At 40.7% G+C, this 72,089-nt stretch overlaps 2 protein-coding genes and 3 long non-coding RNA genes across 6 annotated transcripts in view; 3 read left to right on the top strand and 2 right to left on the bottom strand.

Moving 5' to 3' along the window:
• LOC120717693 (programmed cell death 1 ligand 1-like) overlaps positions 1-5,555 on the bottom strand; it is an 8,427-nt gene extending 2,872 nt beyond the window's left edge. The window contains exons 1-2 of the mRNA XM_040005895.1: positions 5,481-5,555; positions 2,737-2,887 (exon numbers count right to left, since the gene is read on the bottom strand). The gene's annotated coding sequence lies outside the window, so the exon portion shown is untranslated. The remainder of the gene's footprint in view (positions 1-2,736; positions 2,888-5,480) is intronic.
• A 14,662-nt stretch (positions 5,556-20,217) lies between these two features.
• LOC120717692 (low affinity immunoglobulin gamma Fc region receptor II-like) lies at positions 20,218-25,958 on the top strand. Its single transcript, XM_040005894.1, has 4 exons — positions 20,218-20,413; positions 20,493-20,738; positions 20,824-20,991; positions 24,350-25,958. The coding sequence occupies exons 1-4, from the start codon at positions 20,329-20,331 to the stop codon at positions 24,511-24,513; spliced, it is 663 nt and encodes a 220-aa protein (XP_039861828.1). The 5' UTR covers positions 20,218-20,328; the 3' UTR covers positions 24,514-25,958.
• Positions 25,959-31,156: 5,198 nt separating this feature from the next.
• On the top strand, positions 31,157-33,412 carry LOC120717698. The gene is made up of 3 exons (XR_005692261.1): positions 31,157-32,408; positions 32,974-33,036; positions 33,206-33,412. It is a non-coding gene; the product is annotated as an uncharacterized LOC120717698 (long non-coding RNA).
• Positions 33,413-55,738: 22,326 nt separating this feature from the next.
• On the top strand, positions 55,739-61,570 carry LOC120717699. Its single transcript, XR_005692262.1, has 3 exons — positions 55,739-55,945; positions 57,822-57,823; positions 61,558-61,570. It is a non-coding gene; the product is annotated as an uncharacterized LOC120717699 (long non-coding RNA).
• A 2,726-nt stretch (positions 61,571-64,296) lies between these two features.
• Positions 64,297-67,475, bottom strand: LOC120717679. Of its 2 annotated transcripts, XR_005692254.1 has the most exons (4): positions 67,293-67,475; positions 67,123-67,191; positions 65,726-65,815; positions 64,297-65,247 (listed from the first exon to the last, which is right to left on the bottom strand). It is a non-coding gene; the product is annotated as an uncharacterized LOC120717679 (long non-coding RNA). The 2 variants fall into 2 exon arrangements; XR_005692253.1 differs by having other exon boundaries at positions 67,123-67,475.
• Positions 67,476-72,089: the final 4,614 nt, after the last annotated feature.

Here is a 72,089-nt window from a genome sequence, read left to right as displayed (position 1 = left end):
TATTAAAATCTATTTAAAGTACCTCAAGTTGTACTACTGGCTCAACATACCCAGAATAGCTGTGTGATGTCTGGATTCACGTCACTAAGTTAACTCCAGGTTTTCCAGTTTAAGTATGGATGGGTTTCCATTGGCAACAACCATTCACAAACATGGATAAGTATACTGACACCTGCCTGGAGGAAGCTTATGCTATATATTATAGTATTTTATTTTATAAGATTATAAAAACAGGAATAGGTTAAACACATAATACAGATGTAGTGGACTGTGCAGGGAAGGCGGAGACTCCTGCACGGCATTCGCAATCATGCCCCGCTAACTTAATATGGCACTGGGTCCTTCATTGTGATTGTTGTTGGTTATGTTGAGCCGGCAGCGGGAGAGCTGCAGCTCTGTGTGTGTATGCACAGCAACCCTGAGTGTTAATAAAGAATCCTGCAAAGCATAAATGTGTCACCAGGTCTGTCATGGTCATTCACAACAGAATTAACCTCCTAAGACCCGAACTCTTCCACGGCATGCATTTTTAATTTCTCTTTGATATTTGAGCATATTGGGGCCCGATGAATGTAAAAACAAAGGATTACCAGATTTTCTTTACCTTATTTTTGTTTTTATGAAAAATCAGAGCCACGAGGATATTAGTTTAAAATTTTGATAGAACAGTAGCAGTATAATGTCCTCGTAAGTGGATATCAGGCCCTTGTAGAGCAGAGTTGAGTATTTTGGTCTAAATAACCCAAAATGTGATGTCCACATATGTGGACGCAGGGTCCCAGGAGGTTAAAGCAGGAAAAGCTACACTGCAGTATTTCAGTGCTAAAAGTGCTGCATGAACGTATGTAGACTTGCCTCTAAATGCACGCAGACATTATTCACTAATGAAATATTTAAGGCAGGGGTGGGCAACTCCAGGCCTCGAGGGCCGGTGTCCCTGCAGGTTTTAGATGTGTCCTTGAACCAACACAGCTGATTTAAATGGCTAAATTAGCTCCTCAAAGGGTCCTGAAGTTCTCCAGAGGCCTGGTAACAAACTAAATCATGTGATTCAGGTGTGTTGACCCAAGGTGAGATCTAAAACCTGAAGGACACCGGCCCTCGGGGCCTGGAATTGCCCACCCCTGATTTAAGGCAATGCTACTATCCACACACAACTGAGGGATCTTCCAGGAATGGATACGTCATTTTCCATAAAATTGATCGGTTAGTTAGTTTGTACCTGTTGATCTCTCATCTGGATAAGTAACCATGGGATATTTACCCCGATAGTACAAAAATCCCAGAGTATCCCATTTTATATGTGCATCTTATTAAGCCGTCGTTACTGAAACCTCTGACTGTGCTGTGACGAGAATATCAGTGCATTCATTTGGTTTTTCCACTGATAGTTTGTATTATCTCTTATGATTTTCTGTAACTTTTTTCTTGCTTTATATCTATTTCATATATATTTCTTGTTTCTGCACAAACAAACCAGCAGACAGAGCATACTCAGTGATGAAATCATTACTGGAATTCAAAGGATTGTTTTCTTTTGTGTGCTAAATCAGCAGATCAGTAGTTTCCTGCAGCAAACATCTCTGGAGTGGCTGTTACTAATGGCAAAGGATGTTTGTTAATCCGTGAAACGCCCCTTTCAGATTAGTTATTTGCTACTTACAATTAGATTCTACTAGACAATACTTGAAATGTGCACTTCCTTTGTATTCTTATTCCAATTTATTCTATTTATCCCTTTTGTATACTCTGTATTTATATATGTGTATATATGGTATATTTCTGCTCACATTCTGTAACTGCTATTGGAAACCGAATTTCCCGGAGGAACCCACCCGAGAGATTAACCCTCCTGGGACCATTTTTGTACACTAGGGCCTTAAAAGGATGCATTTTTAAGGGCCAGCGAAGGGTTAATAAAGTTTCATCTAATCTAATCTACACCGCTCATTTTAAGTGAGCAGACAGAAGAAACGAGGATTAGCTTGAGTTCATGGCCGTGGGAAGTAAAGAGGAGCTGCAGCATGAAAGCATCACAGCATCGCTACCAAATACAAAAATAGATAAACAGATAAAAGTGTCTGAACGCTTTAACACGATCCATGAAGAATTTTTTTATTTTATTTTATTTATTTTTACCAAAAATGTGTGAATCAGGTCAGTGAAGTCACATCTGCAGTATCATAACCTGCATCCAGCTGATGGAGACGCTTTGGCTTATTATCAGCTACACATTTAAAGTAATTTCACAGCCCTGCCTTTGTTGCACAAACCTCTTTAACTACCTTGCATGCTGTTTACTGTTGGCTTTTAAAATGTTATCCATGTTTGGATCTGTTCCGGTTAACTGTGCGCTAACAGGCCACATCATCACTGCTGTGGAGCCTGGCAAACTTTTAATGGATTCGTACTGAGTTTGCTCACCTGAGCTTGTGGCTGACGTGTGCGCCCTGCGAGCTTTACTTCTTATATTAATTACATAAAATTACACAGGCATGTAAAAAGTAAAATTACACACGTACTTTACATTCAGAATGAGTGTGTGCACTCATGTAATGAGAGCAGAAGAATTACAATCATTCATGCTATCTCCAGTCTCGATTGATGACAGTTGGTCGTTGTTCGAACGCTGTATAAACAGATCAGGGCTCCGTGCTGCTGCTAACAGCCTGAGCTGCTTCTTTCACATTAGCTCTAAAGTGCAGTGATGATAGCATTAATAGTGTTAGTGGTTACCTTCAACAGATTATCCACAGCTGCACGTAAGGATTAGGGAAGATCCAATGCAGTGTCGCTTCATTCTCATTCAAGTGTGAATAGCAGTCTCACAAAACCAGTCACAGAGCTCCTTATCGGAGCAGCAGAGACACAGTTTCTCTTTTTACAGCTGGAAAAAAGGACACTCCCTGTTAAATGACTCAGCAGGAATGTAAACAAGGAAGCATAAACATTAAGTAGTTTACTTATTTCTCCTTTAAATGACTTTAAGGAGATTTTGAAAACTCTGTTGTTGTTTTTTTATTCTGAATTCATGTGTGGACTTTGCAGGTAAGTAACTTCTCAGGTTTGTGAAAACTAGTGGACTTTTTCTGAGACTACAGTTGGAGAAGAGGGTGGTGATGAGACTGATGAGGTTAGCATCAGTCATTACTGCTGATGAGGTGGAAGGAAATCCAGGAGGAGGATGACTAAACAAAGGAAAGTAGGAGAGGTGAGAGTCGGGGGTCCAGTCGTCATCAGGAGACTGAGAATAGGACACGCTCTCCGACCAGGAGGCTGTTTGTTTAAATAAAGTGACGTTCTGACCTGTTGGTGCATCTGTCCTTTGCTTTTCTGTGCTCAGACAGTTTAACAAGGCAGATAAATCAGCTCCCCCAAGATTTTAGCATGTGTGCTTCACATTACTGTAACTCATCAGACATTTTAGACCAGTGAGAAAATTCAAATGGTTCCTGAAAGCTGAGAATTTTGTGATTTAATTCCAAAACGTAATAAAATAAGTTCAGACGGCCTGTTTGAATCTTGGGAGATAAAAGGTTAGATTCTCTCTTTGTGTTTCACAGCAGTAGAGAGAAGATTAACTGCTAACATGTGATCAATATTTATGAAACTATGAGTTTAAGAACTTTTAATGTAAAGAGATATCGTTCTGTTAAACTGGAGACGTTTGCAGAGAAACTGCTGCATGAGAGGAACCAGCCCGGCCTTACTGCACACCTTCATGTCAGAAACAAACTGACAGCTTGCTGACAGACAGTACTCAGGGATATAAATGTCAATACCGTCACCATGGAAACTGCACAGAAACACATTTTCAAACATGACGTCTTTGGATTCAGCCGAGGCTTCCTCCTTTCACCCCTCCAGGCAAGACAGAGAACGCCCACACAGCCTGTTCGTATTGTGTCCAAGTCCACCTTAAAAAACTCACACAAGCGTGTCTGTCTGCTTGTGTCTGTTCTGGTTTCTCTGCTGTGCTTTATTTCATGAGCTACACCTGGCTGTGGTGAGCTTGGTTATCAAAGCTCCCTCCTTTCTTTCTAGCAGTGTGTGACAATGCAGAACTGGATTATCTTCCAGTACTGAGTAAATACAGGTACCACGATATCAAGTTTTAAAGGTGGAGAGCAGTGTGCCAGGATTCATGAGATCAAACATCAGTTTGTGAACATATTTGAATGATCATTAAATCACTGTGAGATTTGTTTTTTATTAGAAATAATGGAAAAAATCACACCTTCGAGCTTTTCATGCATTTTGAAACTGTTTGTTTTTAGACACCTGGAGTGTAAATGTGCCCGTCTCTAAAGCACTTTGGGTGAGACTAGCCCTCCGTGGCATTAATGTTAGTGTTATATTACCCTACGTTCTGAGAGTTTGGGGCTCCTGGTTTATATTTGAACGAAGGACCAGAGTTTGGAACCACTGCTTTACCATTATTGTAAGAAAAGTGGCCTAACTGCACAATGTTGCTCTGAGGCAACAAACCAAAACCTGCTGTCTAAACAAATAAACCAGAATCTGTCCGTAAACAACATGTGGATGCACATATTAAGAAAACTGATTATTTTAATGTAAACATTTATAAAAATGATATCAGCCTTAGCTTAGCTGTAGCTAACACGGCCACATGCAGATCTGGCACCTGGAAGGAGTGCTCCATCCTCGGGTCAAAGGTCAAACTCTCTGCTACGCATCATTTTACTCAACACTGAGGTGTTGGTGTCACAACATAAAGAAAAAAAACTTTAAAGCACAGCATAATCACCAAACTTTTGTTGCTTGAGTGCAAAAGCGTGCTAAAGAGGGCTAGCTTGTTTTTAAACAGGCTTTTCAAATCAAACTGGAGCTTTGCTTTCAGGCTTCATGTCTGAGGTTGGTGGTTTTGCCACAGCAGAGAATCTGAAGCAAACACATCGCTGTTTGCTCTGTTTTCCACTCAGCTCCATGGTGTGGAGGTACTTCAATGCACCTCCTCGTGTTCCTCTTTCTCACTCGCCGCAGCTTAAATGTATTTTCTCAGGCCTTTTGTCACATGATCACAGGACAGGTAAAGATCAAAACAGGGAACATGTGGAGACATGTTTCCTTTAGAAACAAACTAAAGCATCAATCCCATCATGCTGATATGAATCAGATACCAACACCAGTATCACTCATGTTGTTTACGACATGTTTGTGCCTGAAATCTGAGATGAGTGAAGAAAAGGAGAAACCTAGAGAGTGAAGGTTACAGCAGGAGCTCTGCGTTTGAATGTGTAATTCAATTCTTATTATCATCATATTTATTATAAAGCACCAGTTTCGGGCCCTGCCTGACCCCAGATTTAAATCATGAAAGCAGTGCTCCACTATTCCCATCATCACATTGTACTCGCTGTGTTTTAAACTGTAGACACAGATCTGTCTGTTTAAAGGCTGAATAAGAGAACTGTGTGACAAACCTGGTTAAAGAAAGAAGTAAATGAATTTTCACTCACTCAAACAATCAGGGTGGAGTCCACAGGTGAGCTGCAGTCCTCCTTTTGACAAAATGAAACTACTGCTAGTTCCTGCTCCTCCCTCCTCCTTCCTGCTCCTCCTTCCTGCTCCTCCTTCCTGCTCCTCCTCAGCTCCTCTTCCAGACTCTTCTCACTGAATCAAACTAAGAAACTCAACAAGGACAGACTGCACTTTTTTCTTGTGTTTGCTCCAGATAGAGAAAGTCAGAAATAATATATCCATAATAATCATTGTATGGAAACATCTGTTTGGTCAAGCTGGAAACTCTCAGTGTGTTTATTTTATGCCAGCAGGACATCAGGCAGCGTCTAAAAATGCAACGAGACAACATGCCTGAAGTCTTAAAGTTCATGAACAGGAAGCTGAGCTTCCAGTTCAGCAGCTTTTTTATCATATTAAAATATTTACATGTAGTTTTCATAGAAAGCCGTCCTTCCTGTCGGCTGTGCTGGTGTGTGTTTATTTTTCTAACTCTAAGGAGGTTTGCAGAATCCAGACTGTCCTTTAAACTCTGACAACTTTGACAAATGATCACAAGTCGCTTTGCTGTTATTATGTTTTGTTGGGTGACCTTTACAGTAAATCCTGTGTTTAGTGTTTGTCCACCTGCACTTATCAGAAATGACTCTGTGATCATCCAGCTTCTGGTTTCTGATTAACTCGTGTCACTGCACAGGTTCTACTGCAGAGATAAAGAGACAATAAAAAACACTCTGAGTGGTTTATAATTTCTATACAAACAATAAAAATCAACCTGATCTATTCAGCTGTGTTGGTCTTTTGGATTTGACTTTCTTTATGTGGCTCATTTTGTAGTTTTGTAGATGTGGCCTCCTGACAGGATCGGTCAGATGGTTTTACACGTTTTTGATGATTGACGGCTTTGATGAGAAACACGTTCCTGATCTGTAATCGTGTTTCTATGAGTCAGACCTGAGTCACGAGTCATCTCACAGTTTTTGCACTGTAGAGAAAAAATGTTCAACAAACCTTTTTGTGTTATAGATACTACTGAGGTTATTTCAGTTATGAGACTGTGCTGCCTGCACTGACGTCCTCCATGTTTGTTTCAGACAGTAATGGAGCTGGAGTCTGCTCAGCAGGGAGAAGTGAACACATCAGTTATGGACGTTCATCATCAGAGAGACGAGAGCTCAGAGGTACAGCTGCTACTCTTTCTTCATCAGGGCTCAGACTGATAGCAGCAGTATTAAGGTTCTGAGCGAAGTTGCAGATGCTGTGTGATCTGATACTGTTCATATACTCGTCATATATCAGCAGAAAATGTGTCCAAAGTTCAATATGTTATATGATCCAAGTTATATTATTGTAACTGTGATGCGTTCACTGACGTGTCCTCATGCTTTGCTGTATATAAAGAGAACAGAGAGGTTCTGCTTTGTGCTTATATTCTCCTCCTGTGTGTTTGTGTGTGCAGAGTTTCTACCAGAGCCAAATGTCATCGACTCCTCACTGAAGTCGTCCACCAGTCCAACCACTGGAATCCAGCTGCTGCTCTCTAACTGGTCCACACAGCAGCTCAGACCTGACACATTCACTGTAAACACACTGGTTTATATTCTGTTTGTTCTCCTCATGAAGGAAACCTCACACAACCTCTGAGGGCAGAAAGTTCAAATGGAAAGTTATTATTATTATTTTCTTTTATAAAGAAGCTGGAAAAATTTAACTTTCTTAAACTAGTTTTTATATTTTTTTATATTAAAAAAGAATCTTTTCTTCACCAGGCCTTTCAGAATAAAAGCATGACCAAGACATCATTTTTATACATAAACAATAAGTGCTATGTAACTAAAATGTAGATGTAATCCAAGTTTCATGTCTTCAGTAACTTTGCTGTTATTTATGTTATTTCTAAGTGTGCTGTCGTCTCCACAGCAGTGATCTGGTTTCTCTGTAGGTTCAATAAACTTGGGTCTCACTTGATCTTCTCGTGTGCTTCTGTGGGTTTCACAAAGATGTCTGATGGAAAACGTTGAGTTGTTGTGGTGAACCCAAACACACTTCAGTCCTCTTCAGAGCAGATAACAAAGACAACACACAGGTTAACGTGAGCCACAAACAAAAAGCAGGAGGAACAATTTCACTTTCACAACTTTCACAACTGTCTTTATGTAAAATGTGTTGAGTTCTTCTGAGCATGCTGGTGATGTTGTCTTTAAAAAAACTGACATGTGTGTTTATGTTAAAGGAAGGTTGTGGTCATATGAATGAACTCTGGTTTTTAATGAGAAGCTGATTTAACAGACCTGGTGCAGTTTGTAGGGAAAGTCAGCAAATCTCGCACAGCTGCCCAAGAATAAACCATGGTGCGGTGCTGCCCTCTACTGACACTAAAGTGTAACAGCAGGCTCTCAAACTGAGTGCACCTCTGAAAGTTTAATGTCTACACTTTATGACCGAGTTATATATCTGAGGAAACTTCACATGAACTTCAGAAACTGTCATGAACTGAATACATTTCATAAAATGTCTTCTGTAAACACTTTTTTTAAAAATCAGGTTTGTTCACATTCTCACATCCAACTTGCTCAGTTTCTGACATCACTCAGGATCAGAAGTGCTCAGCTCTCTAAAACAGTCCCGTCCTGCAGCTGAGCCAATCCTGTGATAAGCAGCTCCTTTTTAACCAACCAGAGAAAGTGAAGTTTACCAAGGAGGACAAAGACAGAGACACACCAGGGGCTGAAGGAACAGTTGTGATGGGAGGATAAAGTCCAAAGTGGAGCCAAAATACCCAAACTGGAAGAGTGAGTCTTTCAGCTTAGACTTATAGATCTCTGTACAGAGGATCCTCCATCTATTCTTACCAGATAATTTATTTGCTCATGTATAAACAGTAAAGATCAGTAATGATCGTTACAGTAATGAAAATTAATCTGTAAATCGTGTCTCTCGTTACAGTTTCAAAGTCGAAGCGAGAGAAAGTCAGTGAGCAGGTTCATCTGCTCAACGCTGCCTCCAGCTGCTGTTCAGCTGGAGGCTGGTAGGAATCATTGTTCTGTTGTTGTTTTATATATAGATCAAAAAAACCAACAACACAAACTGACACGACAAATCCATCCTCTGTGAGCCCTCCTAAATAGGTGTGCCACTTTATTCGGCACACCTATTAAACTGCTGGTTAAATCACTGAGTAGGTGCAGAGATATCTAAACAGCCAATCACACGGCAGAACTCAACCCTTTGGCATATAGACATGATGAAGTGGATCCAGTGAAGTTCAAATTGAGAACCTTTTTATATTCCTGCCATTCTGCTCTGAAAAGGAGAAGATGACTCACATAAACCAGAATCTGCTGAAAAATGAACTTTTTAGAGATTTAAACTGAGGGTAACTGCAGAGTTACAGCACAGGTCTGATGGGTTTTGCAGAAGCATGATCCTGTTGCTTCTGCAGAAAGGAGAAGTAACAGTTCGTTGGTGGTGTATTGGTCAGGGGATATTTTAATGGCCCATTTTGGACCCCATACTGAGGACTGTTCAAAGCCCACAGCCTGCTGAAGTATTCTGACTGTGTGCATCATTTTATAACCACAGTGTTGTCTGGTGGCTGCTTCCAGCTGGATAAAGCACCATGTCAAAAAATCAAATCATCTCAAACAAATTTCTTGAACATAACAATGAGTTCACAGAAATACTCCAATGGCCTCCACAGTCAGCAGATCTCAGTCCAACAGAACATCTTAGGAGGTGGTTTTAACAGGAGATCCACATCATGGACAAATCTGCAGCAGCTGTGTGATGCAGTCATTTTAATGTGGACCAGAATCTGTGAGGAATGTTTCCAGTAGCTTGTTGAATCAGTGCCATGAAGAATTTAAATATCTCAGAACAAAAAAGGAATCCCAACATGGGACTAGCAAGGTATACCTAATAAAGTGGCCGCCGAATATATGCACTGTGTGTAAATAGATAGAGGCATCAGTCACTGCATGATAACAGCCAGCAGGTGGCAGCAGTAGAAGATCATTAGTTTTCCCAACGCGTGACAGTTTTATGTGACCTTTGACCTTGAATGTTACAGGAGAACAAACAAACTATGTTTCCTCCTGAGACCCGAGCTTTTGTTTGGGATGTATTTTTACACATCTGGATGCTGGAAACATGTCCCAGGTCCTAAAAGGCATCTGGAGGACAGCAGATGGAGGATGCAGAGGTTAAACAGCTGTGGTCACACCTGGAATATAGAAACCACAGAACGAGGACTCCTTTAACAGCTCTTCCTCTTTATTCTGATTATTTCAGTTCTTTAAGAGGATCAAACCTTCTGCCCTTCACTGTTTCTGTGTGTGATTTCTTAAAAAGATGCGATGTCTGTCACATGATCTAAATTATGAATTTAACCAAAAGCGTCTCTAAATAAAACATGTCATGAACACCTGAGATGATAAAACCCAGCTGCAGTCAGTCTTTAACAAAACTGTTCATGATGCAGTTGAGTCAAACATCATTTCACTGACATCACTTGTAAAGGAAGATTTGAAAGACGTCTCATCCCCCCCCCCCCCCCCCCCCCCTGCTCACATCTCTGCTGGTGTAGAAGCACTGAGGAAAGACAAATTACAAAATGAGCAGCGGTTACAACAACGCAATAAATACCAAAGGAAATACGACTTAATGCGAGGGTGAAATACACAAGTGTCCTCCCCCTCCTCTCTTTTTTTGTGTTCATAGGAGCAGTCTGTTTAAGTCTGACCTTTGACCTTCAAAGGTTACATTTTGTCAGATGAGGTTTAAAATGAGTGAAATCACTGAAAAATGTCGGAGCTCAGCCGTCCTCCCTCTCTAGCTGAATGTGAAACAAAAGAACTTTTTCTTTCTCATTATAAATGTTACTGTAAACATAACAAACATTTTTGGTATGAAAATAAATACAGTAAAAATGTGTTCTGAAGGAAAAACATGGCCCAGTATTAGCAATGTGTCCCTAATAAAGTGGCCAGGGAGTACATGCACTGTGGCATCAGTAACAGAATAAAACAGCCAGTAGGTGGCAGCAGAGGAGCTTCAGTTGCCTAACTGTGATGCCTTTCATCTGACCTTTGACCTTTGATGTCACAGGAAAAAAAATATAGATACAAGGTTTGGAAAACGAGCTCCATCGTCATGGCTGAGAACAGACAGAGAGTTACAGCAGCTCAGTAAATATCTTAAATAAATAATAAGAGTAAATATCTTCCCCCTGAACTCCTGCTGACTGTGTCCTACACACACACACACACGCTGCCACCATCTTTGATTTAACTAAACCGGGTCTGCAAAGCTCTGCGTACCATGAAAAGATCTTTAGACGACTTCACACTATTGCATCTCTGTAGCCTCTGAACTGTGTTAATAAATAAATAAATTAAAATCCACCAACATGGGTCCATAAAACCAACATTACTGTGGCAGCTGTTTTTGGATTTCATGCTTCATAATTAGAGCGTTGAAGGTTTGATTACTTTAGTTTGTTTGTTTTGAGGAGGTTTTAGCAAAGTAAGCCAAATTTATTAATGTTGCACTTTTCAAGACAAGCAACCAGTGACAGAGTGCTTTAGGGAGGCAGCAGTAAGGAAAAAGCTTGTGCACAGTCGCGATCAACACACAAGGACCAAGTAAAGCAACTAAAACTAGGTTAAGATGTTTAATGTGTAAATTCTGGAGAAAGTGCTGCAGTTCATCAATGGCTCAAATAATTTAGAAATAAAAACCTTTCTGTAACCTTTGTGTTATTTTAACTGTGACTGGTCTGATATGTTCTGCTGCTGGGCCACGTAGGCCCTCAGACCTCAGGAACTTTATCTGTAACAATAACGTCTCTGTATTTTCTTCTCATTTCTAGTGTCTAAGTGTTTTAACTTAATATGTTTTATATTAGATAGGCTGTACAAACTCCCCATTAACTTCAGGGTCTAACATTCTGGTTTTGACATTTAAAGGTCTGCACAGACAAACAACCGCACGGACATGATCACCTGCTGCCAACACCGTCACTCACAAAGAAAATTAAATAATTTTACATTAAGCTTTTATTTATTCACTTTAATCCTTTTTTATTTGGATTCTACATAAAACCATATACAGTATGTTACAGTACAGTAAAGTCATCTACATTTTTTATAATAAATATTTTCAAACACTGGATTGTCACATGATATCACTAACAGATACTTTAGTTCTCTAATAATGCCTTTTAATTTTAAAAGCTCCATTTCTATCACGAAATGATCTGAGCACAAATAATCAACATAGTAAGCTTCGAGCATCTGCCCCGGTTTATGCAAGTATTCTGCACTCTGTGTTTGGATATTCTATCGTGCTCTTCTACTCTACTTGAGTACTCAAAGGGCTTCATACAGCGCCTTACTCACTCATATGAATGGAAGGAAGTTTTTCTAGCCTTCAAACACATTCACACTCCGACATCAGAGAACAACTTGGCGTTCACTAAGGAGCAGCAAGGGCTTAACCACCAACCTGTGTAAAGTCTTAAAGGTTTTTCCCCAACGCGTACAAATTTTGAAGTCCATCTTATTTTACACAGAACACGTTTATTCATTTAGCATGGCTATGATTACATTTTGTTGTCAAACAAACTTCTTCTCTCCTTCCCTGCTTCAGAAATGCAAAACTCTTACTATTTATGCTGCTTTTTTAAGAAAAAAAAAATCAAAATCGAAAGTCCAATCATCTTCCCAATCTTCGGATTTTAATCTTCCTCAATTTTTCACTTGTAGAGTTCAAGTTTTATTATGGAAAAGCTTTTTTCCATCTAGCAAGCATGATCCACGATCTTAGAGAAGTTGTGTAAGAGAAGTATGAAATGCAATATTGGAGAAATGTAATTTCTAGATGAATGAAAACTACATAAAAGTTAGCAGAATTAGCCTCAATATAAAGGACACATTGCAAAGAAATGATTCACCTACTAAATATTCTTCAGTGCTGGTGACATATTGCAAACACAACAATACAGTGGTGAGAGATTGAGGTTGAATTTGCAGAACTTTCTAGATGAATACCTGAATTTAGAGACAAATACTGGGGTCAGAGAGAAAGCTCAGCTAATTGTGCTCCCACATATTTATGTTGACAGAAGCATATCACCAAGAGTGAACAGTGGACTGGACTGAACTGGAGATGTGGAACATATTGTGAACTGTCACATTTCTGGGGAGCTTGAGGTGGACAGTGATGGGTTGATGAGTGACTTGATCCCAAATGGACTAATGTAATTGTGAGACGTTTTGGGGGATTTGGTCCTCAATGGGATACTTTTGGAAGTAACTTTCTGACCTGGAGTGTAGATGAGGGCCGAGATCCAATGACCGTAAGCTTGTTCTGCTCCATAGTTTTATGCAGGTCCACCTTGGTGGCAATGTCAAAGGTGATGCTGGACAGAAAGAACAGAGAACTCACTTTGTTGGCCTGGAAAAAATGATACTCCAGTAAAGCCTCAAACAGGAATAATCCAGTCGCAGAGAAGGTCATCAAATGTTGGAGGTATTTGGCACAGGCCAGGTGCAAGCCCTAAGTTGATGGGTTTGATTAGAACACACAGTGAGGGTGGACTCCAATTCCTGGTTGGTCCTCTTTGTTTGACCATTAGTCAGTCACGAGAAGTGAACTGGGGTCCTCAGTTCAAGGCAATGTCACCAGAGATTCTGTGTAACATGAAGATGTGATCTGTCAAAGCTGAGAGGTCTCTAAGGCTGAAGGAAGCTTAGGTAGAGAAACAAAATACACAGCCTTGGAAAAACAGTTTGCAATAGTTAGTATGGTGACTTTACCTGGAGGCTAGTAAGGAAATCTACCATGATGTAGGATCACAGCTGTTGGGAACAGTAAACCAGCAGGTGGTGAGCTCAATGACTTGGTCTGGGTGCAGACTGAACAGGTAGAAACATACTGATGGACTTCACAAATGAGGGATCGCCATCAAAACATCCTCTGGAGGAAGGGGCTGCTCTGATTGTAAAAATGGTAAATGGCCTGCATTTGTATAGCGCTTTTACTCAGTCCCTAAGGACCCCAAAGTGCTTTACACTACATTCAGTCATTCACCCATTCACACACTCACACAGGCAAGCTACATTGTAGCCACAGCTGCCCTGGGGCGCACTGACCTGGGTGCAGTTTGGTGTGTAAATGGACCAGTTCTTATTCTAATCTGAGTACTCAAATTTGCCTCTTTCACCCAAGAACATTTTTTCAATGCTCTTTCTATGTATGTGTTGTCTATCAAACATTCAGCATACATAGTCTTCGAACCACCAACCTTCCAATTAATAGCCGACCTGCTCTACCAACTGAGCTACATCCAGTATATCTACTCTGAGGGTATATAGTATAATATTTAGTTGACAATCCTGAAATCAAATGGCTACAAGAACATTTACTAAACAGTTTATTAACTGAAATACAAAACAGACATTAGCACTGTCTCCTATAGTGTTATTTCACAGGAGATCACAGGAGTGTGAGACTGCTGGAAAGCTGTCAGACGTGTGAGTGCTGAATCCAGAAACAATCAAATCTGCCACACGGAACAGTGTGTCGGGTCCTGGTCCTTTTCACAGTCATATTTAACAAAGAAACAACAGAAAAAGAAATGTTTAAAGACAAAATAGGAAAATATTCATTTACTTCCTGGTTTATTCAGGTTCCAGGATTTTAATCCACCTGCTGTTTGGAGCCCTTCTATGTGGAGTCTGCATGTTCTTTCCATGTTTGTAGGTGTGTTCACTGGGTAGTTTTGCAGGGTTTCCTCAAACAGTCCAAAGACATGCATGGCGTTGGATTAACTGTGATCCTAAACTGGCCCTGGAGGGTGAAGATTGTTTTTTTTTTTAAATAAAAAAAAAATACATAAACTAAAAAGCTCATATAGGGCTTTCTATGGTGGCCCCAAGAGGTCAAAAGCAATGCAAATTAAGACATAACATATCAATAACATAAAGGAACAGATGCAGTGGTGACAGAAACCAAACCATGCACAGGATTTTACAAAGACATGCTTAAAAGAAGCTTCGTGTGAGGGAGAAAAAGATCCAGGTCTTTATTTACAAGTTTGCTATTAAATTGTTTTTACTTTGAAATCCAAAATGAGACTTCCAGGATAGCAACATGGCAATGATGACTGCAGCTGTTGAGTCAAAAAAGAAAAGATTATTTTCTGACTTTACTTTTAGAACTGTCTAAAAATGACGTCTGTGACAGTCACACATCTACAGCATGTATGACTTTATAGTACAAGCAGGACGGAACAGTCGATGACTAAGGCTACGTTCACACTGCAGGTCTTAATGCTCAATTCCGATTTTTTGATCAAATCCGATCTTTTTTTGTCTGCTTGTTCAGACTACAAATAAAATGTGACAGCAAACGCGCTCCTGTGTGAACCCCTCAAAGCGGCCGCATGCGCAAAAGCAGACGCGTTGCTGTTTAGACCCAGAGCAAACAGTATTGTTTGACTGATGGCCCTTAATATAAAGACTTGTTTCAGACTTTATGTTTCCCGATTTTGCTTTAAGTTATTTTGTTATTTAAATATGGCCTAATAATGATAATAATGCAGGTGTTTCAAAATAATGTATCCAGTCAGTGGTGCAGTCCGAATGTAACAGACAAACAAAGACTTGGAATTTCCTTTCCGGCTTTTCGTGAAACTGTCTGGTATGGTGCACGGTACGGTTGCTGTAAGCGCGACTTCAAAAGTAGTGATGACACATGTTCTGGGAATCCATCCTACCTGAAAAAACATCCTCTGCGCAGACGCGGCGCATGCGCACAACACCAACGCCGAGTTGATTATGGTCAGTTTTGGTTGGGTTTGCCAGCTTTGTGTTCCTGTTGTTTGCTTCTGTTTTGTGCGTGTTTATTTATCTGAAAAGGTGAAAAACTTAGAATGTCAAAAATCTGCTTTGTATAATATAAATATTATTAAATAACTTTAGAAGTTATTCTACAAAATGTGCTGCAATTCAATTTGTTTATTCACCTGGTTCTCTACCAGTTTCCGTGCACTCCAGCCTCTTCTGGACCATGTGAGAGGATTTTTTTTAAAGCAGGAGAAAATATGTCCACGAAAAGAAACAGACTCAGCCATCGCACAGTGGGACAGATTCTCTTTTTAAATAAAAATGAAAAAGGGTTACCTATCGTGATTTTACTTTGCAAGTTCATAAGCATTTTCCCTTTCAGTTCACAATCAATTCTACCCCCAGGTCAAAAATATGCATAAGGAAAAATATAATATAATATTATTTATGAACATACCTGTCCACCTGTCCAGTGATTAAATAAATGCATAAGTACATGAAGGCAGGACCTCACAGCAGAAGCATACTCCATAATGTGTTGTATCAAGAAGTCACAAGTAAAGAAAGACCACACCATGTCGCTCGTTTAAACAAGGAACATTTATTGATCAAAATTATTTATTAAATAAATAAACAACAATTTTTTCAGACCAAAAATTACATGTTTAAAGCAACACAACGGTGGCCCAATATCAGACAGAATTCCACTCTCAATCATTATGAAGCAGTTGGTTTTATTTTGTAGATTCAAGCTGCTCTTCATATTTTTGGCCACCAGATGTCACCAGAGAGACTGTGCTGAAAAGCTTCGAGTAATGAACCGTTTTTCAATACAAGCGTCAGTGCTTCAGAAAGCTTCATTTGCCCATCACTACTCATTAGTTAAACCAGGGATTTGATCTTTTCTTCCCTGGTTCCTAGACCACAGTGTATTATCGCCATCTACTCCTCTGGAGTGGTGTTGCACGATACTATGAGGCGTTGAGTGCACAAAGTTTAACTTGTCGTGCTTTTATCTGATAAATCAAATCTTATTTATAAAGGTAACATTTTTCATTAACTGAATTCTAACACTAAAAATATTTACTCAGCTATTTTACACATCACTGATTAAAATAGATGCAATTTTATTAAATGAAGTTGTAATGGTAACAGAGTTGTATTATCATTAGTAATGGGTGTTACAGTTATGGACATCATTTGGTGGCAAAAAACACGTTTGTTTATAGTTTGCCTCTGTGCACCACCACAAAATATTTGACACTATAATCAAGATGTGGCTGATGTGCAAACTTCCAGCTGTAATTTAAGTGTGTTGCATTCAATGAATTAAGACATATTTTTATAAACAGTCCTCCATTTTCAGAGGCTCAAAGACAATTAGACAAATTAACATTGTTTTAAATATAAGCACAGGTTTTCTAAAGTCCTTTGCCTACAATGAGTACCTGAAGTCTACCACCCCTGCACATCACCAGATGCTGTTTCCATCCTTGTCCTGTTGGGGGAGTGCTGTTGGGTTTGAAATGGCATTTAGCTGATGGCACATTTCAGAGTAACATCCACATTTCACAAACATCAGTTATTTTTCCTTATAATGTTCTATATTACCCAGTGTTGGGGAGTAACGGAATACATGTACCGCCGTTACGTATTTAAAATACAAAATATGAGTAACTGTATTCCGTTACAGTTACCGTTTAAAAAGGTGGTATTCAGAATACAGTTACTTTGTTGAAATAAATGGATTACACTGCGGTACTTTCCTGTTTCATTTTGTCGCGGGTCAGGACTGTTTGGGTTTTGTTTGACAGCTACGTTCTGTTGTTCCAGGCAGCAGCGTTACGGTTGCCATGGTTACAGGGCGACGCTCTCTCTCTCTCTGCGACTGTGTGTTTCCTGGGTGAGAGAGCGCCTTTTCGTTGTTGTTGTGCTAAGCTAACAGGCAGAATGCTACAAGCATAGCTCTAAAGAATGTAGCATCATGGGCAGTGTAGTCCGTGTTGCAGGGAGAATGGACTGCCATACACGTTATGTGTCTGTGAGCGCGAGGAGGGAGAAAAAGGGGAGTGGAAAGGTACGAGTTGTCATCGAGGAAAAACGGGAGCTGGAAGCATGTAAATATAATAATAACCACTTCAGCCAAGAAGAGTACCTGACGAGCCCAGTTGTAAGTAAGCTATTAAGACTCGACTGTACACCGTGTTCGTGTTTTCCTCCGAAAACAATAAGTTCCGTTGGAGCAGCCTTTCAACGCCTCTCTCTGTCTCTCGCAAGAAAAGTTGACCCACACAACAAAGTAAAGCTATTTTTCGGCTACGAGCCGACAGGGACCCCGCCGTATTAGTCAGAGGTCCCTTTACTACAGTTCGGAGTCGCGGACCTTCAGTAATAGTAATAAATCACACAGCAATAGTACATTCACGTTGTTGTAAAAAGCATGATAATATATTAAGTAATCCAAAGTAGTCAGAATACGTTACTGTCATTGAGTAACGTAACGGAATACGATACAGAATACATTTTGGGGCATGTATTCTGTATTCTGTAATGGAATACATTTTAAAAGTAACCTTCCCAACACTGATATTACCTCACACTAAATGATATACATCTTTAACCCTTTAGTGTTAATGCAGGCCTGCAAACTGAACCTTTTGAATATACTGGTACTGTTTGTGCCCCAGTTTCACACAGATGAGCCACTCTGTGGTATCTGTTACTCTCACATTTGTACTCATATCAGTCTGAAACCACAGCCCATTGCTAATATAGCAGTGCTTTACTAGTAAAGCTTCACTGCTTTACTTGGAACTCACATCAGCTCATTTCTGTCCCCACATAAGGCCGAGAAACACACAACATGTATAAAGAAACAAACACTGAAATCAACATGCTATTAAAGAGGAACTGTTCTGATCACAGTACAAACTTACTGACCATTTTATTAGGTACAAATGTCACTGTTTTTTATGCAAATATGTAATGAGCCACTCATGGCAACAGCATTAGAGTTACAGATATTCTCATTTGATTTAGGTGATTTAAGTAAAGGGGAATGTGGCATTGTTGTTGATGCCAGATGGAAACTTCTGATTTTCTAGGATTTCCCAAAAAAACATCTGTTGATGACAGAGGTCAGAGTCCAGTCTGCTTTAAGCTGATAGTAAGGCAACACAAAACGCCACTGATTACAACCAAGGTATGCAGAAGAGCACGGTATGCACAGCACATAGAACGCAACAACAGCAAGAGTGTAGAGCTAATAACAGGAAGCTGAGGCCACAGTTCACACAGGCTCACCAACATCAGAGAACAGAAGATTGTAAAGACATAGTCTGGTCTAATGCTTCAGCATTTCGATCAGAACTGGTGTAAAACAGCATGAAAGCAGCCTGCACAAGCGATTTATGAGCCATTTGTTGGCAGAGAAAGTTTCCAGAGTGGAGGCTCAATGAGCTGCTAAAATCGTATGTCTGGGAAAAACTGTACTTTCAAAACTGCATCAGTTGGTCCTCCCCAGGTCTCAGTTCATGCGGTGCTTCAAATTCAAAAAGAGTGGATGTTTTTCAAAAAGCAACATTAGAGAGCCTGCTCTTTTACTATCTTCTGTTAAACAATATTTTTGATTTTCTGTCCTGATTTTTTTAATCTACTTTTTACAAGCATCTTACATATAGGCAAGAAAAGTATGTGGGGAAGGGGGCGGAGTTTACTGTGTCTCTATGACAAAAAGAGAAAATGAGTCACATGAGTCAAGAGGACAATGGATGACGCGTCTCTACTATTTCTGCTCTGTAAGTGAAGAATTTCTTCCTTTTAAATGTTGAACTTTTTCTGTCTGCTCTGTTAATAAACAATAATGGAGGAGAAGAAAAAAGGCTGAATGGACTGAACAGCAGGTTAAAGGGGAAATGTTACCCTGTGAACCAGTGAACTTGACAGAGGTTAGTTATTTATTATATCAGCTTAACTTTAAAGTGGACACACGACTTCATGCTTACTGTTACCGGTCATGTTTCCAAATGTTTCTTATGCATCGAGCACAGTGAGTTCGAAAACATCCAATAATCACTAAAGGAACAGCGTTACAGATTTGGTGTTAGAGATGTGGGAGCAGAAATGTGCACAGTGCTAATAAACTGATGGATTTCTGATTTCCAATATTTAGTTTTATTGAGTTCTTGTGAACTTAGCAATAACTAACACAAAGGCACAGAGACACAGTCTCTACACTGGAACCAGAGAAGAACAGACAGGAGGACACAGCGGACTAGGGAGACAGAGAGAACCCAGTCTAGACACAGGAGACGCACAAACATAAAGAAAAAGGAGACTTGAGATGAAATGAGGAACGTAACAGTAACAAACCTTAAGACTAGAACTATAAATATAAACATAGCAACAAGCTAAAAATAATAAATATGAATAGATCTTTTTCTTAAAGAGTTCAAAAACACAGTCTGTTATTCTTTTACATTTATGTATGCCTCCCACAAGGATTACTTACTCACATAATTATAAGTGGACAAGAGATCAGAGATAGACGAGATGGGACGAGCCAAATTAATTACAGTCTTTATTATTTTACATGCTAACCTAAGTTTTACTTATCTTTAGTTTTGACTTCAATGCCTTGCAGGATAACAAACCAAGGTCAGTGATTTTCTTTTAAATATGTGTTAAATTCTTCTTCTTTCATGTTTAGGGTTGGCAGCCTGAACCACATGAGAATTATTTTAATTCTAATTTAAAGAATGTTGTATCATCATTGCTTTGCACAACCATGACATTTTTATTTTTATTTTTAACCCTCACAGCTCGTCTGACTGTGAGTCCCAGCAGCTCTCAGTTCTTTGAAGGAGACTTTGTGTCTCTGAGCTGTGAGGAGGACGACAGCTCTGCTGGATGGACTCTGAGGAGAAACACAAGCAAACAACAGAGGACTCAGTGTGGAGATGAGTGGGGAAAACCAGCTGGTTCTTCCTGTAATATAAGTATGATGGTGCCTCATGACAGTGGAATATATTGGTGTGAGTTCAATCAGAGTACCATCAGTAACATGGTTAACCTGACAGTCACTGGTAAGCTGAGTGTGTGGAGTTAGTGTTGATGAAGCTGTGTGTAAATGGATGAAATGCTGTAGTTTGTCTCTGTGTTGAGGTGGATCAGTGATCCTGCAGAGTCCTGTCCTCCCTGTGATGGAGGGAGATGACGTCACTCTGCTCTGTGAAACAAAGACCACTCCCTCCAACCTCACAGCCATTTTCTTCAAAGATGGCGTCTTCATTGGAAAAGACTCTACAGGTCACATGACCATCCAGCATGTTTCCAGGTCTGATGAAGGCCTCTACAAGTGTGACATCAGCGGTCATGGAGAGTCTCCATCCAGCTGGATCACTGTCACAGGTGACACACTCACCTGTCTGTGTTTCTGCAGGTTCAACATTCACAATGTGACGACAACTTAATGACTGTGTTTGCTTCATTTTAGACAAACACACCACCACACCTCCACCTACATCCACACCTCCACCTGCCTCTTCTGCTGGTTCCTCTCCACTTGTCCCCGTGTTGCTGACAGCTGGAACAGTCTGTGTTGTGTTAGTAGTGATGTTACTGGTTGTTTTGGTGGAACGACATGTTGACAGGAAACTAAAAGGTGAGACTTACTCTCTTTTTGTTGCATGAACGTCTCACGTTAGTATGTTTTTCAATTTTAAACAATATTCAAAGGAAAGATGAAGCTTGGATAAAAGCAGCTCTGTGGGAGTTTCTCACAAACAAACCAAAGTTTCCATTTGCATCAAGTATTTCTCAAGCAGAAATTTGTCCTTTATTAATAATGTTGAACATCCTGAATGTAGTCTGTCCATCCATTCTCTTCTGCGTGTCCAATTTAAGGAAGCAGGGTGTCTGCAGGTTATCCCAGGTAGGTGGGGTACACCATGGACAGACAACCAGTCACACCTATGTGGCAAGTTAGAATAATCAGTTAACCTTATCTTATTAACTGCATGTTTTTGGAGGAGTACTCAGAGTGAATCCACACAAAAACAGAGAGAACATTCAAAAGGATTGAACTCAGGACCTTCTTGCTGTAAGACAACAGTGCTAACCACCATGGCAAGTGCTGCCCACAAAGTACTCTTTAGATTACAAAATGTCAGGTATTAAATAAATAATTAGAACAACGTTCATGGGTTTTAATGTGCCGATATCAAATGTTCTGATTGTTTTCTGGCTCAAGAGGAGGCCCAAAACAGCAATGAGACAAAATAAAGGTCTGTATGAGGAAGTAACAGACTGCAAAGCATTCTGGTTGTTCGTCTGAGCTGCAATAACCATCACAGAGCTGCTTTCATGGTGACAGACCACAAGGTTTAAAACTTTCCACTGCAAAGAAGACTATCTTTACTCTTCACCTCACACTAACGTGCAGTTTAAACAGTTCACTGTGCTGAGTGAGTTCTTCCTCCCACAGTCTAAAGACCTGATAGGTGTTAACTAATGATTTCAAATTGGATAGATTGTTAAGTTGTGTTTTTTAGTCCTGTGACAGACTGGAAACCTGTCTGGTGTGCAGCCTGCCTTTCACGCTATCCCAGAGAGGATAAGCTCCAGCCCTCCTGCTTTTTTAAACCATTTTTAAAAGCTTAGTCAAAGACCTACAGTATATATAGATCACTAAGTAGTTGTTCTGTGTTTGCAGTATCTGTTAGCGGTGAGTGCTGTTCTTTGTGCTCCAAACAGTGTATTTCACCCTGTGTATAACAAAGACTAACAGCTCTGTGGTCGTCCACTTTCCTTTTATTGATGAAAACTCGTCAGCTCCTCAGGGATGTTAATACACACACACACACACACACACACACGCACACACACACGCACACACACACGCACACACACACCCACACACACACACACACACACACACACTAAGAAACAAGCTATATCACTATCCCACACAGACCAGACATCACTCAGACAGCACATTGGCTAGACATTACACATAAACACACGCTCCACACGATGATGATGATATCACTGCGAAACACAAACTACCTCTACACACACACACACACACACACACACACACACACACACACACACACACACACACACACAGACACAGTATTAAGACTGTATTAAATTATTTAAAAGTTCTGGACAAAAACTGCATCTGCTCAATTCTTTTTATTACTCAAAAATACTTCATTACGAGTTCACTTGAGGAGATGTAATAATTTCTTGAGTTTCTGACATCCTGTTGCATTTTTCTGTGGTTACGGGGGGTTTCATGAAAGCAGGTCTGTAGTCATCAGTTCAAATACAGCCTTGTGATTCAGGTCCATCTTCATGTTTCGTAGCAGTAATCTTGTGAAAGTATATGCTCAGTATACAATCAGTCCTAAAAACTCCCTGAAAAGCCTTCAGTTAATCCAAAATGCTGCAGCAAGAGTCCTGACAGGGACTAGAAAGAGAGAGCATATTTCTCCTGTTTTCAGGCCCCTCTTCTGTGGAACCAGCTTCCAGTTTGGATTCAGGAGACAGACACTATCGCTACTTTTAATATCAGGCTTAAAACTTTCCGTTTTGCTAAAGCATATAGTTAGGCCTGGATCAGGTGACCCTAAATCCTGCCTTAGTTTTGCTGCAATAGGTGTAGGCTGCTGGGGGATTACCATGACGCAATCAGTATTACTTCTTCAGTCACCTTTCTCACTCACTATGTGTTCATACACCTCTCTGGATTTAATTATTATTAACCTCTGGCTCTATTCCATGTGTCTTTTGTCCTGTCTTCATCCACACATCCCTAACCAGTCACAGCAGATGGTTGCTCCCACCTGAGCCTGGTTCTAGCTGATTTCTTCCTGTTAAAAAGGGAGTTTTTCATTCCCACTGTTGCCTAGTGTTTGCTTGTACAGGGGTCATTTTATAGGGTTTTACAATAGAAAGAACCTTTAGGCAACAGCTGTTATGATTGATATGAAAATAAAACTAAATTATAATGACAAAAATAACCCTTCACACTCCATGCTTGAATCTAGGAAACAATGGTTTAAACGAACCCCACATGCCAGGTTTAGCTGTTTCTCTCCCTCCTATTTTTCCATGCCACTGGCTTTTTACTGCTTTTTCATTTTTCTGTCTTCTGATGTGTGGCTGTGTTTACTGTTCAAAGCCTGACCTTGTCATGGTGTGCTGTGTGGCAGGCAAATGCAGGACTCACTGAACGCAGAGGGATGAGCTGAAAGCGACAGCTTTATTGCATCATCAGAAATAACTTCACAAACAAACCAAAACCTTGAAAATGGCAAATAGAAAGTAAACTTTATAATGAAAACAAGAAACTGGGTGACATGAATGAGAGAAACTAACCAGACTTAGAGCAAAACTAACCTTCAGCAATTCAGAGGGAAAACCACTCAGTGTAATGCAGGTACGACACAACAGTGACAGAGAAACACAGGCCTTAAATACACTGAGGGATAATGAGGGAATGAGACAGGAGGAGAGCACAGATTTTGCCACATCCATGTTTTTTCACTTCCTGTTTCCTGTGTAAGCTCGTCTAATGTGTCGTTAGCCACATTATTTTCTCTCATTATCATCCTCATCAGTCTTCTGTTTCCACTCCTTCACCGTCGTGTCATTGATGTTGTCACTGTTGTCGTTTCCGCCTGTGTTCAGTTGTTCAGCTGTTCAGCCAGCCATTCAGTCTTCCAGTCAGTTAGTCAGTCCTGTCGTTCCTGCTGTTCTTTCACTCGCTCCAATAAATCCTCATCATTCTGCACCATGAGTCCTGTGTTTGGGTCATCTCTTCCTCGCCCGCACACAATAACCTAACAGCTGGACCTGATCAGTTTTCCATCATGTCCCATTTGAGTCCTGCACAAAAAGGTGGAGCATGATTAATCTGAATGATTTTTATGTCATCGTTAATGTAACAGCAGCAGTATCTGTAGGACTGTACTGCCTGCACTGATGCTGGCTTTATGTGTTTTCTTGTGCAGAGAGTGATGCAGCTGCAGTCGACTCAGCAGTGAGAACAGAAGATGTCACTCATGGAGAAATCGACATCAAAGAGAAGCAAGAAGAGGCAAAAATGTACAGCTGCTCTTCTTTGTCTCCATCATGGTTCAAGATGAATTTTTTAAAAAAAAATAAGGGTGTGTGAGCAAACTTTTATATTTTATTGAGATTTTTTATGTATACTGTCAGTGATTCCTGAGATTAGGGACAAAACAGGTTTTCATTTTCTAAAATATATTTACATATAATTGTTACACAAAGTCTCACCATGTCTTGGTACAATCTCCCAGGTGTAACAAATTTTAATAATTTATGTTTTTGCTGGAGATGTGCAAGGTTTTTGTTAACACCGTCAGACACAAAGAAATGCAAAAATATATATTTTAAATTAAGTTGTTTCAGCTATTTTGACTATCAGCAGCTTCTCTATTCTATTGTTTATGCACATATGTTTTCAAAGTAATCATACCACGTTTAAAAGTAAGATTGTTTTGGCTTTTTATTATTAGAGTTACAGTCATACATATTTTCAGAAGCTTGTATTTAATCTGTATTAGAAACGGTCATATTAAGCAGCATGCAAATTACACATTTATTGAGAAAATTACGTATTTTTATTGGAAGATCATGAGGGAGGAAACTATATGGTTCTCCAAAAGAGAAAAATAAACAAAAACTCCATATTATGGAGTTGACAAGGTGCTGACGGTGGTGACACACTAGTAGAAAACAAGATATTATTTCTTTCAAAATGACAATTAAACCTTAACCTTTGTAATATCACAAGACACATCATAACAATTCTGTTTTTGCACATGTCAAGTTCTACATCTTAACAGTTCACCAGCAAGCAGCTGCCTACTACTCCTTGATTCCTAAAGTTCTCTGTGGTTGTGTGTTTAGACCCTGCTGGACTTTCTCTCCTTTTGTCTCTGTGCTTGTTTCCAAAACCTTCTCTTCTGTCTTTTTTCTCTTCCTTTCAGATCACTGATGTTCTTTATTTTTCCCTCTTTCACTCTATTTCTCCATCTTTCCTTTATGAGAAACTCTTTCTTCAGCTCAGGCTGGCTGTTAATTTTTTCTCTTTCTTTTTTGATCATTCCTGTTCCTTCTCTTTCGTTCCTCTACTGACAGGTTTCCCTTTGCTATTCTAGCCTGAAATGTACCATTTTGTAATTACTATAACTTTTCTGAACCTTATGCTTTTTCACAGATTAAGGATGAATATTCACAACACAATTATGCAATAAGCAATAGAGATGCTATCCAGCCATTAAGTTTGATGTCATTTCCAGGTCCAAACTCCACTGCAGATCCCAAAGTCAAAGAAACTCTGCGGCATCACTGAGAGTTACAACCTGTCTAAATTCTTTCATCCTTAATAAAATGATCAGTGTGGCTCTACCAGGTGTAACATCCAGGCATCCATGAAAACAGAATATATGAAATTTAACAGAGTTAAAGTTAGATTGCTTGTTTCCACCTGAACATGATACACCAGCTCTGCTACCACTTCCAACATAAATGGAGACAGAAAACTAAACAGCAGTGACTATTGTCAGGTTACTGAAGTTGGGCTAGCTGGTATATTGTGATGTGCTACGTGATCGCTGGTGACACAGCTGTGTTAGCATAACATAAACACAGTGAAGCTGGAGGATGAATGCTAACTTTTTTCCACTTGATAAAAGTTAACGTGATGGTTCCCGATGGTTAGGCTGACAGTGATCACTGGCTGTTTTTAGGGGCTTGTTCAGATGTAATAGAACAAGATAAAAAGCATTAAAACATTTTAACAGCACAACAGGCTTAATAAACACAGGGTAGTTTGGGCCCGGAAGCAAGATTCATACATCATCACTTAAAGAACAGCTCTCGAGGCACAGCTAGCTCAGTAGATGCCACATGATCGAAAGGTTGGGCGTTCAAATCCAACGAACAGAGGCTATCCTGGGTTGGTAGCTGCCCACTGCATCACTGAGTGAATGGGTTAAATGCAGAGGACTAAGCATTTTCCTACAGGATTAATAATGTATACATAAACAATGAGATTCAAGATGAGGCACATTTGATCATATTTGACACATCTGTGAAGCAGAAATATCAGTAAAATACACAGGAAGTAATATGTCTGAAATATTAATAAAAAAATGACTTAATATAAATGGTGAATAGCACACTTTTGTGACATTTGTCAACACCATTAGAAAAAGGGTCAACACCGTCAGGCAAAAATCCTGATGGTGTGGACATCTGATGGTGTTGACAAAATACCCGACTTTCGCTCATAACACATGTTTTTCTGACAGAAGCCATCATGTTTTTCATCATCTGCTTATGGCCTCTACAGTCTACCTAAATGAGGCTGTTTTTACAAGAAAAAATAATTAAATCTTGGATTAGATCGACTTTGGTGTTGACGCACTATGGTTGTGACACAGAGTTTTATCAGAAAGGTATGCAATAAATGAAATAAAAACAAACAAATTATCACAGCAGTGACCTCATGGCATGTGTATCAAACAGGAAGTGGTAAAGGGGTCCTCAGAGTGTAAGCTGCCCACAATAATTCTTGATTTTTTTGTACTTTTGAAAAAATCTGATGGTGTTGACAAAAACTCTGGACACGATTTTAATCACTTAAAAAATATTAAAAAATAAATTTTAAATTGCATATTTTGATATTATATAAGGTATTGACTTAAATACTTAGTGACGGGAGCCATGATGTTTAATTTTACATTACTTTTAATTTTTTTTCTGTATTTTAATATTATCACACCTGCTTCTGGACAATGGATTTTTAAGGTACTGGTAATGTATTGTACCATTTAAAATAAATATATATTTATAAAAAATGCGAAATCATACTTTTGTTGTATAAACATTGCCTTGGTTTGTCTTTTAGGCAGTTGGGTTAACACTTGTATGCATATTTTTAACCACAAAATTGGGTTTTATCTGCCGGACATGTTTTGTCTCTTATCTCAAGAATCACTGCTGTGGCTAAACTGTGTTAAAAAAGAGAAAAAAGAAAAACACCTGCAGATGTTATGTGATCTGAAACTTTTTATATATTATCCATCTTACCATCCGTTTTTATTCCAGTTGTGCAATTCAGGGTTGGGGGGGGGGCAGAAGAGACAGAAAACCAGTCTCACTCACATTCACACCCTCCTTGGACTGAGGGAGGAAGCCAGAGTACCTGGAGGGAACTCAAAAATACACAAATACACAAAAACCCACCCCACCAAATAACAGTTAAACATTTATAGGAACTCATATTTCACAGCAGTTTCTCTAACTTTTAAAGGAGTCTTTTCCAGAGCCTGCCCTCCATCCTAGTCTTTAGTCTTGCACCAGGGACAAGAGAGTTTGAACTTGTCCATTTACTGGTCTGTATGCAACTGTGAGAGTTTTTAAAAGATAATTCTAAAAATCATCTGGGAAATGGAAAAAGAATAAAAATGCAATAATGTGAGTTTGCTTGCTAGAGCGTGTCAGGAGCATTTTGGATCGCTTTGGATCGAAAGAGATGATTTATTTAAGCCAGTAAACAGGAGAGTAATTTTTGCATGATGACTAATATTCATGCACAATCTTCTCTAGTTTGGATGAGGGGACCACACACACACACACACACACACACACACACACACACACACACACACACACACACACACACAGATCAGCTATGTCCCTCTGATGATCTGATGATCAAAATTAAACCGCAGCCTGGTGCTGCCATCTACTGACACTCAATGGCAACAACAAGCCCTCCAACACTAAAAGATCATCTGAGAGCATCTGGTACTTTTAGATCACATAGTTAGTACAAACTAACTTTATATATTTATTTTTAGAAATGAAATACTTATACCTCCACTTTTAAAGTGTGATTTACACAATTATTATCATTAACTTCAAATTTCATTTTCTGCATAATTTTAATTGTGATGCTTTCAGTAACAATGTAATGATGTTATGACCTCATCTGTGCCCTCCACAGAAAGCGGAGACAGTGAGATTTAAATAAATGCCCATTCATGAAGAATCAACATGCAACATGTGATAAAAGAGTAACTGTTCTAATCACAGTACAAACCTACTGGCCATTTTATTATGTACACATGTCCCACTGTTTTTAATTAATCGTTTCATCGTTCATCATTTTTTTTCCAATGTCTGGATGGAAATCTCTGTAACCTGTAAGTGAAGCCCAGTAAATTTTTAGCTTCTGTTGCCTCCCATGTCCACATCAACAGCAGCCAAAGATCTCATTATCCCACAGCAGAGACGCAGTGCCTTGGCCTGCATCCGATCCACTTTGGCTTAACTGAGAGTCTGCTGCTGACTCTGCTGCTGACACTACAGCTCCACATCTAATCTTACTAATGCTATATATACATTGTTAAAGCTGCCCTCTATCTCATTATATTTAAAATCTTATTTATATTTTTCTCAACTTTATTAATGCGCTCTAACCTTTAAATCAAAGTATATTCCCACGAATTAAATTGTTCCACCCTTTTCTTTTCTCCAGTGAAAGTAGTGTAACCCTGGTTTCTGGTTGTGGTAGCGTTCTCTGGTCCCTCTGAGCTGTGGGTGTATGGAGGGCTACGGGTTATTTTAAAATATTCTTCTATAATAAACACCAACACTGCAGGACAGTGTCCACTCAACTCTTTCCTTTTTTTGACTCCTCAGCGCACAAGGCACAGGGAATGTTACACCATAAACAGTCCCACCGTAAACACTGGGTAGGAACCAAAATTATCCCAGAAAATGCCATAATAAACAACTTCAGTGTTACACATTAAATTATAAAGTGAGGGGAGTGATAATGAATCAACTCAAACATGTCAAATTATAAAATAGCATTGCAAAACCTAGTATGCAACATAAATTCACATTGTAAATGTATATCATAATGTACTGACTAAATGGAGGAAGTCACCTGGACCAGTGACGAAATGTTTCTCCCACTGAAAACTCTACATCCAGATGACCAGAATACATTTTTTGTAATTATAATCTACAGAAATTAAACATGGCTAAAAATAAATACATGTCACAAAAATAAGGTTACAGTTGTTCCACAGTGAGAGCTGGGAAGTGGAGTCAGAGCTGAAACCTGGTTTCTTGTTTCTGGGTTTGTTCCTGACCATGTTACTGTTTCTCATCACTGATCCACAGTCTTTAAATCATGGTGTCATTCACATAAATATAAACTCTTTCAGTTTTTGGGGTGTATTTTTACAAATATAAAATCTTCATGGATTAAAATTCATACTACAGTGAAATATGAAGACTACACACTAACAGTTAAGATGAGGTACTTCTATGGGAGAGCCAACAGGCCCAACTTGCATAGCTTCTAGAATCAGACAGGATCAAGCATGCTCACAGTGTCGCAGTCTGCAAAAAGCCTACATATTTTCACAGACACCGAATGTCTGCTGCATGCAGTTATTCTTCTTTTTAGCTGGTGATTTAAATACTCAAAGACTGAGAAACAAAATGATTTCATTTGCATGCAATGTGAGGGTAAAACGATTTTCCTCTGAAGGTCACAGACTGCAGTAAACAACAGCAACAGTATCAGGAAAAAAAATACACAGAACTAAAACACAGCATGCAAACTATCTATACCAACAAAACATGCACACTCTCAGGACGCTTTTCTTTTTTTCACAGTATAGTCCTGTACACTTCACAGTGCGTGTGTGTTGTGCTGTCAGCATTCAATTGAAAACATTCAGAACTTTCAGATTGTCAAGGTTTGCCATTTGCTGCTCTGGTTGCTTTGCTCACCTTATCTGACCACAAGGGCGTCATCTGGGTATCTGTGCCATCCTGGACTCCACTCACCCGCTGCACATCTCTGCTGATTGTTTCAGGCTGGATTGTTGTACTTACTTCAAAAAGTGCAGCCCAGGCTCTTTCTGATGTATCTTTCCTGTGTTGCCTGGTTCACTTCCTAATCGTTGTTCTTCATCTACTTTGCATAGACCTTCCTGGACCTCCGCCTGTCTGCCCTGGACCTTTTCTCCAAATCCCTGGAACCCACTCGCCGCATTCACTGTATGAACATATCTCACCTGGTGCTGTAAATAAACCCTTTTCTCCTTGTACAGCTCCGAGTCCTGCATTTGAGTCCTGCCCAGCAATCCTGTGTTTGCAATCAGATCACATAGTGAAAAACAGCTTTTCATATTTAAATTTATATTACTTAATCATCTCAAACAATAAAATGTCCATCCATCCATTTTCTTCCACTTTATCCGGGGCCGGGTCGCGAGGGCAGCAGCCCAAGCAGAGAAGCCCAGACCTCCCTCTCCCCAGCCACCTCCTCCAGCTTATCTGGGGGAACACCAAGGCGTTCCCGGGCCAACCGAGAGATATAACCTCTCCAGTGTCCTGGGTCTGCCCTGGGGCCTCCTCCCGGTGGGACATGCTCGGAAAACCTTACCCAGGAAGCACCTCAACTCAACTTGCTTCTTTCGATGTGGAAGAGTGGCGGCTCTACTCTGAGCCCCCCCGAGCCACTCCTGGCTGCTGCCCGGCTCACATTGCACCCGACCCCTACGGTGCCTCCTGCGGGTGGTGGGCCTCCAGGAAGATGGGCCCATGTCCCTTTTTCGGGCTGTGCCTGACCGGGCCCCATGGACTAAGACCCGGCTCCAGGGCAGGTAACCCTATCCTGGGCAGGGTGAACTGTTCCCTCGATGGTCTTTTCATAAGGGTCTTCTGAATCGCTCTTTGTCTGGTCCCTCACCCAGGACCAATTTGCCATGGGAGACCCTACCAGGGGGCAAAGCCCCCAGAAAACACAGCCCCTGGGATCCCTGGGACACACAAACCCCTCCACCACATTAAGGTAGTGATTCGCGGAGGGGACAATAAAATGTGTTTTTCAATATAATTATCGCTAATCATTGGGTTTTTTAATGTAGTATTAGAGTATTGCAGTAATGAGGCCCCATGCATATTGGAGGGAGCCTGTGTCACGATGAGTGATGTTTTCTGGTGTAATGGGGTAAACTGTCCTGCTGGGGGAGTGCTGCTATCCGGGATGAGTATGTTGGGTCCGAAACAACATTCAGCCAGTGATACATCTCAGAGTGACGTCCACATCAATCCAACGGAATGCTGCAATGTAACAATGTACAGTTTATTTTTTATTATCATTGTTGTATACAGTTGTTACATCTATAACAAGTCATGTAATGTTGCATGTATCCACTTGTTTATTGAACAAAAATGATATTGTTGTTGATGCCAAACGGGCTGGTCTGAGTATTTCAAAAACTTCTGATTTACTGGGATTTTCCCACAAAACCATCTGTACAGTTTACAGAGAATGGTCTGAAAAGGAGAGAAAGAGCTCTCTGCCATGTTGATGTCAGAGGTCAGAGGTCAGACTGCTTTAAGTTGATAAGTTGATAGCAACACAAATAGCTACTCATTACAACTAAGGTATGCAGAAGAGCACGGTATGCACACTACACAGGACGTAATAACAGCTAAGAACAGGAAACTGAGGTCACAATTCACACAGACTCACTAACATCAGAGAGCAAAAGATTGTAAAAACATAGTCTGGTCGAATGCTTCAGCATTTAGATGGTGGGGTCAAAACTGGTGTAAAACAACATGAAAGCAGCCTGCACACATGATTATGGGCACAGACCAGTTTCTAAAAAGGAGGCTCGTATGTTTTGGGCAACTAAAGATATATATGTGGGAAAAACTGTCACTTAGTCTCCCCAGTTCTCAGTTTGTGCAGTGATTCAAATTCAAAACGAGTCGATGTTTTTCAAAGAGCAAAAATATTCTAAACATTGTTACTATTTTCTGTTAAACAACATTTTTGAATTTCTTTTTTAATCTACTTGTTACACACATCATTCATATAGGCAAAAAAAAAAACATGTGGGGGAAGGGGGCGGAGCTTACTGTGTCTCTATGACAAGAAGAGAAAACAGGTCACATCAGTCAAGAGGACAATGGATGAAGCATCTCTACCATGTCTGCTCTGTGAGTGGATAAATTCTCTCTTTTGAATGTTGAACTTTTACTCTCTGTTCTGTAGATAAACAATGATGGAGATAAAAACCTGCTGTAACCTGCTGTTAAAAACAGCAGGTTAAAGGGGACATTTTACCATTTTAACCAGTGAACTTGACAGAGTTTAGTTAGTTATTATATGAACTTACCTTTAAAGAGGACACATGACTTCATGCTCAGAGTTACAATGTTTCTGATTTCTAATTATAATCAGACTAACTATGATAAAAAATGTTTTGACTGTGGAGTATTCAGAGAGGACGTGTAAACTATGAAGACGTCTTTTTTTCTACAGCAGTTAAAACACACATTCTTTAATCCTTTTACATTTACGTGACTGCACAATAATGTGAGTGGACCACAGATCTATAAATAAAGCTGAGATAAACTTTTCCTTTCACTTTCAAAACAGAGTTATTACTATCTCTGGCTTTTTTCTAAACTTGCTGCATCCAGTTCCACCTTTTAATGATTGTTATACTTTTCGGGGGCTGAACATGAGCTGAATAAACGACAGTCCTTTATTATTTTCCAGACCAACCTAAGTGTCATTTATCTTTAGTTCTGACTTCAATGCCTTGCTGGACAACAAACCAAGGTCAGTGATTTTCTTTTAAATATTTAAAATATTTGTTTGTTGGCTTCTTATTCTGGCATGTTTAGAGTGGCAGCCCTAACCACAGAAAAAATAATAGAATTCTCATTTAAATTTTTTTGTCTAAGTACTACTTTGCAAAACAATGAAATGTTTAATTGTAACATCACAGCTCGTCTGACTGTGAGTCCCAGCAGCTCTCAGTTCTTTGAAAAAGACTTTGTGTCTCTGAGCTGTGAGGAGGACGACAGCTCTGCTGGATGGACTCTGAGGAGAAACACAAGCACAGACACCAGAGCTGAGTGTGAGGAGTGGGGAGTAGCAGATGGTTCTTCCTGTAACATCAGCTACATCTACTCATTGGAAACTGGAGTTTACTGGTGTGAGTCCAATCAGAGTACCATCAGTAACATGGTTAACCTGACAGTCACTGGTAAGCTGAGTGTGTGGAGTTAGTGTTGATGAAGCTGTGTGTAAATGGATGAAATGCTGTAGTTTGTCTCTGTGTTGAGGTGGATCAGTGATCCTGCAGAGTCCTGTCCTCCCTGTGATGGAGGGAGATGACGTCACTCTGCTCTGTAAAACAAAGACCACTCCCTCCAACATCACAGCCATTTTCTTCAAAGATGGTGTCTTCATCGGAAAAGAGCCTACAGGTCACATGACCATCCAGCATGTTTCCAGGTCTGATGAAGGCCTCTACAAGTGTAACATCAGCGGTCATGGAGAGTCTCCATCCAGCTGGATCACTGTCACAGGTGACACACTCACCTGTCTGTGTTTCTGCAGGTTCAACTTTCACAATGTGACGACAACTTAATGACTGTGTTTGCTTTATTTTAGGGGAACACACCACCACACCTCCACCTACATCCACACCTCCACCTGCCTCTTCTGCTGGTTCCTCTCCACTTGTCCCCGTGTTGCTGACAGCTGGAACAGTCTGTGTTGTGTTAGTAGTGATGTTACTGGTTGTTTTGGTGGAACGACATGTTGACAGGAAACTAAAAGGTGAGACTTCCACTCTTTTTGTTGCATGAACGTCTCACGTTAGTATGTTTTTCAATTTTAAACAATATCCAAAGGAAAGATGAAGCTTGGATAAAAGCAGCTCTGTGGAGTTTTCCTTATTGTTTAATATCCATCCATTCGCTTGTCCAGTTAGAGTAGCAGGGGGTCTGGAGAGTATAACAGGTAGGTGGGCTACACCCTGGACATCATCAGTTAACCTAACTCTATTAAGTGCATGTTTTTGGAGGAGTACTCACACAAAAACAGAGGGAACATGTAAACTCCAGACAGATAGTAGATTCAAATACAGGGTCTTCTTGCTCCAAGACAACAGTGCTAACCACCATGTCAAATGCTGCCCAAAAGGTACTTTTTATATTTAAACTAATAATAATAATAATACAAAAGTAATCTTAGCTATCAAACATATATTTTATGTCTTCTATCATATTCAATATAGGCATTCAGAAGAAATTAGAACAAAGGTCACGGGCTTGAATGTGCCAATATCAAATGTTCTGATTGTTTTCTGGCTCAAGAGGAGGCCCAAAACAGCGATGAGACAAAATAAAGGTCTGTATGAGGAAGTAACAGACTGCAAAGCATTCTGGTTGTTCGTCTGAGCTGCAATAACCATCACAGAGCTGCTTTCATGGTGACAGACCACAAGGTTTAAAACTTTCCACTGCAAAGAAGACTATATTTACTCTTCACCTCACACTAACGTGCAGTTTAAACAGTTCACTGTGCTGAGTGAGTTCTTCCTCCCACAGTCTAAAGACCTGATAGGTGTTAACTAGTGATTTCAAATTGGATAGATTGTTAAGTTGTGTTTTTTAGTCCTGTGACAGACTGGAAACCTGTCTGGTGTGCAACCTGCCTTTCACACTATCCCAGTGCAGATAAGCTCCTGTTCTCCCGCTACAGTTGTTAAGAAAATGTATGGATAATTTTAGTGATACATATTTTTAAAAGCTTATTTAAAGCCTACAATCATGCCATAGATCACGGTAGCTGTTCTGTGTTTGTAGAAGTCTGTAGCGGTGAGTCCTGTTCCTTGTGTGCAAACAGTATTTTCAGAACTAATAGCTCTGTGATCATCCAGTTTCCTGCTTCAGATGAAAACTCATAAGCTGCTCAAATTTGACTGCAGGCCACACATACACACGCAAACAATTAAGCCAAACATTAAATTATTAATCAGTTCTGCACAATTTTATTAGTCACAAATCCTTCAACTGTGGACTTCACTTGAGGAAATGTAATGATTTTTTGAGTTTCTCTGACATCCTGCCGCATTTTTCTATGGTTACGGGGGTTTCATGAAAGCAGGTCTGTGGTCAGTCAGTTCAAATATAGCCTTGTGTTTCAGCTCCATCTTCATGTTTCACAGCAGTACTCTTGTGAAAGTATATACTCAGTATACAATCTCTACTTTAGTTCTGGTATCTCTAAAATTATATCCTGTCTCAGAGTGATGCTGAAAAACTAGTTCATGCATTTATTACTTCCAGGCTGGACTACTGTAATTCATTATTATCAGGATGTTCTAAAAACTCCCTGAAAATCCTTCAGTTAATCCAAAATGCTGCAGCAAGAGTCCTGACAGGGACTAGAAAGAGAGAGCATATTTCTCCTGTTTTGGCTTCCTGTTAAATCCAGAATTGAATTCAAAATCCTGCTCCTCACATACATGGTCTTAAATAATCAGGCCCCATCTTATCTTAATGTCCTTGTAGTACCATATCACCCTATTAGAGCACTTCAGTCTCACACTGCAGTGTGCAGTAAATACTAAGTATTTACTGTTATTTAAGTCCATCCATCCATTCGCTTCCACTTCTCCTTTTCAGGGTCGCGGGGGGCGCTGGAGCCTATCCCAGCTGTCATAGGGCGAAAGGCGGGGTACACCCTGGACAGGTCGCCAGTCTGTCGCAGGGCCAACACACAGGGACAGACAACCATTCACACTCACTCCTAGTGGCAATTTGGATTAATCAATTAACCTATCCCCACAAGCTGCATGTCTTCGGATGGTGGGAGGAAGCCGGAGAACCCGGAGAGAACCCACGCAAACACGGGAGAACATGCAAACTCCACACAGAAAGACCCCGGCCTGATGGTGGAATTGAACTCAAGACCTTCTTGCTGTGCGGCAACAGTGCTAACCACCGTGCCACCGTACTGCGTTATTTAAATGTTTATTTAAAACATGAAAGAACGTGAGACTAACCTTGAATATTAACAACAGGTGAGCTGTTTAATGTGGCTGATTAAAAGGTACAAAAACAAAAAGGCACATGCACACTGGGGAGAAACTACATAGAAATAAACTGGCAAAATTGAATGCTGAACACAAAATCAAAGAACGAAACCTTGAATGTGGAAAATCCTGACAACAGGAAAACAGGAAAACATGAAAAGGAACAATGGAACAAAGGAACGACGACCTGACAAAAACTGAATGAGAAAACACAAACTAAATGCACACAGGAGGATAATGAGGGGATGGGGAATAGGTGGGAACACACCTGGGCCAAATCAGACCTAACGAAACAGGACGACACAAAACTAGACACACTGCACATAGGATAAGGACTTTCACAATAAAAGAGGGATCAGAATGGAAAGCAGACATGACAACAGGAACTGGATAACATAAGACACGCAGCCTGAAACACATAAAGGGTGAGGGAAACCTAAATACAGGGGTAGAAAACAAAAGGGGAATCTAATGAACAAATTAACTTAGCTAGCCTTAAGAACTTAAAAATAAACATCAACATCCAAATAAACTAAAACTTAAAACGCTGGGTCAACAGACCCAGTAAGTGACAATGAGAGCTCGTCGTCACAGGGGCTGTGGTGACAAGGCTAGGATCTGCCAGCAGCGGCTACGCCTGCTGTGCCAGAGCAAACCGAGCCCAGATGCCCAGGGTCTGAGGGCCCCCCACCCCCCGGAAAGGGCCCGACTGAGCCACGGGCACCAGGCCCCACCAAGCAGCCACCAGAAGTGAGGAGGTACATAAAAAGATTATACTGACTACTAAATACAATTTTCCATTAACATTTATTATTATTATTATTTGATAAAACTATATTCTGCATGAATGATACTCACTTAAACCTTTTTAATTCAAAACATCAAGCTGAACAGAATTAGCTCTCTGGGATTTCCTTACATGGACATTTTAACCCACTTTGGCACGGACTGCCTATAGCTAGTATGTGAGTTTGAGCAAACACCACATTAATGGCAGACTATAGAAACCACTCAAGATAAAGCCTCAGACAAAGTAGCATTATTCCTAAAGGTCTTTAAACCAGATCTTGTGCTAACTTTCTAAAGTCTAAAATGTTGCTGGTGTCAGATGACAGGTTTTTTTGCCATTTTTTTCAATATCTGTAACTCCCTTAACTCCTGAACCATTTGTTGAATTGAAAGAACTCCAACTGTTCCTGAATTTTTCAGTGACATTAGGGTCGTTACAGTAATCCCACACAGCAGCAGCCCAAAGAAGATGAATAATTGTTGAAAGAAAAGAGAGTGAGTGAGTGTGATGGTGCTCTACAGAAAACAGACATTTTATTGGGATTTTGGGTTCTTTTTATTGTTTTTAATCATTTTGTTTTCAGTATTTTCTGTGTTATTTGCCAAGAATTGGATGCAGTGCTCTGTTTGTAATTACCAAAATGACCCTGCTATCATTGGGGAAAAAAGCAAAGAGTTGATACTTTAAAGAACCATTGGAATTTTTCAAGTGTGACATTTTTACAAAATGTCATACTTGACATACTTGGTCCAAATGAAAAAAAAACAACAAAAAAAACCTCTCCGTGAATCGCTACCTTATTGTGGTGGAGGGGTTTGTGTGTCCCAGGGATTCCAGGGGCTTTTGCCCCTGGTAGGGTCTCCCATGGCAAATTGGTCCTGGGTGAGGGACCAGACAAAGAGCGATTCAGAAGACCCTTTTGAGTAAAACATCGAGGGAACAGTTTACCCTGCCCGGGATAGGGTTACCGGGGCCCCGCCCCGGAGCCAGGCCCGGGGAGGGTACCCAAGAGCGAGCTTCTGGTGCCGGGTGTTAGTCCATGGGGCCCAGCCGGGCACAGCTCGAAAAGGGGACATGGGCCCATCCTCCCACAAGCCCACCACCCGCAGGAGGTGCCGTAGGGGTTGGGTGCATTGTGTCCCGAGCGGTGGCCAGGAGCGAAGGCCCTGGCGGACTGATCCCTGGCTACCAAGACTGGCAATTGGGACATGGAATGTCACCTCTCTGGTGGGGAAGGAACCTGAGTTAGTGCGTGAGGTTGAGAGGTACCGGCTAGATATAGTCGGGCATACCTCTATGCAGAGATGGGCAGTAACGCGTTACTTGTAACGTGTTACTGTAATCTGATTACTTTTTTCAAGTATGAGTAAAGTAAGGGATTACTATTGCAAAAATGGTAATTAGATTACCGTTACTTTCCCGTAGGAACGCTGCGTTACTGCGTTACTAAAACCGTGATTTTTTGCGAGAATGTCTCACGACAGTGACGTAAGCGAGTGCGCCGTTCGTGACAACAGCTGTGTGCAGATCAACAATGGATCGTATATCGATTGTGGGAGAGAGTATGAGCGTGCAGCGTTTAAAGCGTGGAAGTACTGACCTTACTTTGAGTTTGATTCCATAAAAAGTGACAAAAACATTAGCGTCCATCGTGCGTGGGAAGAAAACTTATTTTTACAGCGAAAAAAACCCCTAAACTTCCAAGCAAGCACAGAGTGCGCAAAGGACGTAATGGGAAATTCACAGAGAAACTCGCGGATTCTTCAACTGACCGCGGCACACCTGCACCAGGGTAAACCTCCGCCTACCGCAGTCCTGCTTTACAGGTGAAAATAGAGCAACAGGACCACTGAGTCTTTGACTTTATTTATTTTCTGCTGTGTTTTACTTGCATCTATTTGAAAGAGTGAGTGTAAACACAAAAAATATTTTATTTTATGTGCTGGAATGTGTCGAAAATAGGTTTAAATGTTAAACTAATTTATTCAAGTCAGAGAATGTTGCATATAATTAAATTTTTGCTTGATGCATAAAGCTAAAAGATTAAAACTGATAAAACAAGTTAAAAAAAGAGACTTTTCCATTTGATTACATTTTGTATGATGGATTATGTAGAAAAAGTAGAATTGGGCTGAAAGATCTATCGCTTTATCACCTCTTCAGGTTGTAAATCGTGTTTTTAAAAAGTAACTAAGTAACTAAGTAATTAATTAATTTTGAAAATAAGTAATCAGTAAAGTAACGGGATTACTTTTTTGGGGAAGTAATCAGTAATTAGTTACTGATTACTTTTTTCAAGTAAATTGACCAACACTGCCTCTATGCATGGCTTGGGCTCTGGAACCAGTCTCCTGGAGAGGGGATGAACTCTGTCTCAGTCTGGAGTTGCCCCTGGTGAGAGGCGGCGGGCTGGGGTGGGTATCCTAATATCCCCTCGTCTTGCTGCTTGTACGTTGGGGTTCTTTCCGGTGGATGAGAGGGTGTGTTCCTTCCGCCTTCGGGTCAAGGAACGGGTCCTGACTGTCATCTGTGCTTATGCACCAAGTGGCAGTTCAGCCTTCTTAGAGTCCCTGGGTGGGGTGCTGGAAGATGCTCCACCATGAGACAGTTGTCCTATTGGGAGACTTCAATGCTCACGTGGGTAACGACATCGAGACCTGAAGGGGCGTGATTGGGAGGAACGGCCTCCTTGATCTGAACCCGAGCGGTGTTTTGTTATTGAACTTCTGTGCAAATCACAGTTTGGCGATAACAAACACCTTGTTCGAGCATAAGAGTGTCCATAAGTGCACGTGGCACCAGGACGCTCTAGGCCACAGGTCGATGATCGATTTTGTAATCTTATCACCAGACCTGCGACCATATGTTCTGGACACTCAGGTAAAGAGAGGGGCTGAGCTGTCAACTGATTACCACCTGGTGGTGAGTTGGATCAGGTGGCGGGGGAGGACACTGGACAGACCCGGTGCACCTAAACGAGTAGTGAGGGTGTGCTGGGAACGCCTAGCAGAGGCCCCAGTCTGTGAGATCTTCAACGCACACCTCCGGCAGAGCTTCAACAGCATTCTGAGGGACACTGGGGACATTGAGTCCGAATGGACCATGTTCAGCATCTCCATTGCCAAAGCTGCTGCATTGACCTGCAGCCGCAAGGTGGTTGGTGCCTGTCGTGGTGGTAACTCCCAAACCAAATGGTGGACACCAGAGGTGAAGGGAGCCACCAGGCTGAAGAAGGAGTCCTATCGGGCTTGGTTAGCCTGTGGGACTTCAGAGGCAGCTGACAGGTATGGACAGGCCAAGCGGAATGCGGCTCGGGCAGTGGCTGAAGCAAAAACTCTGGTGTGGGAGGAGTTCGGAGAGGCCATGGAAAAAGACTTTCAGACTGCCTTGAAGAGATTCTGGCAAACCGTCAGGCATCTCAGGAGGGGAAAGCAGTGCTCTACCTGCACTGTGTATAGTGCTGGCGGAGCGCTGCTGACTTTGATTGAGAAAATTGTTGGGCGGTGGAAGGAATACTTTGAAGACCTCCTTAATCCCACTGACATGTCTTCCGAGGAGGAAGCAGAGTCTGGGGATGATGGGGATGACCTGCCAATTTCCGGGGGCGAGGTCAATGAGGCAGTTAAACAACTCCTTGGTGGCAGAGCCCCTGGTGTGGATGTGGTCAAGCCCGAGTTCCTGAAGGCTCTGGGCGTTGTAGGGCTGTCCTGGCTGATACGCCTCTATAATGTTGCGTGGAGATCAGGGGCAGTACCCCTGGACTGGCAGACCGGGGTGGTGGTCTCCATCTTTAAGAAGGGGGGCCGGAGGGTGTGTTTCAACTACAGGGGGATCACACTCCTCAGCCTCCCTGAGAAAGTCTATGCCAGGGTGCTGGAAAGGAGAGTTCGTCCGCTAGTCGAACCTCGGATACAGGATGAACAATGCGGTTTTCGTCCTGGCCGCGGAACACTGGACCAGCTCTTTATCCTCTCGAGGATACTGGAGGTTGCATGTGTGGCATCTGTGGTGGCCACAGCTATCTTTTACGGTGTGGTCTGCTGAGGTGGCAACATCTCTGCCGGGGACAGGAAGAGCCTGAACAGGCTGTTCCGCAGGGCCAGCTCTATTCTAGGATGCCCTCTGGACCCAGTGGAGGTGGTGAGTGACAGGAGAATGGTGGCTAAGCTGTAATCCCTGATGAACAACATCTCCCACCCCATGCAGGAGACTCTGACAGCACTGAGCAGCTCCTTCAGTGGCAGGCTGCGGCACCCACGGTGTGGGACGGAGAGATTTCACAGGTCTTTCCTCCCCACTGCTGTCAGACTCCACAACAAAGACTCCAACTGATCAAACACACACATGTGAAATAACACTAAATGCAATACTCTTTTTCTGACAAAGTTGTATTTTTACTCAGTTGTATAAAGCATTTGTAATCTATTTTTATCCTATTGTATATTTTATTCTGTTTATTCTACTGTATCTAGTATTTTATTTTATTCTATTCGGTACAGTTGTGTACAGTATTTTATTCTTATTGTATTCTAATTTTTGCTATATAACTTTTGCACTGTCCACTTCCTGCTGTGACAAAACAAATTCCCCACGTGTGGGATTAATAAAGGTTATCTTATCTTATCTTATGGGAGTTTGCCCAACCAGTCTGCATGTGTTTTGTGGACTTGGAGAAGGCATTCGACCGTGTCCCTTGGGGTGTCCTGTGGGAGGTGCTATGGGAGTATGGGGTGTCTGGCCCATTGCTACGGGCCATTCGATCCCTATACAACCATTCCAAGAGCTTGGTTTGCATTGCCGTCAATAAGTCTGACTCGTTCTCGGTGGGTGATGGGCTCCGCCAGGGCTGCCATTTGTCACAGATTCTGTGATTTTTATGGACAGGATTTCTAGGTGCAGCCAAGTGGTGGAGGGCTTTCACTTCGGTGGCCTCAGAATCTCATCTCTTCTTTTCGCGGATGATGTGGTTTTGTTGGCTTCATCGGGTGATGGCCTCCAGCTCGCACTGGAACAGTTCACAGCCGAGTGTGAAGCAGCAGGAATGAGGATCAGCACCTCCAAATCTGAAGCCATGGTTCTCAGCCGGAAAAGGGTGGAGTGCTCACTCTGGGTCGGGGATGAGTTCTTGCCCCAAGTGGAGGAGTTAAGTATCTCGGGGTGTTGTTTGCGAGTGATGGGAGAAGGAAGCTGGAGATCAACAGACGGATTGGTGCTGGTGAAGAGAGAGCTGAGTGTAAAAGCAAAGCTCTCAATTTACCGGTCAATCTACGTCCCTACCCTCACCTGTGGCCACGAGCTGTGGGTAGTGACTGAAAGAATGAGACTGCGGATACAAGTGGCGGAAATGAGCTTCCTCTCCCTTAGAGATAGGGTGAGAAGTTCGGTCATCCAGGAGGGGCTCAGAGTAGAGCCGCTGCTCCTCCACATCGAAAGGAGCCAGCTGTGGTGGTTTGGGCATCTGACAAGGATGTCTCCTGTGCGCCTCCTGGGTGAGGTGTTCCGGGCATGTCAATTCAATTCAATTTTATTTATATAGCGCCAAATCACAACATAAGTTGCCTCAAGGCGCTTCATAGATACAGAGAAAAAAACCCAACAATCATATGACCCCCTATGAGCAAGCACTTTGGCAACAGTGGGAAGGAAAAACTCCCTTTTAACAGGAAGAAACCTCCGGCAGAACCAGGCTCAGGGAGGGGCGGCCATCTGCTGCGACCGGTTGGGGTGAGAGAAGGAAGACAGGATAAAAGACATGCTGTGGAAGAGAGACAGAGGTTAATAACAGATATGATTCAATGCAGAGAGGTCTGTTAACACATAGTGAGTGAGAAAGGTGACTGGAAAGAAAAAACTCAGTGCATCATGGGAATCCCCCGGCAGTCTATGTCTATTGCAGCATAACTAAGGGAGGATTCAGGGTCACCTGGTCCAGCCCTAACTATATGCTTTAGCAAAAAGGAAAGTTTTAAGCCTAATCTTAAAAGTAGAGATAGTGTCTGTCTCCCGAATCCAAACTGGAAGCTGGTTCCACAGAAGAGGGGCCTGAAAACTGAAGGCTCTCCCTCCCATTCTACTTTTAAATACTCTAGGAACAACATGTATGTCCCACCGGGAGGAGGCCCCGGTGCAGACCCAGGACACGCTGGAGAGATTATATCTCTCGGCTGGCCTGGGAACGCGTTGGTGTCCCCCCGGATAAGCTAGAGGAGGTGGCTGGGGAGAGGGAGGTCTGGGCTTCTCTGCTTAGGCTGCTGCCCCTGCGACCTGGCCCCAGATAAAGCGGAAGAAGATGGATGGATATGGCCTTTCTGGCCATACAAAAGTCATAGTGCCCAATTCTGATGAGAGGGGTTTGCAGCAGCACCCTGCAGATTTGAATTGATTACTTTTTTTGAGATGTAAACATTGTCCAAAAAGACCATCCCTACATAAGCCCACAGTTCCTCTGTGTCCACCCAACACTGAGTGTTTCCTATAAAGGTTTGTCATGTCCACAATTTGCTACTGGATTTCTTCCTTTAGCAGAAGTGCATAACTGGGGGCATGGTGTTTAGAATCCAAGTTCTGACTGCTGGAATGTAGCAGAGGGTTGCAGGCTTTGTGGGAGACCAACAAAGTCTGTTATTCATTATTTACTGTTATGGAATAAGTTCATAACTTAGAGTGTGGCCTTCCAACAGAAAGGCTCACCCCCTGCATGAGACTGTACGAGCACTGAGCAGCTCGTTCAGCAGTAATCTTTGACACCCACAGTGTAGGAAGGAGCGCCACCGCAGGTCATTCTTACCAGCAGTTGTCAGACTCTATAACACAGTTTACCATCTTACTCACCAGCTTGTTTTTTCGCTGTACATTTTATACATAGCCCTGCACATTTTATACATATTTCCGTACAAATTTCTGTACATTGTTACTTGTATATACAAACTTTGTGTCTTCCTTTTATATTTTATATTCCCTTTGCTATAAGAGCTGTGGAACACCACAATTTCTCATCCATGGGATAATAAAGGTTTATTCTATTCTATTCTATTTTATTCCATTCTATTGATTTTTAGTGAGAATTTTTTTGGCATTATGATAGAATAACAAGAGTTCTTAAGTAGCCTCGCCATTTGAAGCTTATTTAAGGAACTGAGACAACAATTCTGAAACAAAAATATCCTCTATAAAATATAAGCTATAATCATTCAACACAGCCAATGTAATAATAAAGCAACAAACACTGCTCTAAGGAATAATAGATAGAAAGTAGACCTCACTAAAACAGGATGCAACCATGCTTCCTGAATCCATGACTGTGGTAGTGTTACACCCCTGAAATGATGGGCCAACACATCTCCCGTGCAACATATTTATTTTTACAGAAAACTGTAAAGACAGAAAAATGTATGATTAATCAGTTCTTTCGGCGCGCGGGCCGTACGCTGCCTCTTCACCACTGACACTACTTCTTCTAGTGTTGAAAACATTACTTTTTACAAGTAACTTATACAGTTTCATATTCATATGCACCACCATAAACTGCTTAAATCACAAAAATACATTTTACTATACACATGAATAACATTGTGAACTCTGATTACAGTTTTATATTGTTTTTACTACTGTTTTAATCTATTTATGAACCTGACTTCTTAACTGTATTTATTAAACTAGATTTCTTTCAAATAAACGTTCTTCTTAACATATTTCTATAGCATTCACTCTTCATGAACTAAACATAAAGTAATTCACATTTTCTCCTATTGTGCAAAATATATATCTTGTGGCTTTAACCCAAAAATACCTGCACCGAGCTCACAGAGTTTCGGTACAGTCTAACACTTGGATCGGCACAGGCTAACAACAGGATGAACTTGGAAATTAGCTCTCTAGCTTAACATTCGCCACAAACAAGACACATTAATCGCCACTGCTGTCTGTCACTTTTATAACATCTGTTTATATTATCAACCACCTAGCTTACCTGTAAAGACATAAAAATGTCTGATTAATCAGTTCTTTCAGCACGCAGGCCGTACCCTGCCTCTCCACTAGTGATGTTCGATTCGTGAATGAATCGTTCAATACTCGAGAATCACTTTACTGACTTGTGAATCATGATTCACAAGCCCAACTGACTCACTGACTCATCCCTATTTCTGTTAGCAAACTAATTCGCTTAGTAGAAATACAGGGAGTGCAGAATTATTAGGCAAATGAGTATTTTGTCCACATCATCCTCTTCATGCATGTTGTCTTACTCCAAGCTGTATAGGCTCGAAAGCCTACTACCAATTAAGCATATTAGGTGATGTGCATCTCTGTAATGAGAAGGGGTGTGGTCTAATGACATCAACACCCTATATCAGGTGTGCATAATTATTAGGCAACGTCCTTTCCTTTGGCAAAATGGGTCAAAAGAAGGACTTGACAGGCTCAGAAAAGTCAAAAATAGTGAGATATCTTACAGAGGGATGCGGCAGTCTCAAAATTGCAAAGCTTCTGAAGCGTGATCATCAAACAATCAAGCGTTTCATTCAAAATAGTCAACAGGGTCGCAAGAAGTGTGTGGAAAAACCAAGGCGCAAAGTAACTGCCCATGAACTGAGAAAAGTCAAGCGTGCAGCTGCCAAGATGCCACTTGCCACCAGTTTGGCCATGTTTCAGAGCTGCAACATCACTGGAGTGCCCAAAAGCACAAGGTGTGCAATACTCAGAGACATGGCCAAGGTAAGAAAGGCTGAAAGACGACCACCACTGAACAAGACACACAAGCTGAAACGTCAAGACTGGGCCAAGAAATATCTCAAGACTGGTTTTTCTAAGGTTTTATGGACTGATGAAATGAGAGTGAGTCTTGATGGGCCTGATGGATGGGCCCGTGGCTGGATTGGTAAAGGGCAGAGAGCTCCAGTCCGACTCAGACGCCAGCAAGGTGGAGGTGGAGTACTGGTTTGGGCTGGTATCATCAAAGATGAGCTTGTGGGGCCTTTTTGGGTTGAGGATGGAGTCAAGCTCAACTCCCAGTCCTACTGCCAGTTTCTGGAAGACACCTTCTTCAAGCAGTGGTACAGGAAGAAGTCTGCATCCTTCAAGAAAAACATGATTTTCATGCAGGACAAGGCTCCATCACACGCGTCCAAGTACTCCACAGCGTGGCTGGCAAGAAAGGGTATAAAAGAAGAAAAACTAATGACATGGCCTCCTTGTTCACCTGATCTGAACCCCATTGAGAACCTGTGGTCCATCATCAAATGTGAGATTTACAAGGAGGGAAAACAGTACACCTCTCTGAACAGTGTCTGGGAGGCTGCGGTTGCTGCTGCACGCAATGGTGATGGTGAACAGATCAAAACACTGACAGAATCCATGGATGGCAGGCTTTTGAGTGTCCTTGCAAAGAAAGGTGGCTATATTGGTCGCTGATTTGTTTTTGTTTTGTTTTTGAATGTCAGAAATGTATATTTGTGAATGTGGAGATGTTATATTGGTTTCACTGGTAAAAATAAATAATTGAAATGGGTATATATTTGTTTTTTGTTAAGTTGCCTAATAATTATGCACAGTAATAGTCACCTGCACACACAGATATCCCCCTAAAATAGCTAAAACTAAAAACAAACTAAAAACTACTTCCACAAACATTCAGCTTTGATATTTTTTGATATTTTTTTGGGTTCTTTGAGAACATGGTTGTTGTTCAATAATAACATTATTCCTCAAAAATACAACTTGCCTAATAATTCTGCACTCCCTGTATATATATAGCTTATAATTAAAATTGTGGGGGGGGGGGGGGAAACAACAGCCAGTTTCTTAACAAAAGCATTTCTGCTCTGAACTGGAAGAAAAAACCCTGAGTAGAAGCTCACATCAAGAAAATAGCTCCTCGGTTCACAGTAGCATCGCTCTGCTAACATGCTAACAGCACATTTGAGCTACTCACCCCCTCCCTCCTGTGCTGAATCATAGAGCGAACGAATCACTCACTCACTCACTAATAGGGTTGCCAACCGTCCCTTAAAAAACAGAATCGTCCCGTATTTAGAAACAAAAGTACACGTCCCGTATTGAGCTAATAAGGGACGCACTTTGTCCCGTAATACGGTGAGAATCAAAAGTAGTCTATAAATATTAATGGAATTAACGCTTTGTTTGAAAACATAATTCCCAGCCCCTCTCCTGCTTTGTGACCAATGAGCTGACAGCACACTTATGACAATTCGAGTATGACAATTCAGATTACCGCTTGTCTCATTGGTCGAGGAAAGGTCGCTTGCGGAGAAAATACCAGAAGACAACAGATGACCACAACAAGAAGCATGGCCAACAGGGAAACAAACGCCGACACTGCGGTGCAAGTCTCGGACGTCAGTACACCTAAAGCTGGGCAAACACTGTGTGATTTTTTCAGTCACGTTATTCAACTCCTGCTCAAACTGCACGATTGACTCGCAGGGGTTAGAAGTTCGTAGGTCACGATCAGTGTTGGGAAGGTTACTTTTAAAATGTATTCCATTACAGATTACAGAATACATGCCCCAAAATGTATTCTGTAACGTATTCCGTTACGTTACTCAATGACAGTAACGTATTCTGAATACTTTGGATTACTTAATATATCATCATGCTTTTTACAACAACGTGAATGTACTATTGCTGTGTGATTTATTACTATTACTGAAGGTCCGCGACTCCGAACTGTAGTAAAGGGACCTCTGACTAATACGGCGGGGTCCCTGTCGGCTCGTAGCCGAAAAACAGCTTTACTTTGTTGTGTGGGTCAACTTTTCTTGTGAGACACAGAGAGAGGTGTTGAAAGGCTGCTCCAACGGAACTTATTGTTTTCGGAGGAAAACACGAACACGGTGTACAGTCGAGTCTTAATAGCTTACTTACAACTGGGCTCTCAGGCTCTCTTCTTGGCTGCAGTGGTTATTATTATATTTACATGCTTCCAGCTCCCGTTTTTCCTCGATGACAACTCGTACCTTTCCACTCCCCTTTTTCTCCCTCCTCGCGCTCACAGACCCATAACGTGTATGGCAGTCCATTCTCCCTGCAACACGGACTACACTGCCCATGATGCTACATTCTTTAGAGCTATGCTTGTAGCATTCTGCCTGTTAGCTTAGCACAACAACAACAACAACGAAAAGGCGCTCTCTCACCCAGGAAACACACAGTCGCAGAGAGAGAGAGAGAGCGTCGCCCTGTAACCATGGCAACCGTAATGCTGCCGCCTGGAACAACAGAACGTAGCTGTCAAACAAAACCCAAACAGTCCTGACCCGCGACAAAATGAAACAAGAAAGTACCGCAGTGTAATCCATTTATTTCAACAAAGTAACTGTATTCTGAATACCACCTTTTTAAACGGTAACTGTAACGGAATACAGTTACACATATTTTGTATTTTAAATACGTAACGGCGGTACATGTATTCCGTTACTCCCCAACACTGCTCACGATGCAGGTCTCACACTATACCGCCCGATGCTCTGATGCGACCTGAGTGCTCACACTGTGCCTCCATAAAATGAAGGTTATAACAGAAAATCTGTCGCTCTCTCTCTCTGTCTTTCACTCACACAGACACGCACACCACCATCAACTTTGCTAAATTACTAATGAAAAACATGATCAGGCAGCTGTGATTGAGCAGCAATGTAAATCCAACTATTTTCACGGTTGTTGTGGTCGTGATAATTTTGTGATGCCACATCGAAAAGGCTCGGATGAGCTTTCCAAAGTTCTACAAGTTCTGCCTCCATCGCTTGTGTCCAGATCACAGGCTGCACAGCTGTGCCGCTCCGTCTTTTTCACCGACTTTTACGTGTTTGCGCTGAGCAGTGTGAGCGGCTCACGAGCGATTGATGATCGGGAGCTGGTCGTGAGGTATTAATCGCTTCTCGTTACCCCACGTATACTAAACGATGCACGATGAAGGCCAAAATTGGGCCGATCACCAATTCGGTCGCACGACTCAAAAATCATCTCAAAATGGGCCAAAAATCGCACAGTGTAAGCCCAGCATTAGAGCAGCAATGTTTGTTCCCCTCAGAGAAAGAAAAAAAGGCTGCAAAAGTACAGGGAGGAATGGGAAAAGGAAAACACCTGGCTGGAAAAGTGCACGATAACACCTTTAAAGCGCACTGCACTGTGTGCCGGCGCACTTTTTCCATAGGCATGTTTCTAATGGTGGGCACATGAAGAACATGAGGGGCGTGAAAGCTCGGGGAACCCTTAACCAATTTTTTGTCCACCAGGCCACGGCAGAAGCAGATATGGTATGTAAACACTGGTTTGTGTTTTTAAACCCTCTGGTTAAGGTTAATATGGGCATGTGCAGTGAATATCAGCGCTATGTGGCCAGAAGTGTGATAATATAATTTATTTTGTGTAATAAACAACTGCAAGGATAGATGATTACAACAAATAGATCACTAATACATAAAAGTAATACATAGATGAATAATGATGATGAGTTATGATGCGTAATCATGGGAACAAGTGGGTTTACAAACAGGAGCAGCTGATTAGCATTAGAAAAGCTGAAATAATACCTCAACTGAAGCCAATTGTACTAAATGCACTATATGTGCACTGTTACAAGAATGTTTTTGTTCTATTGCTTTCTATTAATTTATATAATTTTAAGTTAAGCAGGACAGAGTTCTTTTAAAGAAAGATTTACTTATATTCTCAAAAGTTAAGCATGACAGGCTTCTGTTTAAGACAGAGACCTGTTTTATTGTGTTAATGTTGCCATTTTGAGCTAAAAATAAATGGCTAAATGATCATTTGTTTCCCATATGGTCATATCACAAAGAATATGCATCTGCTTAAATCAAATCCAAGTCAAATGGTTAAAAAATAATTTCACACACAAAAAAAAGAGCTACCACACTGGGAAGGGTGAAGACAACTGGGTTGCCCGGCCCTGGCCATGAGGTGTCCTTTATTTATTTTTCAGGGAGTTGGCAACCCTACTCACTAACCCCCTCCTTCCTGTGCTGAATCATAGAGCGAACGAATCACTCACTCACTCACTCACCCCCTCCCTCCTGGCTCACAGCTTCTTCTTCTTCTTGGTTGGCAACCAATGTTAAGGCGCATTACCGCCCCCTGGCTCACAGCTCAGTGGACATTTAGATGAGAAAATATATATTTAACACATTTAAGGAAAATACTAATAAAATAAAAATAAACAAAATAAATGTTTATTAAGCAATTTTGATAGGAAATTGCTTAATTTTAGAAATGTTTTTGCTCTTTTTTGCTCTATAAAATAGTTTTTTTTTTCTTTTAGAATCATTCATCGTAGCAGTAGGATTTACATGAAAAGAGAAACAAATTAATTGAGTGAAAATGTAAATTTTTTGCACTCTCTGGTCAACTGACTCAGTGAATCAAATGACTCAAAAAACCCGGATTCACTTTGGTGAGTGACTCATTAAAACTCAATTCAGTAAAAAGAATCAAATTTACCATCACTACTCTCCACCGCTGACACTACTTCTTCTAGTGTAGCGTCAGCTACCGATGCATACAGGACCGAGCGCCCTCTGCTGGCGAAACTTATACAACAGTAAAACTGACATTGCAGTGGCCATACTAAAAGAAAGTGTCTTTGAGTATAAAATAAAATGGGGGTGGGGGGTACTATTTTCACGTCTCTGTCTTTAACATAGTGCCACAGTAGGTCTGTGGTGATCAGCAGTTGTTTTACAAGCTAGTGTCTTGTCTGGCAGTTTGTGCCAGAGAAACCACTTCTGCATCAATTTTTCATTTAATAACTTTTAAGTGGGCTGAGATCAATTTCTTTGCCTTGAGAAACTCTTGGATCGCTTTTGCAGTGTGCTTTCGGTCATCATCCTTTCATACTTTGAAACTTCTGTCGTGGAAGTTTTAAAGAAACTGCAAACACCTGGTGAGTGTCGTTTTGAAGTGGGTTTAATTACATGTTGTGCCAAGATAAGGACAAGGAGTCCCACCATCTGTTTAATGTCTCACATTATAGTGTTTTAAATAAAATAAAAGCCTTTTATATAGAATTAGCAGAAATGACAATGACAAAACAGATACATTGTATTTTACTCTAAAGATTGCAAATCTTTCCACAATAAAGCTAACCTTATTTATTTATTTTTTGTCGGGTCCTGTTTGTTTGTTTGTTTTTTCAAGATTACAACTGTCAATTAATTGCAATGGATCCAACAATGCCATTGTCACTCAGGAAAACACTCCAGTGGGATCTAAGATTGTTTGTGACAGGGACAGAACTGTCATCCCTGTGACTCCAGAGCTTTTCAAGATCTTAATAAAAGTATGTTTTTCTTAAATTCTTAATTTTTTCTTCTTAATTTCAGGTCTTCGTTATTCATCAAATGTTCCAACATGATATCCCCATGTGTTGAAATCACATGTTTAGTCACATGTTAAATCTTTGATAAACAGGGACCTTTACCCTTAATGGATTAAATCAAATATAATTCTTTAGTGTCTTCTGAAATTAGCTGCCTAGAGTACTTTTGCAGCAATTCATCTGTATTAATAACTTTGTGGATGCTCCTTGTTTCATCCTGAGTTCTGCCTCTTACACTCACTAGCTAATTTATAGAGCAGGCAACAGCTTAATTTTGAAATTTAGTTATCAGGCTGTGCGAAATGTAACACTGCTATAACTTTATAGTATATTTAATTGTAATACATTTTAATATTTGTAAATGGACTGATTCTTATATAGCGCTTTTTTACTCTCCACTGTATACAACATGCCTCATTCACACCCACTCATGCAAGCACTTCTAAACGCAAGTGCACACAGCACACAGTACATTCACACACAATCACACTCTGATCAACGCATTGGAGGGAGATTTGGGGTTATTATCTTGCCCAAGGACACTTGACATGCAGACTGGGGAAGCTTAGGATTGAACCACCAAACTTCTGATCAGTAGCTGATCTGCTCTACCACCTGAGCCACAGCCACCTACAAATTTGTCAGTATATTAAAAAAATCCACCAAGGTCTTCAAGTCTAAGTTAATGATTTACTAGTTGAAAACTGACACCCCCCCCCCCCCCCCCCCCAAAAAAAAAAAAAAACCCCAACAAAAAACAAAAAAAAAAACAAAACAAAAAACATATAACTTAGAATCAATGATTCCTATATGTGTGGTTTATATTGTTAATATATAGAGAGTACCATATAAAGATTTAAAAAGTCACATTCCTTGAAGGTCAATTGTATGGCCTGTATTTGTATAGCACTTTACTCAGTCCCTAAGGACCCCAAAGCGCTTTACACGTTCAGTCATCCACCCATTCACACACTCGTGATGGCAAGCTACATTGTAGCCACAGCCGCCCTGGGGCACACTGACAGAGGCGAGGCTGCCGGACACTGGCGCCCTCTGACCACCACCAGTAGGCAACAGGTGAAGTGTCTTGCCCAAGGACACAACGACCGACAATGTCTGAGCCGGGGCAACCTTCCGATTACAAGACGAACTGCCAACTCTTGAGCCTTGATCGCCCCATGTAAGGAATTATATGGGGGTTTCACTAAGTTTCACATTAGTTTGGACCTTTGACTCCTTCTTCAAGCTCAAATAAGGTCAAACTTGTATAAAGTGGATTTTTTCTTGAAAACTAACTGCTTGTGTTTGCACTTGCAACATTTAGGAAGTGATATTGGTATATGGGGATTATAGTTTCCAAATATCATTTGACCTAACCTTTACATTTCACATCTGCTTCTCTTTCAAATTGACCTAAAATCTTTAACAGAAAGAATTTAAAGAATTAGCTGACGTATTTAGAAATTTACTGTGGCACAATAATATTTAACAAGCTCAATTTATTATACAGATATTTACATTACCAGTTTATTATCGATTTACCTACTCTTAAATAATGTTTGTGTAAAAATAAAATCCACATAAACATCTGTCATGTAATCCTAATCTAAGTAAACTTCAACTTTCAAGTATGCCCTACACTTATTGTCTCCTTCTATTCTAGGAGAGATTCACAAATACTGGGCCAAAGATTCACTTGGACTTAAAAAGAGACTAACTTTCAAAACAGATTTTGATAACAGGGACCTCACGAATTCATTGTTTTCAATAACAAAAGGGTTTGCACAGTAACTAGAACTAACCACCGTATATGTAATATCACATATATAATGATATCATGAAAGATTTCAATTCCAAGTAACTGATAATCCAGTTCTAATGTTTTAAAGGCAATCGGATTAAACAGGTCTATACATTTCCCTAAAAGTTTTAACGTGATAACCTTATCACTGATCTCTTCCTACATGTTTGCCATCTTCCATTAAATTCAGTGAGCACTTGTCTTTCACACAAAGTACATTTCAAACTGTTTAAATTTTGCTCTTTTTTAATTTATAATCTGTTGGTGTCAATTCCAGGAGAATCCTTTCTCAAAAAAGAGATGGGACACTTGTTCAGTTGTTGGGAACGGTGGGATTCTGACAAACAGCGGCTGTGGAAAAATGATTGATTCAACTGATTTTGTTATTAGGTGAGAAAGATGTCAAGAACAAAAATCATGATGAGGACTCTTCTCTCTGTAAGTAATATTTTGTTGTTTTTTTCAGGTGCAACCTTCCTCCTCTGGAAAATGAATTTAAGAGTGATGTTGGCATGAAGACTAACCTTGTGACAGCAAACCCAAGCATCTTAACAAAGAAGTGAGCCAAGAGTGACTCTAACATTGAACTGACCTGTTAGTTTTGTCTTGTTTCTTTAACTAATATATTCATTTGCAGGTATGGGTCACTGATGGCACGTCGACGGGCGTTTGTAGACAGTCTCCACCAGTATGGCAACTCCCTGCTCCTCTTCCCTTGCTTCTCTTCTGGTGGTACTCGTGCAGTGTGTCAGCGGGCTGTGTATGCCATTGAAGACATGGAAATTCCTATCCAACCAATCTTCACAAACCCTCAGTACTTACAAAGTATGGACCAATTCTGGAATTCTCAGGGGGTAAAGGGACTTCGGGGCTAGCACTGGAGCTTATATGATTAGTCTGGCTTTGGAATTATGTGAAACAGTTCATCTTTATGGATTCTGGCCATTTAGTAATCATCCATATAAGCTCTTTCCCCTGACTAACCACTACTATGATAATGTACCCTATAATAGTAGAGTCCATGCAATGTCAGATGAGTTTTACTACTGGGTGCAACTGCACAACAAGGGCATTCTCAAGCTTCATCTTGAAGACTGTAAATCAGGTCAGGTCTAGTTTATATGATGGAATAAAATAAAAAAAGAGTCAAAGGAGCTTGCAAAGAAAAGCGTCTGGACTTCTTTAAGTTGCTTGAAGATGTTTCACCTCTCATACGAGAAGCTTCTTCAGTTCTAAGGTCAAATGGTGGGGAGACCCAGATTTAAACCTAGTGGGAGTATCCCTCCAAAGAGGGACCCCTGATGATCCTCTAATCACATGAGCCAAGGTGTGAAAATGGGTGTGGGACCCAATCAGCCAGAGTTTCGGGTGAGCTCATTGTGAAACCTGGCCCCACCTTATCATGTGAATTCCTGAGGTCAGATGGCCCAGGATGTGAGTGGGCGTTCAGGTGTCTGGGGAGGGAACTCAAAACTGGATTATAGATGGCAGAGAGTTGGTGTTGTAAACCCCCGCCTCTGTTCAAAGATGGTCGTTCACAGTGGACATAGATGGCTTCTTTCACTCCTCTTTCAAACCATCTGTCCTCTCTGTCCAAAATGTGAACATTGGCATCCTCGAAAGAGTGTCCTTTATCCTTAAGATGTAGCTGGACAGCTGAGTCTTGTCCTGTGGAGGTGGCTCTTCTGTGTTGTGCCATGTGCTTGTGAAGTGGCTGTTTGGTCTCTCCAATGTAGAGGTCTGGACATTCCTCGCTACACTGTACAGCATACACCACATTGTTAAGTTTGTGTTTTGGTGTTTTGTCTTTGGGGTGAACCAGTTTCTGTCTGAGCGTGTTGCTGGGTCTGAAATGCACCGGGATGTCATGCTTTGAGAAAACTCTCCTGAGTTTTTCTGATACACCGGCTACATAGGGGATGACAATGTTGTTGCGTCTGTCCTTCTTATCCTCCCTCGCTGGTGTCTGATCTTCTTTTCTGTGCCTCTTTGCTGACTTTATGAATGCCCAATTAGGATAACCGCATGTTTTGAGTGCTTCCTTTACATGTGTGTGTTCCTTCTTTTTTCCTTCAGGCTTAGAGGGAACATGTTCTGCCCGGTGGTGTAGGGTCCTAATTACTCCAAGTTTGTGTTCCAGAGGGTGATGGGAGTCAAAGAGGAGGTACTGGTCCGTGTGTGTGGGCTTCCGGTAAACTTCAATGTTGAGGTTGCCATTCTCTTCAAGTATGTTGTGGTAAGGCAGAGGTCTAACAGTGTGCAGATCTGATTGGGTGTGAAGTTGGTCCTGTCTTCCAAGAAGCTGTCTTCTTGTAGTCGTTTTCTGACAGTCTCCACTGCCTCTGTGATGTTTATGCAAGTGAAGAGAGAGACTACATCAAAGGACACCATGGTTTCATCTGGATCCAGGGTAAGTTTCTGGACCTTGTCGGTGAAGTCGGTGGAGTTCTTGATGTGGTGTGGGGTGTTCACCACGAGAGGTGCAAGGATGGTAGCAAGGTGTTTTGCAATGTTATAAGTGGCTGAGTTTATGCTACTGACTATGGGTCTGAGCGGGACATTTTCCTTGTGGATTTTAGGAAGTCCGTAAATGCAGGGTATGGTATCCCCTGGATAAAGGCGGTGATATGTAAGGCGGTCAATGATTTTTCAAGGTCCTGAAGGCAAGCTATAACTTTCTTTTTGTAGCTGCTTGTGATACAAGTGATACAAGATCAAGTTGACTGAGGCAGCTCTGCCATGTTGTAGCTCAGACAGAGGTGAAGAGGCGAGGTCACAGGTGACTGACTGATGATTCGGTGCTATAGATTAACTAGTATTTATTATCATGACAATTGTTAGGCTGCTGATTTAAATTGATTCATTAGTGTATATTTGACAAAGAATCTGAATTGACATGTCTCACTTTTTATATGGCACGAATCAATGTGTTATTTTATCAGGCGTCAATATGTCCTAGTGCAGTCAGAGGGGAAGAGCCAGGGCCAAAGGTGAGGCACATCAAGCACAGAATAACAATAATATGCCAGCAGTTTATCTCAGTTAACGAGAGGAGAAGGCATGTGTGTGGCCCCTTCACATAGTGGACATTGAGTTGTTGTGTGGGACACCAGTAAAAGCATGTAGAATAGCATATGTAGGAAAGTATATTTCTCCCTTTTTATCAAGAAGCAAAGACAAAAAGGGGAAAAATAGAAACAGGGCAGGGTTCGGTAGTTGAATCATCCGTCCCCACCAATGCCAAAACCAAATCTACGCCCTTGGTCTATTTAGTATAACGGTGTTCATTTGATACAGACCGTAATATCAATGTGCTGGATTCTTGTTTTGATTCAGATCCCATACCTGTCGGCTTAATTTGTTTCTTTTGTCTTTCACGATTTGTGGATAAGTAGTGTCTCCCCCCCCCCGTTGAGTAGAGTGCAGCTGGATCTATCTCCGCAGAACAAAGCACACACAGAGGACATCATTGCAAGTCTAAAAGATACCACAACTACTTTGAATCAGATACAAAACTTGTTCATGTCCTTTATCTGCAATTGTTGCACCCCCAGAGAGACATGACTCCATTCTCCTTTTTCTTGCAACTTTATTCTCCTCAGTTCAGGTTTGTAGTTTACAGGCAGCATAGCATATCATCAGCAAAACATCGCTCCCTCACGTCTCAGACACTGTTTGTTTTTTTTGCGCTTACTGATGACATCACACGTCTGAACTCTGACCTCCTGGAGCTAGTAAACTACAAAAATTAACTAGAAATGTGTCCAAAAACAAAACACAATTAAATAAGAATAGTCTTTAAAGATTTTCCCAACGATTCAGAAAAATGTAAGTTTTATAACTACTTTTAGAGTGCAACACAATATTCCGCATATAACAGACAACCTAATCAGTTCGAGCAGCAAGCAACAGGTTATCACTGCAGGAAAAGAAAAATGTCTGTGATTAATTGATGTTTTTAACGAAATCCTTTTATTGCATGTAACGCACAGACACACCAACAGAGGGCAGTAATATCTTTTCAACATACATTGTAAAATTAGTATTACGACACTCCCACTTAATTGTACCATGGAGCTCACTTACCTGACTGCCATTGCTTGTTTCTTTCCAAAAAAAAATTATGCACCTATATCACAGTGTTACTAGAAAATAAAACATGTTCTCTTTTGTTTTGAACTCACACAAAAAAAATGTACTGTGTCCATCTTAGACAAAACTATTATTCTGCAATCCAGTTATATGCTTGACATCTTAACATAAGCATAATGCAGGCATGTTAAGCATATGATAACCCTTTTTAAACTGAACACAGTCCAATCTTCTCTCTGAGATACTCAAACCTTTGTCTAGGCAGTGGTTTGGTTAAGATGTCAGCCTTCATGTTTTCTGTACAGCAATACTTCAGCTGGATTTGTCCATTTTGCACACATTCACGAATGTAGTGGTAACGAATGTCTATGTGCTTTGTTCTTGCATGATCAATTGGATTTTTTGCAATTGCATTTGCTCCTTGATTGTCCTCCAGGATCACTGTTGCTGTGGTCTCCATTCCAAGCTCAGTTAGTAGTCGTCTTAACTAGGGCAGGGCGATATGGCCAAAAATATTTATCACAATATATATTTTAAAATTTGCGATAATGATATAACTGACGATATAATTTTTGCGAGACAAAATACAACTCCACAACTTTACTGGCGCAAAAAAAAAAACCCCATCCATTTATTTTTTCTTAAACAAGCAGCTGTTTTTTTTATGTGCATTAAAGCTATATAAACATTTAACAGTGCAAATGCAAATTCCTTGCTGAAAGTTTAACCAAAAGGCATTTCCAGTAGAAATGGGCTGACATATCCTGAGCATAACCTTGTATAATATTCACTGAAGTTAAAAAGAGGTGCTTTGCTACATTAAACTGCAGTGTGCCAAATAAAAACGTCAAATAAAATGAAAACGTTTTCGGACCATAAGGTGCACGGGATTATAAGACACATTAAGTAAAACAAAGCAGTCAGATAAATCAAACTTTATTCAACTCATTCTTCTTGCTTCCTCCACTTCTGTGCCATTGATTCATTAATGCTGTATTCTATCACAGCTGCTCTATTCCCATGTTGTTGCAGTATATTAATGACTAACCTCGTATTTTGGATGGATTATCTCAGTTGTTCTCCTGACTGAAGTTTGGTCCGTTTACAGCATCCTGCCATGCCATTACATTTGTCTCTAACCATCAGGAACCTTCACGTTAACGTTTATTGAGTGGAAAAGTGTTAGCGTTCATCCTCCACCTTAGTGTTGCGCGAATCATGTACAAATCGTTCAATACTCGAGAATCACTTTACTGACTAATGAATCATGATTCACAAGCCCAACGGACTCACTGACTCATCCCTGTTGCTGTTAGAAGCAATGTATCTAGCTTATAATTAAAATTGTGGAGAAAAACACAACATCCAGTATCTTAACAAAAAAATTTCTGCTCTGAACTGGAAGAAAAAACCCTGAGTAGAAGCTCACATCAAGACAATAGCTCCTTGGTTCACAGTAGCATCGCTCTGCTAACATGCTAACAGCACATTTGAGCTACTCACCCCCTCCCTTCCTGTGCTGAATCATAGAGGAACGAATCACTCACTCACCCCCTCCCTCCTGGCTCACAGCTTCTTCTTCTTCTTGGTTGGCAACCAATGTTAAGGCGCATTACCGCCCCCTGGCTCACAGCTCAGTGGACATTTAGATGAGAAAATATATATTTGACACATTTAAGGAAAATACTAATAAAATAAAAATAAACAAAATAAATGTTTATTAAGCAATTTTGATAGGAAATTGCTTAATTTTAGAAATGTTTTTGTTCTTTTTTGCTCTATAAAATAGTTTTTTTTTTCTTTTAGAATCATTCATCGTAGCAGTAGGATTTACATGAAAAGAGAAACAAATTAATTGAGTGAAAATGTAAATTTTTTGCACTCTCTGGTCAACTGACTCAGTGAATCAAATGACTCAAAAAACCCTGATTCACTTTGGTGAGTGACTCATTAAAACTCGATTCAGTAAAAAGAATCAAATTTACCATCACTAGTAGTAAAACGTAGTTCTACTAACCTGCGCTTGATTACTCTTGAACCGGAACCGGATGTAAGTCCCAAAAAATTGAATTGTAGAACTGAAACTGAATGGTGAGAAGTGAATCTGCAATTATTTGAGAGCTAAATTTTTAAAGGATAAAATACGGTTTCAAAGAAAATGGATTCATTTTCAATCTATAAAATTCAATTTCAATTTAGTGATGATCATTTTCAAACCAATAAATTGAATTTCAAATTAGGCTAATTCATATTCAGTTTTTAAAAGCATTTATTTAAGTTACAATTCAGATTCAATCTGAGCAATTCAAATTCAAATTTAACTTATTCAAATTCAGTTTCTGATGACACAGATTTCTTCCCATACCCTTGGACATAAATCAGCGTGAAGAGAACTATTGATAACAAAAGAAAGAATCTTTGGATAAAATTTATCTGAGGAGAATTAATTTATTTTAGTCTGACCCCAGCCCTCTTGGAGGCTGGCAGCATGGAAGACAGTGGAGACGTGGGCAGAACAAATCCAGAGGCCAGCCACGCGGAAGGCAGTGGCGGCAACACTGTTCAGGAGGGTGCCCACGACAGGGATGATGTCCAGCCAGTGGCCTGGAAAGTGGCCGGTGATGTTGAGGTGCTGTACATGGACCGGATGACGAGGCAGGACCAGGCAAGGATGATGCTGCAGACGAGGATGTGGAAACCGCAGGTGGCTGAAGGTGTTCTTTGGATCCACCAGTGGAAGCAGTCACAGACGGACGACGGAGGGACGGAGTCCTCTGGCAAACACAAAGCAAAACCAGCAGGCTCGGAATCCTCTGGTGAACACAAGGCAAGCCGGAGCTGCACAGAGCACTGAGTCTGCTCAGGCAGCAACAGCAGGGTGCAGTCCTCAACTGGCTTCTTAGCCTCCAGGGGTCCAGAGCCTACTGAGGGCTGAAACTCAGTCTCTGGGGAGGCCCTGGAGAGAATTACTGTATGGTTGTCTCTCTGCTTTAAAAAAGTGGTTGGAAAGCAGTCCTTTGAGGGTTGTACTGACATAGCCCTAAGCACAACAGGAGCAGGTGAAGGCAGAATAGGTGGTGCAGCTAATGACTGAGCTGATGAGTGAACGAATGTATGGACAGTAGACTGCGCTAGTGACTGAGCTGGTGGTTGTGGTGGAAGTGGAATAGGTGGTGGTAGTGAACTTAAAGAAGTTGAGTTTTATTTTCATGTGAATTTCTCGTTAATATTAAATAAATAAATAAATAAAATCTGCCTGAAGCTTGTATGTGGGTATGAGCATGGGCGATGGAAAACTACAGGAAACACCTGCTATTCATCCTTAGATGCAGACTAAGCAGGATTACTCGTAAAGGTCTTCAAACGAGCTCTTCAGTCAAGGCACAAAGCCCTTTGCTAAATGAACCGGTGAGACAAACAAATTTTACCGTCAATGTGCTTAAACTGGTTTTAGTTGAGAAAACTCATGAAAAGGGGACTTAATGAAAAGTCTAAGACCAGCCTGAAAGAAAGAAAAGTTTGGTTTACTTGCTTAGCAGACTCCCACTGAGGATGTGTACAAGTCGGTGAAAAAATTGTCTGACAGGCAAATAAATCAAGCAGAGAAAATTCGCTTGCAAAAATGTTGAACTTTGCTGTGATGTAGAGACAAATTCCACTAGAGGAGCTGAGCGCAGCCACAGATTCAGAAACCTGAACCAACACTGCGGGTGTGCAAGCAGAGCAACTGCAAATGAAGTTTTGGCCTCCTCAGCAATGCAAATCTTCCAGCACCCATGGTGCAGACAACATAGTGAGGACAACATAATCGTCATCTGACAGACAACAGTGGGCCCAAGGTTTTTCAAGACCACAAAGACAACCATGGAAAACTTTGTCACTGCTTAGTAACAAAAACATTTATGACAAGGCTGACACATCACAGTGAAAGGAGAAAGACAGTCCCTGAACTGAGGAGAGGGGATTGTTGTTTTTGTTTTTGAGGGAGAAGACAAATATGCTCAAAAGTACATTTTATTAAATTTATGAAGCAATTCAAGGTTCAAGTTAAAAACAGCTGCCTTGTCTGTGCTCACTCAGGAGACCAAATGAACAAAGAGCACCACACCCACTGCCTGGGTGTGGTAGCAGATAAATTTTATCCAAAGGAAAAGGAAAGTGGGGAAGAGAGCTTCTTTATGGCCCTGTTTCTTCTAACAGAGTCAGCCTTAAAGTTTTGTACCTTCTGGTGCCATCAGCAGTCCAGGCAGACCATCCCCCTCAAACATCCCCAGATAGACTCTTTCCCCTGACTAACCACTACTATGATAATGTACCCTATGATAGGAAAGTCCATGCAATGCCAAATGAGTTTTCCCACTGGGTGGAGCTGCATAATAAGGGTGTGCTCAAGCTTCACCTTGGAGACTGTAAATCAGATCAGGTCTAGTTTGAATTTTGCAATAACAAAAGAATATGTTCAAGTATCCAACTGAGAGGCCAAGACATTTGCACTCAAACCAATTGTATTAGAGAGATGTACACTACTTATTATTTCAACAGTCTTTCTTTTAATTATTGTTCCATTTCATGTGTTAGAAATAAGTTTTTTTTTGCTAAAGTTTCTTTTTAACAACATTTGCAGTGCATGGTCATGATAAAGTTGATACACTCCTCGTTAGAAGGAGGGTACAATATGCTCAGTGTTGGTCAAGTTACTTGAAAAGAGTAATCAGTAACTAATTACCGATTACTTCACCAAAAATTAATCCCGTTATTTTACTGATTACTTATTTTCAAAAGTAATTAATTACTTAGTTACTTAGTTACTTTTTAAAAACACGATTTACAACCTGAATAGGTGATAAAGTGATAGATCTTTCAGCCCAATTCTACTTTTTCTGCATAATCCATCATACAAAATGTAATCAAATGGAAAAGTCTATTTTTAAAACTTGTTTTATTAGTTTTAATCTTTTAACTTTATGCATCAAGCAAAAATTTAATTATATGCAACATTCTCTGACTGGAAGAAATTTGTTTAACATTTAAACTTATTTTCTGCACATTCCAGCACATAAAATATTTTTTTTTGTGTTTACACTCAGTCTTTCAAATAGATGCAAGTAAAACACAGCAGAAAATAAATAAAGTCAAAGACTCAGCGGCTCTTTTACTCTATTTTCACCTGTATAGCAGGACTAGGGTAGGCGGAGGTTTACCCTGGTGCAGGTGTGCCGCAGCGGTCAGTGGAATAATCCGCGAGTTTCTCTGTGAGTTTCCCATTACGTCATAGCGCACTCGGCGCTTGCTCGGAAGTTTAGGGGTTTTTTTCGCTGTAAAAACACGTTTTCTTCCCATGCACAACGGACGCTAATGTTTTTGTCACTTTTTATGGAATCAAACTCAAAGTAAGGTCAGTACTTCCACGCTTTAAACGCTGCACGCTCATACTCTCTCCCGCACTCGACATATGATCCACTGTTGATCTGCACACAGCTGTTGTCACGAATGTCGCACTCGCTTACATCACTGTCATGAGACATTCTCGCAAAAAAAATCACGGTTTTAGTAACGCAGTAATGCAGCGTGCTTACGGGAAAGTAACGGTAATCTAATGACCGTTTTTGCAATAGTAATCCCTTACTTTACTCGTTACCTGAAAAAACTAATCAGATTCTCTGAATACGCTACAAGAAAATAGAGACTTTAGATAGAAATTGAGAAATCACCATTTGCTTTTAAGCCACTACTTCTGTTACAACCTTTATATTACTCTGCTAGTGGTCACTTTTGGTTCTGCAACAAAGACAGTTCTCTGCAGCACTGACTGTTGACACTTTCAAACATAAACACTTTCAAGCATTTGTAAAAGGTTAAAAATGTGTGTTTAAGCCAGAAATATGAGTTAAACTAATAGTTAAAAAGTTAAGGGATAAGAAGCAGGAGGTCGCAGCAGACGGACGCCCGTCCCTGAGCCTGGTTCTGCTGGAGGTTTCTTCCTGTTAAAAGGGAGTTTTTCCTTCCCACTGTTGCCAAAGTGCTGCTCATAGGGGGTCATATGATTGTTGGGTTTTTCACCATATGTATTATTATAGGATATACTGTACAATATAAAGCGCCTTGAGGCGACTGTTGTTGTGATTTGGCGCTATATAAATAAAATTGAATAGAATAGAATAGAATAGAATAGAAGAGCATTCATAACTTATGGGGATTTAAGTTCAGTTCATGTCTTTAAACAAGGTAAAAAAAAATGGACACCCCCGTTATATTTTTTGTGCTTATTATGTCTTATTATATTTGCTGAATCACGGTTATCCACTACACTTTACATGTTCTATGGCATTACTTAAAGATACCACTAGATGGCGCATAATGCTCAGGAGGAACGTAAACCCCCTTCGGAGGCAAATCTGCAGAATAAATCCTGCAGTTGAAACTGTAAACAAGCTCATGATCTGTGCCTCTTTATTTTAATGCACAGCTGCAGGATCTAGGATTGCACACCTCCCAGCCACCTGTCAGACCAGGGGGCACAACACAGTCAACTTATCAATTCTAAATCCACATAAGATTTACAGTTTTAAGACTTTGAAAGTACTGATAGAATTGTTTACCTGTGAGCCTGCAGTACATTGCATTTGTTACGATGCAGCTAAAGAGTCAACTGTCACAGCAAGCTAGCTTTCACTAGATTGTTCTTTAAAACATACAGATGTGGCTCTGATCCATTTGTTGTCAGTTTTTATGACAGGCACAGATTCATCATTGTCTTTATGGAAACTATGTACAAAAATGCAGTTTAAAATTTGTCTAAAGAACTAATATATATGATAAAAACCTGATTTATATCTATTAAAGTAGTACTTTACCCGGAACAATGAATTTGTTTTGTATTTGTATCCATGAAATTAAGTCAGTGAAAAAAACACTTTATATATGAATTTATTAACTTTGCTGCTTCACATGAATTTTGTTAATAATAAGCATTACATTTGTTTTTTCATTTTCATTTAATTATACACAGCAACATAATGACTCACAATTGTGCAACTTACAGGCAAATATCACAATCAAACACGGCACTTACAACTGCATCAAAAACATGACCTGTTTGAACATTTATCCTCACAATACATGTAATATTTATTTCTTTTTCTTTGATCAAACTGACATAATAGCAATAAACTGAAGAACAATGTAGTAGCAAAGCAATCAGCCATAGAAGTTTAAAAGAAAATCTATACCCTGTGTCCACAAACACTGAAAAACATGCTAAGATGAATGTGTGCAGCTGCATAATTCGAAAGATATAATACTATGGAGGCATGCTTAGTTTGAAAAACAACTGAAGTAAAGTCTCACAATTTCAATTTCCCTGAATCAAAATGTACAAATAGACACGTCCAGTTTGTTCTAAATATATTCTGTGCACTGTCGACCTTCTGAATGATGTTCATGCTGTTTACAGTCTGGTTAAAGTGAAGAGAAGTGCGCACGGGTTTGCCACAATGCCTCAAATTTTGATCAGAAATCTTTGTAAAACCCATAGAACCACACAAATAAGAACAAAGAAATGAGACCAAAGCTAACTGATCCTGCAGAGAAACCAGATAATTGCTGTGGTGATAAAGACAATTATTATTATTGCTTTTTGTTTTAGTCTTTAGCATTTACATTTTTAAAGGTTTTTTTTTTAATAAAAAATCTTTTTCGCTGTTGAATTGATTTTCTTGTCTCACAAAAGTTGTGTGACTGTAACTCCATGTAAAGAACAGAAGATATCTACTAATCAGTTATACAAGTAATTGTTATCTGGGGTGTTGGGTGGACGGATTCGAGACCCTCAGCTGGACTGCAGTGGTTGGACTGGTGGACTACATCTTTTAGGGGGGAGATGGCATCTGGCTATGATGGAAACTCTGGAAAGACAAACATCATTATGTCAATTTAACAGGTCTAAACACAGTTCTTGGTGTTTTCTTTTTCCTGCTCCACTAATTAAAGAAAGTGCATCTCAGCTTTTTCAATACTGACGCAAAACCCCAAAATATGCTGCGCCAAAAACCGGTCTGCCCCAAGAATCGAGCGCCCCGGCACAAATGCCAAAACGTCACAGTCTATATATGGCTACAGGCCAGTGGACACTCTTTCAATGATGAGGATGTACACATGAAAGCTGGTTTGAGCAGAAAGTCATGGAGACCATTTATGTGAAAAGGGCCTAAGCGTACATCTGTCACCATCTTACAATGCTGTGATTGCAGCCATTCCCCAACTCTCTGTGACTGGCACTCATGGCCATTGATCAGTGTCCTTTTGATACAGACTAAAATATCAACGTGCTGGGATCTTGTTCTGATTCGGAACAATGACAGAGACAAAGGAGAGAAGCCGTACCTGTTGACTTTGATTTGTTTCTCTTTCACGATTTGTGAATAAGTGGTGTTTTTTTCCTCACTGTTGAGTAGAGTGCATACCGATTTATCCCTGCGGAACAAAACACACAGAGGACATCAATGCAAGTTATACAGCCTGAAAGCTACCTCTGCGGCTGATTTGAATAAGATACAAAAATCATTCATGTCCTTTATCTATATCTATGTGTTCTTTTTAGTATCAGTCAATTTACATCTGTATATAAAAAGCTGGAGAGGCTGAGGACGATGGACTAAATTCTGGAGGCTCATGTCTATTAATAAAAAAGCACTGGAGTGTTTTCATCAGAAACTGGAATCCACAGAGCTGTTAGTTTCCTGTTAATCATAGGCTAAGAACAATAGATGCTCCCTGTTATGGTTCATCAACAAACACACAACAACTACTTTCGACCTGTTTAAAAAATACTTAGCACTTTATGCTCAAGTGGGGTCTGGAGACTGTCCCAGGCTTAGTGTGAAAGATGCGATACAAAACAGACTCTAGCAAGACAAACTATCCACACTCAATCACAATCACTCGAGAATCACCAAATAACTTCACTCATATGTCTTAGGCAGTGGGACTAAGCTGAAGCGCCCAGAGAGAACCCACACAGACACGAGGAGAATGATGTAAACAGAAAGGTCAAAGGTCAATTGGCGGTCAAAAGGTAGCTGAAGGATGAGCTATTTGTTTATTTGAGTGATTTATTTATTCGATTCAGTAAAAGGACTAGATGTTGTAGTCCCTGATAATGCATTGCTTTAAATGGCGAGAATCTTGAGGGATGGCTGTTTTGAGGAAAGGCAGCCCAGAGACATCGTTGTGTGCCTCAACTTTCCGTCTTTAACCCAGGCTAATCTGCCATTTTTAGGGGGATTAGATTTCTGATCTAGATTATCATATTAAGATTTGGGACACATCGCCAGTAGTGGACCGTGGATTCATCGGGTGTTTCGGCCATTATCACTAGACACCCTCATCAAGGAGGCCCTGCCAGGGTTGATCAGGCCCTGGAGTGTCTGTGGTTTATGTTAAATTGTTATTTCTTTTCTTCTTTCTTCTGTTTAGTTTCCTACAGTTCATCTATTCACTGCAACTGAGAAATAATACCTGACTCCTTAGCATTTATGGAGCCTCACTTCTTTAAAGGGATAGAAAAGGTGATAGAGAGAAGTAAGACAAAGGGGACAAGATAGGAGAGAGCAGAGAGGAGAGCCAGAAGGGGGGCGCCTGATCTGGCTTCCCGCACCTCCCCGCTGGATCGGGCTGTACGCTCTACCTCCCCACTGCCTCCCAGAAAAGGGAAGAAGAGCAGATAATCATTTTCATTCATTTATTTGTTCATCAGTAGAAACAAAGAACATGAACACCACCTCTGCTCTGTCCGATGTCACATAAGACGTCACTGATTGGATTGTCTTCTATAGCTTCCACTTGATTAGCTGAAGCAAACCAAAAGGAACAGCAGTATGACGCTGTGCAAGTTTTGATGACACGTTTAAAGTCATTGATATACTTGTACATAGTTCTGAAAAAACCAAACCTGAGTCAAATCCAGAGGTCCAAGTGTCACCTTCAGGTTTTCTAACATCACAAAGTTTTATCAACAGAATTATTGAAATGAGTAGAGCTGCAACACAGACTGTTAAAAAGAATGACAACACAGAGACAACAGGCGGGGAGAGTGATGTATCACAAGAGGTGCAACCAGGAGGAGGTGTGGATGTAGGTGGAGGTGTGGATGTAGGTGGAGGTGTGGTGGTGTTTCTCTCTAAAATAAAGCAAACACAGTCATTAAGTTGTCGTCACATTGTGAATGTTGAAAGCTGCAGAAACACAGACAGGTGAGTGTGTCACCTGTGACAGTGATCCAGCTGGATGGAGACTCTCCATGACCGCTGATGTTACACTTGTAGAGGCCTTCATCAGACCTGGAAACATGCTGGATGGTCATGTGACCTGTAGGCTCTTTTCCGATGAAGACGCCATCTTTGAAGAAAATGGCTGTGAGGTTGGAGGGAGTGGTCTTTGTTTCACAGAGCAGAGTGACGTCATCTCCCTCCATCACAGGGAGGACAGGACTCTGCAGGATCACTGATCCACCTCAACACAGAGACAAACTACAGCATTTCATCCATTTACACACAGCTTCATCAACACTAACTCCACACACTCAGCTTACCAGTGACTGTCAGGTTAACCATGTTACTGATGGTACTCTGATTGGACTCACACCAGTAAACCCCACTGTCCCATGTAAAGAGATCAGTGATTTTACAGGAAGAACTATTCTTTTTTCCCCAGTCGACCCCACACAGAGTCCTGTTTTCCAAGTTTGTGTTTCTCCTCAGAGTCCATCCAGCAGAGCTGTCGTCCTCCTCACAGCTCAGAGACACAGAGTCATAATCAAAGAACTGAGAGCTGCTGGGACTCACAGTCAGACGAGCTGTGAGGGTTAAAATAAAAATTATGTTGATCTTTTTTAAAAATAAAGCCACAAAATTATTTCTACTTTCAGTAGTTTTACATTAGTGACCCCCACTGAAAGAAGGAGTAACAGACTTGATCATTTAACATAATTGGAATAAATAAATGAAAAAAGGTTACTGACCTTGATTTGCTGCACAGCTCAGCACTAAGATCAGAACTGAAGAGAAATAAAACAGTTCACTGAATCACCGAGAGGAAAACAATTTAGTTTTCTAAAGGTAACCAAGGAATATTAAACTCTGGTGTCTCCTTTTATTATGTGGCAACCACATATTAAGAGGAGACACTAGATTGAAGAAAAAGAAGATAGAGATGGATACGATGCACTGTAGAATCCAGGCAACAACATCACCAGAGAAGTGAGGAGAAACAGGACTACACAGTAAAGAGACCTCCAAAAGTACAGCGAGAAGTTTGGATAGACCTGCAATGAGATCAAGATGCAGAGATCCATGCCATTCGTATATAGGTGTTTTTTTTAATGTGCAGGGTAAAGAGGGCGTACCATAAACAAATACAGACAAGAGGGGTTGCATCTGGGTTGTAAAGTATTGAATCTGGGATAGCATTTTATAGGGCAAACACCTCCAAGAACTACAAAGTAATGTCTTGATTTTTTTTCTTTTTTATGCTGCTACTGTGCAAGAAAACTCTGCAGTCCTAAAAATAAAACCTGAGCAGTTAAAGTGTTTTCATCAGAAACAGGAAACTAGATCACCGCACAGCTGCTAGTTTCCTGTTAATCACAGACTTAAAAAAATAGATGCTCCACACAGATTAATGCATCATCTTAGTGTTAAACGCAAACGCAGAACAACTGCGTTTGCGTTTAACACTCATAGTGCTACCTGCTCTACTTCCTGAAATAAGGCTTTTAGTTTTATTTGCTAAAGCTGAAAGTGACTTTTATGCTTTACTTGTATTGAGAATGACTTAATAATCTTGAATTAGAATATTGATTGTTAATTTAAGCTGGCAGCTGTTTCATTGGTGAGACTGGTCTAACCCATTTACCGTAACATCAGAGGAAAGGACACCACACTGCTGCTGCTGCATTACCAAACAAGTTGTCTGCAGGCACTGGCGACATCATACTGCTCAATTCACTCACTGAGACCACAGCCTCACTTCAGGTTTGACAGCATTTCTAGCAGGTAGCGGCAGACAGCTTGAAAGTGAATTGAGGCTGCAGTTTGGGGGAGGTCTCAGAGGGGACTGGCAGCAGGGTGGGTATATCCACAAATACTATCATATGTAGATAAAGAAACAGAAGGGATGAAACTGGTCTCCATAAATGATCTCCAATTCTAAATGGATACTTTATATAACATTTCTTGCTAGTACTGGTTTCAACCATCTTTTGCCTTCTTCATGGCGTAAATTTATTCACCTCAGAGAATTTAGTCTATATTGACAAGATATCATCACACAGTTGCTGAAGACTTGTCAGCTACTTGTCCACAATTCAAAGCTCTCCTTTCACCAAATCCAAAAGGTTCTCTAATGCATGTGGTGCTGTGGCACATCAGCTTTAACTTTCCACATGTTGGGTTGTCAGAAATGTTCTTCTGCACAACTTGGATGCAATAGGTGGTCAATTATACTGAGTTACAGCAATATGATTGGCCATTTGTTGTCGATTCAGTTTTGTTTATATAGCACCAATTTACAATGACATTCACCTCAAAGATTTTGCCTAATATGATTGGGCAGCAAGGTAATATACATCAACACTGGCAAGAACTCATTCTTCACTCATTTAGCCTACTTTTTATTTTATTGCTTATTTATTACTGTATATCTCAAAAATCTAAAAAAGTTGATTCTGTTCATCTGGACGAAGCGTTTTCAGTGGGAGAAACCTTTCGTCGTTCATCCAAGTGACTTCTTCAGTCTCAGCTGACTGCAGGTTTTCCCAATCTTATAAGGTATGACTGAAACTAGCACCACTGACGAACATTGGGCTGTGAAGTCAGTTCAGTGATCATTAATATGCAAATTGTCATGACCATTGATCACTCACAATATTGATCATGTTCGTCCTCAAGATGTTCTAAAGATGAATTCAGTCTGACGTAAATATTTCGTGCCTTCTCCATAATAACTCATCAACAGCAGATGGTTAAAGTACAGAAATGTAAACAGAGAGAATCTACTCACAGAGATAAAGTAGAAATGTTTCCTCCATTGTTGCTCTTAGTAATCTGCTGTTTCTCATCAGCAGTGACAACATATAGTGACCCAGTCCTTCCTCTTCATATATGTCTGTTTCCATATATAAAAGCATGTGTCATAGTCCCTGTTGGGTTATTTTAGGGCTCGCCGTTCTGGTCAGATTGTTGACACCTATGGTGGTAATCAGGATGTTAAATCAACTGTTTGCTCGCTCTTCACCATGCTTAGTTTTCTCTCTCTTTCTCCTTCCTTCTACCAAGTAAGAGCTCAAAATCACATTCAGATTTCTCTGGAATTAAATTATTGTTGTTCAGAGAGAGAGAAAAAACGAAACTAACTTGTGTTTGGGAGCTTGGCGGTCCCTGCTTCTATATCAATCAATAGATCCCCCAAATACACAGACACGAGAGAAATTGATTTGGTTCCACCCATAAAAAGCTCATTTCCTTCGAGATAGTACATGTTTATGCTAGTGCCTGTCCTAATCCCACAACAAATGTACGAACCTTAGGAAATCACAGACAAGTATTTCTTGTCGTTGAAAAAGGTTGCAAATTGTCGTATGTGCCACCAGCTACAGGTTGAGACATAAACCATCTTGTATTCTTCTAATACATAGTTACCCCCCCCCCCCCCTTTTTTTTTTTAAACTCTCCCTGGGTTAAGTGTTTGGCAGAAACAGCAACAGGCAATCATCAGAGCCTGAAAACCATCACACACTTAGGGTAATGGGAACCAATACAAGCCCAGATACCCCAAGTGGCTGCAGCCTAGAGTGAAGCCCAAGCCACAATGGAAACCAGTGTGTCGGACCAGAAACACTCCAGTCAAGACCGAGTGAGAGCCAGACAGCACAACACGATCCCACCCATGTAGCACAGATGACCAGGAAGAAGAGTCCAAACTAATCTCCCTTTTTAGTAAAGTAACTAGTGTATATGTAGTGATAAGCTGGGTTAGCTGCTGCTGATCATTTTCAGAGGTGTTCCTGAGTTCCTGCAGTGACCTGTAAGTCTGTGTTTATTGCAGTGCTGCCTGAGGGCTTCAACACCTTCAGCATTCACAGTCTGCAGCCTGGTCCTTTGTGCACTGGGACGTCTCTGGATTCTCTGAAGATGAATGGGTTAACTTAAAACCTCCCTGAGGTACTTTTTACGTCCAGTAGAGGGAGATGTTGGTTCTGCATGAATGTGAGCAGAAGCTACTCTTCCAAAGTGTCCCGCAAACTCAAGTTTTTAAAGATTTGTTGATTTGTGTATTTATACATCTGCATTTACTTCATGTACTTTTGTTGCCGTCTCAGTCTATTGTTAGTACAGAATACATACATGTTATGTCCTGAGAACTGTCAACAGCAGGACTCAGTAAACTGTTGTCAGATAATGTTAGTCGTGGCAAATGTTAACTGGGTGTCAGGTTCATATTGTTGGACTGTCATTTATGCTTAGAAATATATATTTATATATATTTAGAAATGTATAATCATTTAGAAGTATATAATCATTTGTAGATTGAAAGAGTGTCTCATCCTAGGGGGTCTGTAACAAGTCTGTGTAGTGTGAAGAGGGGAGTGCGTTCACTCCTCTTCAGAGTGTTCTGGCATAGATCACACACCTCCTAGGATCATGAGAGAGGTCGTAACTTCTCTTGCTGATATACGGTATATCAACCCACA

This window comes from Simochromis diagramma, unplaced genomic scaffold (assembly GCF_900408965.1).
Source record: "Simochromis diagramma unplaced genomic scaffold, fSimDia1.1 OVJJ01000507.1, whole genome shotgun sequence".
Taxonomy (NCBI): domain Eukaryota; kingdom Metazoa; phylum Chordata; class Actinopteri; order Cichliformes; family Cichlidae; genus Simochromis; species Simochromis diagramma.
This window is presented reverse-complemented; position numbering and strand designations above follow the sequence as displayed.

Coding starts and splice junctions, on each gene's coding strand:
- LOC120717692 (XM_040005894.1), top strand. CDS start 20,329: ATGATGGTGCCTCATGACAGTGGAATATATTGGTGTGAGTTCAATCAG. Junction 20,739..20,823: donor CAGCTGGATCACTGTCACAG/GTGACACACTCA, acceptor GCTTCATTTTAG/ACAAACACACCACCACACCT. Junction 20,992..24,349: donor TGTTGACAGGAAACTAAAAG/GTGAGACTTACT, acceptor TTTCTTGTGCAG/AGAGTGATGCAGCTGCAGTC.